The sequence below is a fragment of the Notolepis coatsorum genome (genome assembly GCF_963971535.1).
Source record: "Notolepis coatsorum genome assembly, chromosome: 1".
In the NCBI taxonomy this organism is placed as follows: Eukaryota; Metazoa; Chordata; class Actinopteri; order Aulopiformes; family Paralepididae; genus Notolepis; species Notolepis coatsorum.
In genome coordinates this window covers 46,878,699-46,950,787 of record NC_140165.1, presented here as the reverse complement: position 1 = coordinate 46,950,787, position 72,089 = coordinate 46,878,699, and positions in this window count along the sequence as shown.

Here is a 72,089-nt window from a genome sequence, read left to right as displayed (position 1 = left end):
GGACACAGAGACACCGGAACCCGCAAACAACACTCATCTACATGCTTAGTATTTCTTATCAGTACATAGCATATACATATATAAATATATATATTTTAGCTGAAAAGCATTAACCAGTCAATTGATTCAATCTGTATTTCAGGACATAGTCACCTCAGAGGAAATCAGGGCGCGGCTGGTATTTGCTGGCAGGGATCAGTCCAAGAACTCAATGGATTATAAAAAGTCATCTTTATTTCAATGAAGTTACAGAAAAAGACTAAATAAAAAATATCCATTACAGTTTAAAAGATTATATAAAAACAAAACATGTCATCTGCATCTTGTCTTCCAAGTCACACACTGGTAAAAACTTCAAAATCTCTCAAAGAAGTCTGTAGGCACCATTCTTCTTCTCTCTCCTTCTCCGTGTAAAAATCCCCCTGTGCTCTCGCCAGTTGGCCCTTTTTATAAGGTCCGTCACGTCACGCCATCATCAGTACATAGCTCCAATCACTGTACAGTACGTGTCATATCCCTCCTTCAGTTATTTGTTACTTTGCAGTTACATATCAAATCAAGTAATTCATAAGAATACAATGCCCCTCTGACTAGAGCTCCCTCTTCTTGGCCTTGCATTCCAGCCGGTCACTTCCCTACTGCATGGGGCCTCTTTCGTTCTGAGACGAGGACGAGGCAGACTGCCGTAATATATCTTACATAGCCCACCACATACATATACAGATATATACAGGTACAATAGGTTACAGGTACAATACAGTACTCGGTGTACTATATTACATTAGTTTACATTACATTATAGTCATTATAGTCTGCTCTCCTCTCCTTCCTCTTCTGATTCAAGACTTCAACCAGCAACCCTTCCCGTCTGAAAGGGTTAACATTACACAGCTCTTTCTCCTCTGTCTCTGTCTCTCTCCTCTCCAGAGGCCCACATTCCGCTGGTTCACTCCCTTTTCACAGCTTTTCACAGACATTTTCTATGGAGACATTTAAAGGCTCAGTTCCATTTTTTTATAAGTAGAGCCATCATAGAGCTGTCTTTCCAGAGTTCAGTTTAAAGATTTATAATGGTCATATAGGAACGACCCAGGATGTCATTGTCAAAAAGTGTCACTTGTTCTGTGGCACTTCTCACCCACTCTGTCATTCTGGGCGGTCATTGTCCATCATCAACTGAATAATGAAGCATATAATTACATGTGAAAAATAGGTATATACGGCTATATTGGAACGACTCAGGATGTCATTGTCAAAAAGTGTCACTTGTTCTGTGGCACTTCTCACCCACTCTGTCATTCTGGGCGGTCATTTTCCATTGTCTTAATAGCGTCTGTACTGGGGGACGAGATGGCGATTGTGGGGTCACGTGGCTGTGACTCTCCACACCCCCTCTGCCATCTCGGTACCTTGTTACCCTGGTAGCCGGCGGGAAGACTTGCATCTGTTGTTCCCTGGCTGGACGGCTCGACAGGATAGGGGTCACGTTGTTGCTTGGTATCCGGCGGGAAGACTTGCATCTGTTGTTCCCGGCCGATGCACCCAGGCTGTTGTCGTCTCGGTCATCTTGGTCATCTTGGTCATCTTGGTCATCTTGGTCATCTTGGTCATCTTGGTCGTCTTGGGGTCGCCCCCTCTGACCTCTTGGATCTCTCCCATAGTTTGAGGTAGGTTGATTTGTCACTTCTCGGGCGACCCCCACGGGTCCCCGAGAATTGTAGCAGCAGTCCTCTATTGAAGTGTGGTTGCCCTGGTCGTGTGACCCTGTCCGTAGGCCTCGCAGGACATCACAGATACAGTCCACAGAGGACTCATTCCTTTTCTCTCTTTCAGGTCCATTCAGGGCTCTCGTCGCCCTGTAACCTGGGTCCAGGCCGATGTCTCTCTGTCCGGTCTGGGAGGTCTAGGAGGTCTGGGAGGTCTGGGAGGTCTAGATGAGGACCTTGAGGATGCTCTGGAGCTTGACCTATCGTGTGACCCTGTCCGTAGGCCTCGCAGGACATCACAGATACAGTCCACAGAGGACTCATTTCTTTTCTCTCTTTCAGGTCCATTCAGGGCTCTCGTCGCCCTGTAACCTGGGTCCAGGCCGAGGTCTCTCTGTCCGGTCTGGGAGGTCTAGGAGGTCTGGGAGGTCTGGGAGGTCTAGGAGGTCTGGGAGGTCTGGGAGGTCTGGGAGGTCTAGATGAGGACCCTGAGGATGCTCTGGAGCTTGACCTATCCCGGTCTTCCTCCATTTCCGATTTCTGACCTGAGTCAGTATATTCCTTTTTGCCATTCGCTGCATCGTCCGCTGACTCCGGGGGACCCCCCCCCCCTGTCCAAGAATGCGGCACTGGTTCAGGTTTTGTCCCTTTACCAGCCACCTTTACCAGCGCACATTGTTCACAGGCCTTTCGGACTGTTATCGCTCTTTGTTTGGCTTTATGTATGAGAATGTTGTTAGTTCTCAGGTATACCAACATCCTCCTGCTTCCGGCATGTCCAAGGTTATCATATACCTGTCCGATCATGTGAGTAGCCTCGTCCTGTTAGCAATGGCTAGTTAGCCTGCTATTCGCTCCTATTCGCAATGGCTATTTCAGCCTGCTCGCAATGGCTATTTCAGCCTGCTATTCGCAATGGCTATTTCAGCCTGCTATTCGCAATGGCTATTTCAGCCTGCTATTCGCAATGGCTATTTCAGCCTGCTATTCGCAATGGCTATTTCAGCCTGCTATTCACAAAGTAGAGTTTTTTCTACTTAAGTTCTGACTTTAAGTAAGCATTTAGTTACTTCAAGTTCAAGTGACTTTAGGGCTCCCTAGCCCTATTAGTCGCGAGTAAACGCCACTTCAAGTGGTTTCTTATGAACCCTCTCTTGTTCCTGATAGATTTTTTACCTCTTAGGCTGTCTGCTGCGCTTTGCAGACCTCTACGTCACTCATTGTTCCAGATCTCGAGCACTTAGGAGGAGTCTTGGTTGGAGAGGATTGCTTGCTGATAAGATCACACTTGAGTAAGGTTTTAACTCAAATCTGTAATAAATTTTACTCCAGAGGCCCCTGACCGCAGTTATTTCAGTTCATATTCTTTCGGCTTTTGATACCTATTCAATTAGCATAAAGCCCAACTCACGAATGTTCTAAGCCCCAGAACCTCCAATCCGTTTTGACAGACCTATAAACCAGTGACTCGGCCGCCCAAGCATCACAGCGTCCTGTATGCTGAAGCTTCCGAGTCCCCACAAATCTGATAGGCCCGTCGGATATAGAGACCCTGATGCTCGCTCTGTCCCCCCGCGTCAAGGTGCTAAGCTTGATGAGAGTTTGCAGAGTCTCAATTTTTATCCATAGGCGCTGGTGAGTGTACATCTCACGCAGCTGATATGGTTGGTACAGGTGCTAACCTACCAGATGGTAGCTGTCAGGAAATCCCCTTTGCATGAAATAGATTACAAATTCTTTCGTCCTCTCTACTCTGGTTTAGAGAAAAGACGGACATCTTTACAGTATTTGTGTTGAGAAAGCATTTTGACTTGGTCATACAGCATGCATTCCGTCCGTAACTGGTCTCGGGACCATGCTGCGCATTTGGCTGCAAGACGGTGACCGGGCTAAGGCCTGAGCCGTTCCCCATCTCACGGGATATGCTGGCATAATATCCCCTGTTTTCTTTCCTTCCAAGTCTCCTTCACTCTCTTCGGAGACGTCCTCCAATCCTGAGCTCCAGGTCAAGCCCGAGGGTGACTGAAAGGTGGTGCCTTTCAGAGTAGGCCCCTTGCCTATAGGTCTCAGTTTGACCGGTTTCGCTCTCTTGTTTCGAGGTCTAGGAGGTTCGCCCCTCGGGTACCGAACTCTCTCCCTAGATCTTGATCGAGATGAAGACTTGGAGGATGCTCTGGAGCTTGACCTATCCCGGTCTCCCTCCATTCCTGAGTCCTGATTTAGGTCAGTATACTATACAGGTACAATACAGTACTCGGTGTACTATATTACATTAGTTTACATTACATTATAGTCATTATAGTCTGCTCTCCTCTCCTTCCTCTTCTGATTCAAGACTTCAACCAGCAACCCTTCCCGTCTGAAAGGGTTAACATTACACAGCTCTTTCTCCTCTGTCTCTGTCTCTCTCCTCTCCAGAGGCCCACATTCCGCTGGTTCACTCCCTTTTCACAGCTTTTCACAGACATTTTCTATGGAGACATTTAAAGGCTCAGTTCCATTTTTTTATAAGTAGAGCCATCATAGAGCTGTCTTTCCAGAGTTCAGTTTAAAGATTTATAATGGTCATATAGGAACGACCCAGGATGTCATTGTCAAAAAGTGTCACTTGTTCTGTGGCACTTCTCACCCACTCTGTCATTCTGGGCGGTCATTGTCCATCATCAACTGAATAATGAAGCATATAATTACATGTGAAAAATAGGTATATACGGCTATATTGGAACGACTCAGGATGTCATTGTCAAAAAGTGTCACTTGTTCTGTGGCACTTCTCACCCACTCTGTCATTCTGGGCGGTCATTTTCCATTGTCTTAATAGCGTCTGTACTGGGGGACGAGATGGCGATTGTGGGGTCACGTGGCTGTGACTCTCCACACCCCCTCTGCCATCTCGGTACCTTGTTACCCTGGTAGCCGGCGGGAAGACTTGCATCTGTTGTTCCCTGGCTGGACGGCTCGACAGGATAGGGGTCACGTTGTTGCTTGGTATCCGGCGGGAAGACTTGCATCTGTTGTTCCCGGCCGATGCACCCAGGCTGTTGTCGTCTCGGTCATCTTGGTCATCTTGGTCATCTTGGTCATCTTGGTCATCTTGGTCATCTTGGTCGTCTTGGGGTCGCCCCCTCTGACCTCTTGGATCTCTCCCATAGTTTGAGGTAGGTTGATTTGTCACTTCTCGGGCGACCCCCACGGGTCCCCGAGAATTGTAGCAGCAGTCCTCTATTGAAGTGTGGTTGCCCTGGTCGTGTGACCCTGTCCGTAGGCCTCGCAGGACATCACAGATACAGTCCACAGAGGACTCATTCCTTTTCTCTCTTTCAGGTCCATTCAGGGCTCTCGTCGCCCTGTAACCTGGGTCCAGGCCGATGTCTCTCTGTCCGGTCTGGGAGGTCTAGGAGGTCTGGGAGGTCTGGGAGGTCTAGATGAGGACCTTGAGGATGCTCTGGAGCTTGACCTATCGTGTGACCCTGTCCGTAGGCCTCGCAGGACATCACAGATACAGTCCACAGAGGACTCATTTCTTTTCTCTCTTTCAGGTCCATTCAGGGCTCTCGTCGCCCTGTAACCTGGGTCCAGGCCGAGGTCTCTCTGTCCGGTCTGGGAGGTCTAGGAGGTCTGGGAGGTCTGGGAGGTCTAGGAGGTCTGGGAGGTCTGGGAGGTCTGGGAGGTCTAGATGAGGACCCTGAGGATGCTCTGGAGCTTGACCTATCCCGGTCTTCCTCCATTTCCGATTTCTGACCTGAGTCAGTATATTCCTTTTTGCCATTCGCTGCATCGTCCGCTGACTCCGGGGGACCCCCCCCCCCTGTCCAAGAATGCGGCACTGGTTCAGGTTTTGTCCCTTTACCAGCCACCTTTACCAGCGCACATTGTTCACAGGCCTTTCGGACTGTTATCGCTCTTTGTTTGGCTTTATGTATGAGAATGTTGTTAGTTCTCAGGTATACCAACATCCTCCTGCTTCCGGCATGTCCAAGGTTATCATATACCTGTCCGATCATGTGAGTAGCCTCGTCCTGTTAGCAATGGCTAGTTAGCCTGCTATTCGCTCCTATTCGCAATGGCTATTTCAGCCTGCTCGCAATGGCTATTTCAGCCTGCTATTCGCAATGGCTATTTCAGCCTGCTATTCGCAATGGCTATTTCAGCCTGCTATTCGCAATGGCTATTTCAGCCTGCTATTCGCAATGGCTATTTCAGCCTGCTATTCACAAAGTAGAGTTTTTTCTACTTAAGTTCTGACTTTAAGTAAGCATTTAGTTACTTCAAGTTCAAGTGACTTTAGGGCTCCCTAGCCCTATTAGTCGCGAGTAAACGCCACTTCAAGTGGTTTCTTATGAACCCTCTCTTGTTCCTGATAGATTTTTTACCTCTTAGGCTGTCTGCTGCGCTTTGCAGACCTCTACGTCACTCATTGTTCCAGATCTCGAGCACTTAGGAGGAGTCTTGGTTGGAGAGGATTGCTTGCTGATAAGATCACACTTGAGTAAGGTTTTAACTCAAATCTGTAATAAATTTTACTCCAGAGGCCCCTGACCGCAGTTATTTCAGTTCATATTCTTTCGGCTTTTGATACCTATTCAATTAGCATAAAGCCCAACTCACGAATGTTCTAAGCCCCAGAACCTCCAATCCGTTTTGACAGACCTATAAACCAGTGACTCGGCCGCCCAAGCATCACAGCGTCCTGTATGCTGAAGCTTCCGAGTCCCCACAAATCTGATAGGCCCGTCGGATATAGAGACCCTGATGCTCGCTCTGTCCCCCCGCGTCAAGGTGCTAAGCTTGATGAGAGTTTGCAGAGTCTCAATTTTTATCCATAGGCGCTGGTGAGTGTACATCTCACGCAGCTGATATGGTTGGTACAGGTGCTAACCTACCAGATGGTAGCTGTCAGGAAATCCCCTTTGCATGAAATAGATTACAAATTCTTTCGTCCTCTCTACTCTGGTTTAGAGAAAAGACGGACATCTTTACAGTATTTGTGTTGAGAAAGCATTTTGACTTGGTCATACAGCATGCATTCCGTCCGTAACTGGTCTCGGGACCATGCTGCGCATTTGGCTGCAAGACGGTTACCACCTGGTACACCGATGAATAGCTTTTCAAGCAGTAAGCCTGATCTTTGCCTAGGCGTTCCACGTATGACTGATTCTGCTGCAACAGTGAGAGACAAGCTCCCGTCTCGCACCTGTGGGATTAGTTTCTCCACCATATTTTCCCCTGGATCTTGACCGGGGATTCTTACTTCCATTTCCATCATTTGGGCCATTGAAGCCCCTTCGGGGACCTCCAGTCCTTTGAGGTGTCTCAAAATGCGAGCGGCCTCCGGGTCATCATAGAGAGGTGACCCATGGAAAATCTGAGCACACTTATGGATATAAGCAGCCTGGGTCTCCCCTCGAAGCATTTCTGGGGCCAGTTTTTTGAGCACTTGGGTTTTGCTTAACAATTCTTGTGCTTTGTTGCTTTCTCCATATTGGGTGCTGTCACGCAGACTCCTGCCTGTATGTGAACTCTTTCCTCTCGGTCGGTAAATGTCTCCGGGAGATTGGGCTAGTATGGAGTGAGGGCTCACTTCCGGTCGGTGTTCCTCTGTGCTGTGTCTCAGGGCTCGGATTGGGCTTATGGACGGGGCCTCGTTCAACCAGTTTCTTTCTCTCTTGGCTATTTCAGCCATGGCCCTGTCTAGCTTGTACACCTGTTCACGTAGTATGTCATAGCCTGCATGTAAGTGTGCATGCTTGTATGGTTCTGTTACCCCAGGGTGAGACAACACTTTTTCTGCCACGGGTGACCGGGCTAAGGCCTGAGCCGTTCCCCATCTCACGGGATATGCTGGCATAATATCCCCTGTTTTCTTTCCTTCCAAGTCTCCTTCACTCTCTTCGGAGACGTCCTCCAATCCTGAGCTCCAGGTCAAGCCCGAGGGTGACTGAAAGGTGGTGCCTTTCAGAGTAGGCCCCTTGCCTATAGGTCTCAGTTTGACCGGTTTCGCTCTCTTGTTTCGAGGTCTAGGAGGTTCGCCCCTCGGGTACCGAACTCTCTCCCTAGATCTTGATCGAGATGAAGACTTGGAGGATGCTCTGGAGCTTGACCTATCCCGGTCTCCCTCCATTCCTGAGTCCTGATTTAGGTCAGTATACTCCTGTTCGCTACTTGCTGGGTCGTCCCCTGAGTCCGGGGGACGGCCTAGAAGTCTATGGATACTCCTGGCCTGAGATCGCGCAGGTTCCGCCTTTTCAGGTTCGAACGGTACTGTCGGTCTCCTGGGTGTGGATGATCTCCCTCTCTCCGCTGCTCGGGAGGAGTTCTGGGAGTTGGACCTTTCTTTCCTGGGTACGGGTCCCGATCCCTTAGGGTTCGGAGGGGGAGTGAGAGGTACCAATGCAGGCTCATCGTCCTCGTCTTCCTCACCCTCCCCGGCTCTATCCATGGCCAGGGTTATTGACTCATGGTCCCTAGGTTCCATCATGAGACGGATCTCCGTGTGCCCTGCACTCCTTAGGCTTGAGATCGCGCTGATTACAGCTTTCCCCAACCATATGCCTCTTTGGCCATATCCTCGAGACCTGCCCCACATCAGGTTTATGGCTAGTCGGTAGGGCATGTCCTTAGTACCGTGGCCAGCATAGATTTCCCTTTTCTGCAGTAGTTCCTTTATACGGGACACCAGTCTGTCCCAGTTTATGTGTGAGGACTCTATCTCCTTGTATTGGTCTTGACTTAGTGTCACATGGACAATTTTCTCCGCGTGAAACACCTCATAATCACACTCTGTGATTACTGCCTTGCCTGGTTTCAGGGGCTTTTTGGTCCTTTTTTCCATTACCTGTTTCCTCAGGTTTCGGTAGTAAGAGCCTCCTGCCGTTACCATGCTTGTTTCCCATCTACCATAGTTCGTCAATGACGGTCCAGTGAAGGTGAGGATTGACCATGGTGTATCAGAGTTATCGGTCCAGACTGGGTGGTTAGTGACTGTTATGTTTGGTGATTGTCTGTGAGACCTTGTAGATGTCACTCTCACCCCTGAGTGTTCACCACGGGGAGATATATAGGTTGCTCTCGCTTGCCTCACTTCCTCGTGACCACGTGGTCCTGGGCTTATGCACTGCAGGGAGTGATCTCGCTCCTGCAGCTCCTTCAGCTCCTCCTCAAACTCCTCCTTCTCCAGACGAGACTGCAGCAGCTCCTGTTTGGTGCTTCGCAGTTCGTCTCTGGTGGTGTGGAACTGCTCCATCCAGTGGGCACTCTCGTCCCTGCAGTCCTCTAGCTGCTGCTGCAGGGAGCGCACCGAGGTGTTCACACGCTGCCGCTCTGCCTCGATACCTGCCAGAGACTGGGACACCTGCTCCATGCTGCTCCTCAGCCTCTCCATGTCGGTGCTGTACTGCTCCCTGAGGGTCTCGGATCTCCCGGTCGTGCGTGGCCACCTCGTCCTTCAGCGCCCCCTTCAGGGCCGTGAGCTCCCGCTCCCGCTGCCTCAGCGTCTCCTGGAGCTGGAGGTTGTCATCCAGTTAGCATTCAGTTCACTCCTGGCTTGTTGGCGGATGGCGAGCTAGTTAGCTTCCGTCTGGCTAAAGCCAGCTCATGGGTGTTAGCACTGGCTTGTTAGCCGATGTAGTGCTAGTTAGCTTCCGTCTGGCTACGGCCAGCTCCTGGGTCTTCCGTCTAGCCAGCTCATGGGTCGCACCGTCTGGCTAGCTCATGGGTCTTCCGTCTGGCTAGAGCCAGCTCATGGGTGTTAGCACTGGCTTGTTAGCCGATGTAGTGCTAGTTAGCTTCCGTCTGGCTACGGCCAGCTCCTGGGTCTTCCTTCTGGCTAGAGCCAGCTCATGGGTGTTAGCACTGGCTTGTTAGCCGATGTAGTGCTAGTTAGCTTCCGTCTGGCTAGAGCCAGCTCATGGGTGTTAGCACTGGCTTGTTAGCCGATGGTGAGCTAGTTAGCTTCCGTCTGGCTTCGTGTCACGTAGCCTCGGGCTAGGTAGCCATCCAGTTAGCATTCAGTTCACTCCTGGCTTGTTGGCGGATGGCGAGCTAGTTAGCTTCCGTCTGGCTAAAGCCAGCTCATGGGTGTTAGCACTGGCTTGTTAGCCGATGTAGTGCTAGTTAGCTTCCGTCTGGCTACGGCCAGCTCCTGGGTCTTCCGTCTAGCCAGCTCATGGGTCGCACCGTCTGGCTAGCTCATGGGTCTTCCGTCTGGCTAAAGCCAGCTCATGGGTGTTAGCACTGGCTTGTTAGCCGATGTAGTGCTAGTTAGCTTGCAGTTCTGTGAATTCGTTTTGGCTCGCTTCACATCCACACTCCGCTCCTTACAGGGTGTCTCTGGGCTAGGGAGCCCTCGCCTTTCTGTGAACGGCCGCTTTGGCTCGCTTCACATCCACACTCCGCTCCTTACAGGGTGTCTCTGGGCTAGGGAGCCCTCGCCTTTCTGTGAACGGCCGTTTTGGCTCGCTTCACATCCACACTCCGCTCCTTACAGGGTGTCTCTGGGCTAGGGAGCCCTCGCCTTTCTGTGAACGGCCGTTTTGGCTCGCTTCACATCCACACTCCGCTCCTTACAGGGTGTCTCTGGGCTAGGGAGCCCTCGCCTTTCTGTGAACGGCCGTTTTGGCTCGCTTCACATCCACACTCCGCTCCTTACAGGGTGTCTCTGGGCTAGGGAGCCCTCGCCTTTCTGTGAACGGCCGTTTTGGCTCGCTTCACATCCACACTCCCCCCCTCTTTTTTTTTTTTTTTTTTAATCCAATTTTGCGGGCTCAACCGCTCCACCAGCAATGCCCCCACTATGCAGATGCCTTTAATTTGCCACTGCTCTCCATCGAGGGCCCTACAGATCAATATCCTTTGACTGGTGTATTCTAAAACTCGGTTCTCCGTTTTTTTTTTTTTTCAATATTTCTATTTTATTTTATTTTGGCTGTTATCTTACCGATCTCAGCCCTAACCAGGGACGCCATGTTGAAAGCTACAGGTCGCCTCTAGATATCTCAATCACCTACTCGAGATATAAACCTGCGGCCGCTCGATATCCCCCGGCGAGGTGCTAAACTCGCCAAGTTCTCGAGTCAATTTACTATTTCTGTCTAGATTACTTCAAGTCACTGGTCTTGTTATATCCAGTTGATATGAAATGTAATCATGAAGAGTTGTTAATCTCTTCTTGTTTGAAATAAACCGAATATTTTGTTTAGGAGAACTATTATATCATGTAATAAAAATAATATTATTATTATCATTATCATCATTATCATCATTTTACGAAAGGGCTTGTAATACTGCTCATTTGAAAGCTTGGTTGTATTACTACTTTTTTAATAAGTATTACCACTGTACTAACACGTAATCATTGTTTGCACTCCCTGGCCCCTCCTGTCCTCCTCCTCCTCCGTCAACGGAACCGACCGTCTTGAACCCTGCAGTGATTCAGACGGTCGAGGTCCCACATTCGACAGAGTCAGTCTGGACACAGAGACACCGGAACCCGCAAACAACACTCATCTACATGCTTAGTATTTCTTATCAGTACATAGCATATACATATATAAATATATATATTTTAGCTGAAAAGCATTAACCAGTCAATTGATTCAATCTGTATTTCAGGACATAGTCACCTCAGAGGAAATCAGGGCGCGGCTGGTATTTGCTGGCAGGGATCAGTCCAAGAACTCAATGGATTATAAAAAGTCATCTTTATTTCAATGAAGTTACAGAAAAAGACTAAATAAAAAATATCCATTACAGTTTAAAAGATTATATAAAAACAAAACATGTCATCTGCATCTTGTCTTCCAAGTCACACACTGGTAAAAACTTCAAAATCTCTCAAAGAAGTCTGTAGGCACCATTCTTCTTCTCTCTCCTTCTCCGTGTAAAAATCCCCCTGTGCTCTCGCCAGTTGGCCCTTTTTATAAGGTCCGTCACGTCACGCCATAAAATGGAATATTATTGTATGTATTTTTTTGTTTTTATACCACACATCCTGACATACAGACACTACAAACACCCACGTCCACACACCAGTACATAAATCCACTGACACCAATGATGAAGGACCACAATGGAAACAAGCCTATGGCTTTATTGTGTTTTTTATGAAATCCTATTGGTAAATGGAGAAAATGTATACCTGTTTTCATATTGTGATCCAATGTATATGTGTGATTTTTCCATTCTAAACCAATAAACTATTCAATTCAATCATCAGTACATAGCTCCAATCACTGTACAGTACGTGTCATATCCCTCCTTCAGTTATTTGTTACTTTGCAGTTACATATCAAATCAAGTAATTCATAAGAATACAATGCCCCTCTGACTAGAGCTCCCTCTTCTTGGCCTTGCATTCCAGCCGGTCACTTCCCTACTGCATGGGGCCTCTTTCGTTCTGAGACGAGGACGAGGCAGACTGCCGTAATATATCTTACATAGCCCACCACATACATATACAGATATATACAGGTACAATAGGTTACAGGTACAATACAGTACTCGGTGTACTATATTACATTAGTTTACATTACATTATAGTCATTATAGTCTGCTCTCCTCTCCTTCCTCTTCTGATTCAAGACTTCAACCAGCAACCCTTCCCGTCTGAAAGGGTTAACATTACACAGCTCTTTCTCCTCTGTCTCTGTCTCTCTCCTCTCCAGAGGCCCACATTCCGCTGGTTCACTCCCTTTTCACAGCTTTTCACAGACATTTTCTATGGAGACATTTAAAGGCTCAGTTCCATTTTTTTATAAGTAGAGCCATCATAGAGCTGTCTTTCCAGAGTTCAGTTTAAAGATTTATAATGGTCATATAGGAACGACCCAGGATGTCATTGTCAAAAAGTGTCACTTGTTCTGTGGCACTTCTCACATGCTCCATCTGTTTCAGTCCTGTTCATCAACAGGCCGCTTCTGTGTCTGTAGCTTTACAAACACAGAAACAGCGCGCCTGGCTGATTTGATTCAGATCAGAGTACATTTTTATTTTGAAAAGCGAGCAAACCCTAGACTCAGTCTGGAGGAGGGATATACCAGACTTGGAAATAGATTTTGATTGGCAAGAAGTCTGGGCAAACGTTCGAATTGCGTCACGCAACCCAGATCATCAACAAATTAATCTTAAAGGGGAACTATCTTATAAATGGCCTTTTTGAGTGTTTAGCATTGTTTCCTAGCTATGTGAACTTATATTAATATGATCTATGTCTCAAAATTCTCATATTGGCGCATTCTTCCAATTCTCCTCTCACAATATTCACCCTCACTGAACTGAGTCATTTGAAAATGTGCGCGATATGTGATGTCAGAGAGACACAGCTGCATGTTAATGTTCAGGCGACGACGACGCTGCGCAGTGGTTTAGGAGCCCAGGCTCAAAACGGCTTGAGATCTTGAGGTAGAAAAATGCTGTTTTTGAGGACTTGATTAGAAATACAAAACAATGAATAAAAAAAATATATATATTACAGAGGTGTTCCATAGACTCACAGGAATTGTGTAAATGTGCCCAAATAGTGAAAGAAATAGTAAAATAGTTCCCCTTTAATTATATTCATAGGACATACCTGACACCTATAAGATTGAACAGAATGGGACTTAGACAAGATTATCTATGTTCCTTATGTACAAATGGTGATGAGGGTACATTTATGCACATGTATTGGGATTGCCCACCGGTTAAGATATTCTGGGAAGAAGTGACCTTGCAATTATCAGAATTCTTATTTCTGAACATACCTGTACACCCCTCTGTATTGCTGTTGAATGATGTTTTTCAGTTTGCAGCCCCTATACAGCTAAAGAGACTAGTTTTATCCGGTCTCACAGCTGCTAAAAAGCTGATAGCATCACAATGGATTCAACCGGATAAAATGTGCCGGAAGGTATGGGTTCTTACCTATCTCGATGTGATTTATCTAGAGATATCTACAGCAAGAATTTTAGGTGTCAGTGAAACCAACATTCTGGTTAGAAGTGGTGGAGAGAATAAAGGCTAGCATATGAATTGTAGTGCCTGGTTAGAAACGAATGAAAATGGATGGATTATCCAAGTGGGGGTCCTGGGGGGGGGGGGGGGGGGGGGGGGGGGGGGCGAGCAAGAGCATATGTATGTATTGTATTAGATAGCAAGTATTAGGTATATATCTCGTAAACTACATTTATATTGATTCAAATGGAATGTATAGTCCTGTGATTTACTTTGGATGTTTACTGTTAATGCTTGTGTGTCTAATTTTATGTTATGTTTAAAAAAAGAATAAAAAAAGAAAATACAAAAAAAAAGAAAAGCGAGCAAACCATTTTGTACACACACACACACACATGTTTTTCACATGAGTCAAGGACCGCACGATCCCTGATTGATTTGATTTTGATTCGATATTTATTTATCTCGAACACAACAAACATACAAATCACAGTAAAGACAAAACGTAAACATAAACAAATTAGTCCATCTTCATCCATAGAAAAACAAACAAGGATGAGTTGGGGCAGAAGGAAGCAAACTGTATCTAGTCCTACCCTAACCTTGTTCTTACAATATCATAATATTTCAAATAAAACCCTGTCTACAGCCTAAAGGAGAGAAAATAATTATAATAAAACAACAACACAACCATTATTATATATTTCTTTAAGAAACCAAAACATCTATAGTTCCTCAGTTCTGTATTTGTCTATCAATGCTTTTTTGTATCTATTTTTGAACTGTGCAATGTTATTGCTCTGTTTTGTTTCCACCATTCCATAAAGCTACCCCACAAAGTTAAGTATCCTCCTCAAATCATAATTTCCCTCTCTGTCCATGAACATTTCTTGTAAATTATCTGGCAAATAATTGCTTCTGGCTTTAAACATGATTTGTACAAGTGATTAGTGATTAGTACACTCACAATACCCAACATGATTTATGATCCTTATTGCTCTGTTTTGCAATATGCATATATTTTGTATGGTGCTTTCATAGGTATTCCCCCAAAGCTCAACACAATAGGTTAGATAAAAATAGTAAAATAGTAAAATAAGTGCATAATAAAGTGTGTGCAATGATTTCTGATTATGGATGTGTCTAATTTTGCCCACTATGCCAATGCTTCTGGCAATCTTGGAGCACATGTTTTTTTATGTGAGGTTTCCAGCAGAGTTTATGGTATATTAATACACCCACGTATTGAAGTGTGACAGAGAGGCACATCTGAGTGGCTTGTTGATGCACATGTTTTCTGACCTAGGCAGCCCATAAAAATCTGACTGAAAAGCTTTTGAAAGCTTTTCCATGTGTGTAATTTAAAACCCTTTCACTACCACACTACAGGTTAACCTTTCACTACCATACTACAGATGGTGACCGTCTGTAGTGTGTTAGTGAAAGGGTTAACCTTCTGTAGTGTGCTTGTGAAAGGGGTAACCCTTTGTCGTGTGGCAGTGAAATGGTTAACCTTCTATATTGTTGCAGTGAAAAGGTTAATCCTTTGGTAGTGTGGTAGTGAAAGGGTTAAGACAAAAAGCGTACGATGACCACTGCGTCACCAGGTCAGCAGGTCTGGAGCTTCTTTATGCAGTGCCTAGAAGCTCTAATGGTGCTTTTAGTGCGGTGAACATGACTCTACATGACGTTTTAATGACAACTGCGTCTTTAACAGCTTTTTTCACGATACACACATCTCCAAGGACACCACAGTGTCATGGACGCGGAGCGTTCTCGCCTTAGATCGATCAGGTCTACTAGTGGCCAACCGTGAGTGAGTGAGAGAATGGGTTAGTGACATCATCATAGAAGTTCTTTACATTACATACAAAAACCTTTCAATGGTATTCTGGTGGAAAATAGCTGAAGCTAATAACTTACTCAGTCAAAAAGAGACCTGGTTAATACGATTTATTAACTCAATCAAAGTATCAATTCAAAGTAGTGTTTAGCTAGCACACCCGGAATGAGAGACCCCCCACCGGATCTTGGGACATCGTTATACAAAACTGGAAAGGGTGGGGGTCAAAGGAATGTGACATCTTTGGGGACATATGGGAATGTGAGAAAGGAAGGAATTGGGGTAGGGATGTGGATAGGAAGAAAAGATGAATATGATCAAAAAGAGAGGGGGAACGGGGTCTTATCTCTTTTTTCATAGATTGCGAGATATGACGCGTTATATGCATTATGCCCAAATCGTTCAGGTTGCTCGCCTGAAACCCCAAATACTTCCAAATCAAAGGTATATACCATACATGTGTCTTCACAAAATCATCAAGGGGGCGGGGGTCGTCTTACCCGGAAACTGCGATCGTTACCAAAAGCATGTTTTATGTCCGGTAAAATACAACACTGTGATTGGTACAAAATCATGTTTTAGGTTAAAAAAAAATACCAGCAGGTTACCTAAAATACAAAGGTCAAGTTTCCCAGAGGAGGTGACCTGGGTAGGCTGGCAGGTGGGCAGGTTAGGGTTATGGCTAGAGCACTCGATGTGTGGGCAATGAAGCACTGAAGCACGGGTAAATGGTGGGAGTAACTATGATGAATGTGTGTGTGGGGGGTGTGTGTGTGACGGTATTCCTCCATTAACACTAGCACAGCCGACAAGGGGTCAAATGACCCCTAGGCATTTTCAATAAATGTATCCTCGTCACTCCGTCGAGCTCCAGCTCTGTCACTCAATGACTTTTCCTAAAAGTACCCGTTTTATCTGGCACGGTTTGTGATTTTTTATTTTTTTTGCCTAATTCATATCTTCATGATGCTGGCCACCCTCTGGTACAATCGCCTACATCCTTAATTGAAAGGATCATGCTGTTTCTACCCTGGACGAATTTTGCCTATGTCAAGAGTGTGACTTAGGCAGTTTTATCTTTTGCCTAAGTCACAAGACATGCGACTTAGGCAATTTTACAACTTTTCAAGATGGCAGATGCTTCGAGAAGCAAGAAAAGCTACAGTCTGGATGAAGTAATTTCCATGATTCAGGGCTCGTCCCCTATTGGTAAGTGATAAGGTTTACTATAATATAGGCCAGGCTATACATGTGTAGTTATTTAGTCTTTTACTGTCACAAATTATAGTTTAATTAAACACAAAATAGTGAATGAATCCAAGCAGAAACGTCTCAAATGCCGTACAAGGGCAAAGGTGGCAACAAAATACCTGCGAAGGCTAAGTGTCCTCCCTGCAATTCAAAGTTGTCAACAAGTCAAGACTCGAGACTGCCAATCCATTACAGAAGAACAGAGGCAGTGGATATTTCAGAATTTTGGTCGATGAACACCTGGGAAGAACGTCGGTTATACATCAAAACTTTGGTCACAAAGGTCACCATAAAGCAAAGGAAAGTTGCTGAAGAATCCAGGCGCAATGTGTCATTGTCCTACCAACTTAAACTTCAGGATGGAACAAGTCATAAAGTGTGCCAGGCAATTTTTTCTTCTACACTTGGTCTCCATGAAAGAACCATTAGACACTGGCTGAATGAAGACACCATCGACCATGACAGACAAGCAGCAGCCCCGCCAACTAAATCTGGACCTAAGAGTGGCAAGCATGCAAAGCTGGAAACTGAAACTGACGTCACAGATTTCCTTAAGGACTGGTTGAAGGACCTGCCCACTGTTGATTCGCATTACTGCAGAAGCACAGCGACCTACAAAGACAAGAAGTTCCTTCACCCAGGCACAACCATCTCCCAACTACATCGGGAATATCAACAAGCAGCTGCAACTGCTGGAGTGAGGGCCGTTGGGATACAGCATTTTACAGATGTGTTCCATGAAGGAAAGTATTCCGTATTCATTCCTCGAAAAGATCAGTGTGATGTTTGTGTTTCATTCAAGCATGGTAATATCAGTAAGGCCAAATATGATGCACATGTGATGGCAAAAGATGAAGCAAGACAATAGAAATCACACGACAAGGATTCTGCAAACAATGAGAAGCCGTTTGGACAATGGACTTGCAACCGGGCTGCTGTGTCCAAAAACCCAATCCAGCTGCCTGTATTATAAAACAAAACTGCAGGTCCATAACTATGACTTGAAATCAAAGGAAGGGTACTGCTACATGTGGGACGAGACTCAGTAGCGAAGTATTTGCACACCTTCATTATCGCCATTTTGAAGGTTTGATCAAAGATCATCCAGAAATCAAGGAGATAGTAGTGTGGAGCGATGATTGTGGTTATCAGAACCGCAATGCAAATGTGGCGAATGCATTTTCTGAGCTTGCCAGGAAATATGGGGTACTAATAACACAGAAGTACCTTGTTGCTGGACACATACAAATGGAGTGTGACAGCATGCATAGTACCATTGAACGTAAAATTATTACGGATATCATCACGCCGAGAGACTACGTGATCATACGCCTGACTGCAAGGATCAGACCATCACCCTACCATGTGAAGGTGGTCAAGCATGATGAAATCCTGAAATTGAATGGCTCTTACATCCTCAGCATCAGACCAGGCAAAAAAGCTGGAGATCCGACTGTACATAATTTGCGGGCTCTTCAGTTTAGCAGTGATGGCAAGGTCCATTACAAGCTATCCTTCTCGGATAACTCATGGGAAGCACTGCCACAGAGGGTCCAGGTGCCAAACGAGCTGATGACATGGATTAGAATGTTTCCACATGCTCTGCCAATCACAGAGAGGAAGTTTCAGGACCTTCAGTCCATGAAACATGTCATGCCCACCGAGTGTCATCACTTCTTCGATAATTTGCTCAAGATCAAGTTTCAAGTTTCTTTAATAGTTGTCATACAGAAGTACAGAATACTTTTTTACAAAATGCTTCTTACTGTTACGCTCCAGAGACTGTGCAAGACAAGATAAGTATGAAATAAAATAACATAGTATAGCATGTAAATTAGAAGTAAACAAATTAGGTCACAGTGTTCAGTATAGACATATGTACAATGTTCGATGCAGAATAGACATAACTGAGTTACCATATAATATACAATACTATGCAGTGTACTAATATACAATACTATATAGTGCAAGGCAGAAATGGGATGAGGTGCAATTTAGGTACAATTTACAGTAGGTGTACGAGTTGTAGTGCAAATCCTTTATCAATAAATATAAAGTGTGTTTGTGTGATCTAAAGTGTGGAGAGTGGGTGCTGCAGTGTGTTGTTTGTTTAAGTGAGTGTGTGCGTGTGGGTGTGTGTGCTGTGTGCATTTGATGGTTGTTGCATAGTGTTTATTGTTCGTTTAGCAGCCTGATGGCCTGGGGATAGAAGCTTCTTCTGAGACTTTCTGTGCTCGCCTTAAGACTCCGGTATCGCTTGCCTGACCGCAGCAGTTCAAAGAGGCAGTTGTTCGGGTGGCTCGAGTCCTTAATAATTCTCTTAGCCTTCCCCCTGCACCGCTTGTTGTAAATGTTCTGGAGGGTGGGAAGCCCCCCTCCAATTGTGCGTTCGGCTGAACGTGTCACTCTTTGTAGTCTGCTACAGTCTTGTGCAGTGCTATTCCCAAACCAGGAGGTGATGTTGCCAGTCAGGATGCTCTCTATTGTACATGAGTAGAAGTTCCTAAGGATCTTCTGACTGACTTGGAACTTCCTTAGGCGCCTGAGGAAGTAGAGGCGTTGTCGTGCCTTCTTCACAACACTGTCAATGTGTGTGGTCCATGTCAAGTCCTCGGATATGTGGGCTCCGAGGTACTTGAAACTGTTCACTCTCTCAACCGGTGCCCCGTCGATGCTGAGGGGGCTGTAGTCCTTGACCCCCGACCTCCTGAAGTCCACAATCATCTCTTTTGTTTTGCTGACGTTCAGGGAGAGGCAGTTCTCCTGACACCACTGTGACAGATTCTCTACCTCTTCCAGGTAGGCCCTCTCGTCGTTGGCAGAGATCAGGCCCACCACTACTGTGTCATCAGCAAATTTGATGATTGTGTTGTTGTTCCGCTGTGCCACGCAGTCATGTGTGTACAGGGAGTAGAGGAGGGGGCTCAGAACACAGCCCTGGGGGGCCCCTATGTTGAGCGTGATGGATGAGGAGGTGCAGTTGCCTGCTCTTACCACCTGGGGTCTGCCCGTCAGGAAGTCCAAGACCCACTGGCAGAGGTCATAGTTCAAGCCCAGGTCCCTGAGCTTGGCTATGAGTTTGGAGGGGACTATGGTATTGAATGCTGAGCTGTAGTCGATGAACAGCATTCTCACATAGTTCCCCTGCCTCTTGTCCAGGTGTGATGCTGCTGTGTGCAGCACATGGGCTATGGCGTCCTCTGTGGACCTGTTGGGGCGATATGCAAATTGCAGGGGGTCCAGGTTGATGGGGAGGGAGGAACAGATGTAGCCCTTCACTAGCTTCTCAAAGCACTTCATGGCTATGGAGGTGAGGGCTACAGGGCGGTAGTCATTGAGGCAAGCGGGCGTAGATTTTTTGGGTACAGGGATGATGGTGGACTTCTTCAGACAGGTGGGGATGACAGCCTGTTCCAAGGACAGGTTGAAGATGTCAGTGAATACCGGGGCCAGTTGGTCGGCACAGATGCCGTCCGGTCCTGCTGCCTTCCTGATATTCACTTTTTTAAAGATCCGTCTCACCTCATGCTCTGTTACCCTGAACACTGAGTCTCCATCAGCAGACCCCCCCCCCCATTGCCGTGGTTTGTAGGCTGGTGTTGTTATTCACAGCCTCAAACCTTGCATAGAAGGAATTGAGATAATTTGCTAAGGAGGTGTCACTGTTCAGTTTGAGGGAGGTGCCTTTGTAATCTGTCATTGTTCTGAGGCCCTGCCACATGCCTCTAGAGTCAGCCTGTTCAAACTGAAGTTCAACTTTATCCCTGTAACGCCGTTTTGCCTCTATTACTGCTCTCCTGACGTTGTATCTTGCCGTCTTGTGTTCTTCCATGTTGCCTGTCACCAGCCCGGTGTTGTAGGCTGATGTGCGCACTTTCAGAGCCTCACGGACGGATTTATCTACCCAGGGCTTTTGATTTGGGTAGATTCTAATTGTGGTAGAGGGGATTGTTTCTTCTACCAGAGTACAGACAAAGTCAAGCACCCTTTCAGTGTATTCGTTAATATTGGCTGTGTTATCACGGAATACCCTCCAGTCTGTGCATTCAAGTGCAGCTTGGAGTGTCTCCTCTGACGTCACGGTCCAACGCTTAACCTCTCGCGAGACCACCGGCGTTCGCTTGAGACTTTGTTTATACTTTGGCAAAAGAAAAATGGCGGCGTGATCGGACTTACCGAATGGGCTAAGAGCCTGTGACTTGTACCCATTCTTAAATTGCGGGTATACATGGTCTAATATGTTCTCGCCTCTGGTGGGACAGGTCACATGCTGATAGAAATTCGGCAACACCTTTTTAAGACGCGGGCTGTTGAAATCGCCCAGAACCAAAATGGCAGCGTCAACGCTAGCTATCTGTTGTTTGTTTACCTCGTCGTGTAGTTTTGAAAGTGCGGCCCCAGTGTTCGCGTGTGGTGGGATGTACACTCCGATGATGATGATGGACGTCAACTCTCTCGGAAGAAAGAAGGGTCGACATTTGATCGTGATAAACTCCAGGTCTGGGGAGCAGTGGTTAGACAATTCCTTTGCGTTGCCTATATCGCACCACTCCTTGTTTATCATGAAGGCAATGCCGCCTCCTTTCGTCTTTAGTGACTCTGCCGTCCGGTCCTTGCGGAGGACAAAGAAGTGGTCTGCCAGTTCTATTGCGTGATTCGGGATATCTGGACTCAGCCAAGTTTCTGTGAAACAGAGGACATTACAGTCCCGAATGTCCTTCTGGAATTGGATCCGTGCTCTGATGTCGTCCAGTTTATTTCCTATCGATTGCACATTGGCCAACAATATGCTGGGCAATGTGGTTCTCTGTCGTTTGGACCTCAGTCTGTTCCGGACCCCGGCTCTCTTTCCACGTCTTCGCGGCTTCTCCTGGCCTTGGCCATGGCCACAACAAAGGATCTCGTCGGGCCACTGCTGCTGTTCAGCAATCCGATCCAGAGAGCAATCCAATCGGTAAGTTTTCCTTAATCCAATGTCAATGATTGACTGACGGTCATACACATATAATGCACCAACAGTTGGTGCAAATAAAACTCTTAATACTATAAAAATTAACAAAAGAAAGCACAGTCTCGACGGAGCGATCAGAAAGGCAGCCGTTCGGTGCAGCGCCATAAATAGGCATCAATCAATAGCTCTGCAAAGAAGAGCTGAAGGGAGAAGTGAGGAGAGGAACATGCCTCCCAGTGTTTGATTTTCCTGCCATTTATTTGATTTTGAGTGATTTAACTACAATAAAAACCCAGTAAAGAAGAGCTGGGGGGAGAGGGACATGCCTCCTCCTCAGTGTTTGATTCACCTGGCATGTTTGATTTAGCCAAGAGTGATGTAGGAGCCAAAGCTATATATTTAGGTTATTGTATTATATGAATGTTTGTTTTTATAACCTTACATTGAAACGGCATTAGGAATATTGATTGGATTTAGATAAAGTCATTGAACCGTCTTATTTGTCATAATAGAACATTCTAGAACATTTGTGATGTCACAGTATGATGTCATGACCGAACGTTCTAGAACATTTGTGATGTCACAGTATGATGTCATGATCGAACGTTCTGGAACATTGGTGATGTCACCGTATGATGTCATAACCGAACATTCTAGAACATTTGTGTCTCTATATATAGTCCACAATTCTGCGGAAATATTGGAGATGGAGGGTCCATCTCCAAGAGAGGAGATGATGTTTGTATTGTGATTGTATGACAAGAGGAGCAGAGAAGAAGGAGACAGAGACGATAGAAATGTGTTTTGAAGATGAGAAGAAGAAGAAGAGGAGTGTAAACGTTCTCAAGTGTGGGCGAAGCAAGAATTGTGGAGGGCAGTAATACGCCACGATGCGTCTACACTGCCGGAAATTCAAATAAGAAGAAGAAGAAGAAGAAGAATTGCTCTGAGAATCTGCTGTGGAGCTTTTAAGACCACCCCTGCTTCAGCACTATTGGTGGAAATGGGGGAGTTGCCCCTAAACCTGAGGAGAGTAAAGTTAGGGCTACAGTACTGGGCAAAATTGAGTGGGACAAGTATGTCCTTCCCAGCTAGGTGTTTACTTTCAGGAGATGGGGATAAGTATAAACCTTTTTTGGCCAGTATTGATCAGTGGGCCAGGAAGTTGAGATTGCATCAGGGGGGAGTGGCGGAGCACACTCGGTGGCTATCAGTGCCATTTTGGCTAGTGCCTGAGCGAGTCATTGAACTTAGGTTCTTGAAGGAGGAGGATAAGGGCGAGATTGTGGAGGAAATAGAGAGGTTCCTTCTGGAATCAGGGGCTCTGGAGGTGTACACTGATGGCTCTGTGGATCCTGAAAGTGGGAGGGCAGGATTTGGGTGGTGGGTGCCTCGGTTAGGGATCGGTAAGGGACAAAGAATATCCGATGGCAGCTCAGTATTTGTGACAGAGTTGCTTGCCATCCTCTGGGCATTGTGGTGGGTGGAGGGAGTGGGACCAAGCCAGGTGATTATATGCTCTGACTCGGCTGCTGCACTGATGGCTCTGAGTGCAGGTGGGTCTAAAGCTCGCCCTGATCTCATTCAGGAAATAATGTTGGTTTTATATAGGATTGCGAAGGCAGGCTGGTCAGTGGAGTTTTGTTGGGTCCCGGGGCACGCTGGTATTGCGGGGAATGAGATGGCTGACTCCCTTGCCAAACAGAGCCTGGGAAGGGAGGAAGAGATAGGCATTTCAATGGGAAGAGTAGAACTCAGAGATAAGATAAAGAAAGGAGTTGAGGCTGAGTGGCAGGATGAGTGGGAAAGGGGGACCAAGGGAAGGCACTATTTCTCTCTGCAGCCTCGGGTCAAGATCAAGGTGGAGGGATATGGGTCAAGGAGTGATAGGGTGAAGATGTGTAGACTGAGGCTGGGGCACTGTGGGTTGAACAGTAGCTTGTGCATTGTGGGCAAACATCCAGATGGGGTGTGTGAATGTGGAGAGACTGAAACTGTCGGGCATGTCTTCCTAAAATGTGAAAGGTATAGGAAAGAGAGGGAAATCTTTTATAAAAGTCTGGAAGAGCTGGGAGTCTCTTCCTTCTCTCTTAAATCATTCTTTGGCATGGATAATGAGAACCACCAGTTGATCACAGAGGCAGTGCTGACATTTCTGCATGCTTCAGAGTTGTACCAGAGGATATAGCGTTAGGGTATGTATTAGTATTGGACAGGCAAGAGGAGCAGAGAAGAAGGAGAAAGTGTAAGTTGAAGAGGCCTAAAGATGGAACACCACTAGTGTAGTATAAGAAATGAGGAGGGAAGAAATACGCCAAGAAAGAAGAAGAAGAAGAAGAAGAAGAAGAGATCATCAAAAGAAGTGTGGAGGGCAGTAATACGCCACGATGCGTCTACTCTGCCGGAAATTCAAAAGAAGAAGAAGAAGAAGAATTGCGTAGGGCAGTAATACGCCACGATGCGTCTACACTGCCGGAAATTCAAAAGAAGAAGAAGAACAGGCAGTGTGTAGCTTGAAACAGGACTGAACAGGACTCAACAGATAGACTAAACAACATAGACTGAAGCCTGCATTTCTCAACCAAGGTGCCAAGCCTACCGTTTTGCTGTGGAAAGAGCCAGCAAGTTGATTTACGGCTTTCCAGTGTGGAGGAATTTTCATGTGTCGAGTCGGCTGTGATTTTGGAGACTGTGAAAATACAGTTTTCTTACCTTGTAGTAGTAACGTGAATATTTATGAAAATAGCTTTAGGACCACTTCTGTAAAGAAAGACTTCGCTGTGGAAGAGAAATAAACCATTTGGATATCTTTGTTTTACACTGGAGTGGCTGTGGACAGTATTTTTCTTTATCAACGAACGTACTACTCACGAGTAAGCAACTTTAACCAGTAGAGTGGAACGTCGGCCCTCATAAGTGATTTGAGTTGTAACTGTTGAGTTTGCTTTATTGAATTTAAAGGGCCAACCACGGCCAAACTGCCCTCTGTCTCCTGAGTCTCTGTGTGCCCTGCTAGTGTGGCTTATCCTTCCCCATTGTCTGTCAAAGAAATGGGAATAAAAGAAGTGACACGTTTTGCCCAAGTCACTTACTCAAGAAGTAATTTGGCCTAAGTCAGGTTTAAAATGGCTCAAATCACAACGGCATGTTCGTAAATTTAAAGTCATTTATTCCTTTTATGTTACATAATTTATAGACATCGTTATTTTTATGTTAATTGTCTTCTATTGTCATAACATTTTTGTGTGAAATGATTAATAAATATAATATATTCTATATATGGTTCAGTTTATTATGTTTCCTGAAAAACGAGAAATTATGACTTAGGCCACTATTTTAAGAGGGCGACGATATGGGCCGTTGGAACAGACGAAAGTCATAGCACTTTGCGAGCATCTAGCGCAGGGGTGGCCAACCCGTGGCTCGCAAGCCGCATGTGGCTCGCAAGCCGCATGTGGCTCTTTGCCCGTCAATGTGTGGCTCTTCCATAAAAAATAAAAAATAAAAATTATAATATTTTTTTGTTAATTTTTTTTTTTTATATATATTTTTCTTTTGTCACTCAAACCTACATTTCATTGTGGTAAACCTCATATTTTTATATTCACAGGTAATTATATAGTTTACATTGTTTATTTTTCTCATATTTCTCATATAAGCTGTCGGGTCATCTGACCCGTTCCTGGCGGGAATCAGTGGCATTTTCTCCATGGCTGTGCTAGTGTTAAGGCCCACTCTTGGGGTCAAGGGTAAATCGATACGGTCATCATTTTGCATGTATTTCAGCACCATGGATAGAAAGTGGAGGTATAATTATCATCATTAGTCCTATTAGAAGAGTGTCCCGAAAGGAGGCCCTCTTCCTATATGGTGCGATTCGGGGGGCCATGGGGGTACAAAGGTCCAGTTTCCCTGAGGAGGTGACGTGGTTAGGCAGGCAGGTGGCAGGTTAGGGTTAGAGCACTTGAGGTGTGGGCAATGAAGCACGGGCCGTTACATCTCTAGGGACAATACAACTCTATTACTACCTTTGCCGTCCTGTCAAACCACTCACCTCTGCTACTCGTATAAACTGCCTCAACAAGGTGTGAGTGGAGTGTGTGAGGACTTTCCCTTTAGCTGTGACCTTGATGTGGTGGGAAAGCTTGTGTGCCCCAATGATCCTGAGTACTAAGCCAGCATGAGCAGATGCTCAAAGGTTCTACCTTGATGTACTAGTACCAGTTGAGAGGTCAGGCTAACAACAGCAACAAAACTATTTCATTACAAATATGTTTATGTGAATTTAGGGCATGGTGCCAAGTTCAGTAGCTATGCGATGACTGACGTCAACATCAAAACAAGTCTGCATATCCAACTGGTTTAGGTTAGGAGAATTTAAATCTCATATTTGGCTACATCCACACTGTATAAACGCTACTTGTGATAATGGCAAGTGTAATTGTGGTAATCCAATCATGATACAACTTGAATTGACTATGCAGCACTGATCAAGAATCAAGAATCAATAGGTTTATTTGTCACATACATACCAGGGCATACAGTGAAATGCGGGTGGTCATGCCTGCATCAATGGTGCAAAATACAATAATAAAAATAGGTATAGAAAAAAAAAGAAAATAGGTAAGACACAAGATGTGCATGATAACAAAAGACATGCTAAGTTCCTGAGAAACTGGTTCCTATGTACACTACTTAATATACAATGTACAATTTTAACTCCGCCATTTTTATACTTAGTGTATCTAAACTATACTATACAATACCTCCTTCCTTTAGACGAATCAGAGATCAGAGATGTTCTGCATTGCTTTTACATATCAACGATGATGTAAACATCTATGTTTGCCCCACCCCCTATGCTTAAGTCCTGCCCCCTTTTTGTGTCTTTTGAACCGTTTGTCATGCCTTTATGTTTTCCCAGATGAAATTACCTGTGTCCAACACCAGTCTTGATCTCAGAGGCCTTCTCCTGCAGAAGAAACAGCCCCCTGCGTCCCTCCCTCAACTGTCCAGCTGAAACAGAGGTCATCCAAATCTGCAGTTCCTCCCTCAATTCACAGCACTGTGAGTATTTACTGATTAGAGGGGGATGTTTTAAAAATATAATATTTGCTTCACCAAAAAATTTGGTCAGCAGTTGCCACTGTGGTGTAGAATCTTGAGAAGACACATACATTGACTCATGATTTGACATTGTAGATGAGTATTGTTTTCTAACTTAATATTAAAAGCATTTAAATCAACTAATAAAACTACTTTTTCATTTACATTACATTTACAATGGATTCAGAATCATGAAAAAACCCTAGTCTGACACCTCACAATGTACTTAAGGCAAAAATAAACATTTAACATTTTTCACAGATAAGGTTCCAGGTTTCTACTCTAACTTTCAGCAGCTGTCTGTGAGGGCTGGAGGAATTCTGCATGCTGCCCAACGAGGGGGCGTGCTGTTTTTTCTGCCTCACGCACCTGAGATTGATCCACAATCAGCTCGTCGGAGGATTCATATACGCTGACTCCCCTCCACTCCTTGTCGGGTGGTTCTTGTTACCACCATCTACTGCCGCATCTCCGGCGTGAGACGTCGTGCCACCCCTGATCATCACCACCTTCGCCGTTTCCTGGATTAGGATACCGTCTTCGCTCTCTATTACTCCACGGGATGATCCCAGTGTTCCCACTCCAGATGTCGTGCCGGCTACTTCCCTACTCCCTCTACATGGACTTTCGTTCCTGGGGTGAGGCTCGCCATCGCTCTCTATTACTCCACGGGAGGATGCCCGTGTTCTCACCCCACTCCCCTCGGACCCCCTGTTTGCTGGGTTGCCCGTCGGCAGCGTTCTGGTCGGGAGGAAGAAGATTCCTGTTTACTTTGCCCGTGAGGAAGAAGATTCCTGGGTACTGTTTGCCCGTGTTCCAGAGGATTCCTGTTACTTTTCTCCTGCCTGTTCGCCCGTTAAAGGCACAGTGCCGCCTTTTTTTGTGTTATTGGACTTTAGTGTTTTTCCCCCCTTAAAGGCTCAGTGCCACTTTTTCTGTAATAATAAATCATGCCCTTGTTTTGGCTAACTCTGATTATCTGTCTGTGTCGTGCAATTGGGGTCGCATTACAAACCCTAACACTGTCACCGGTTTTCCTAAGGGAGTTTAATTTAAATATGTTTACATGTGTTATTAGACACCTTTACAAGCACATTGGTGAAGACATCTATTGGTAAGGAATTTATTCCAAGATTTATTTTATATTTCCCTGACTCACAATACCGATTCTAAAACGATACCACGGCAAAAACCTAAAATATCAGGAAAAGTAATGGAATATATTATTAGATGACAGAACGTAGAAGATTCTTTATACAATTCAATACAAAAACAGAAGGGTTAATTAATTATAATTTAAATGTTGACGCTGTTCTGTGCAAGCGAGCGAGTGAGAGAGTGTGTGTGCACAAGCGTGAAAGAGAGAGAGTATTTGTGTGTGCGAGCATATTACAGATGGAGCCATTAGTGTTCCTAACCATTTTGCCGCGACAAGCGCACGGTGGTCTCACGTAATTGGAATTCATTATAGGAAACCAGGCTGCTGTTCTGTTTTATGCCGCCAGGAAATGCAAAGTCGACGGGCGGCTGTATGTTGACTTCCTCATCACTGTGCCTTTGTGTTGATAACTGTCAACGTTGGGACGGCGCGAGACTGAGAGAGACTTGTTATTGTGAATTGAAAATACGCCGGTAAAGTGGGGAGGGAGACTTGTTTATTTTTTACTTTGAAAAATTGTCACTTCCGCCTATGTAGGCCTACTCTGTATGAATCTCACTTTCAACTTTTGGTGATCAGTACTCAGCTATGAATGAAAATACGTTGCTAAGCTAGCGAACATATTTGCATTCCATATTCATTTCAGTAATGTTATGTTTTCAAAGAAGAGGAAAATGCACATTCAACACACAGAACAAAATGCGATGCCATCTTTGGACACAGGATATGTCAACAACAGGATGGATCTGGAATGCAACTATGTCTGGATTAATGCCTTGAAACTCGAAAGACAGTAAATAAAGTAACTAATAAAACATTCAAAACTATGTTCCAACTTGTGTATTGTTTTCATAAAAGTTTACTAAGATTGTACTCTTGTGTTTACTCATTATTGGCCGCCAATCGAATAACGCCAATAACGAGTTTACTCGTTTTTGGGATCGTTATATCGTTTATTCGCTATATCTATTCATAATTCATAGCTGCAGCCTCTGGTATAGTCTTCAAACCCTGTCTGAGCTGGCAGACGGTCAACACCGCCCTCTACTGCCAGGCGGAGCTATTGCATCTCATTGAAAATGGGCTTGTGTCTTTTAGGAGGCATTCTGAGCGGGGCGGGCGGGATTTAAATATTCAGGTGAGCCACTTATTTTTATTTTTTTTTGTATCTACTTTTTCTCCCCATTTTTAATATTTTTTTCTCCCATCCCAATTTCGTATTATCCAATTCTTCCCTCCCCTGTCTCGAACGTTGCTAGACCATGCCTCCCACTGGTTGGCTGCAATGTGGACGAAGCCTTGCATCACGTGTCCCCTCCGGTACACGAGGAGGCAGCCGTCGCATTTTTTCACCTGTACAGCGCAATCTCTCAGTGGCAAGGAGTAGCACGTGGGAGGCTCACACTGCCCCCGATACTTTCCTGATTCTGCTGTACAGGCGCACCAACCGATCTGTTGGAGTCGCTGTCCACAACGTCCGATCACCACCCACCGGCTTTCCCACCCCCTAATACTGCCAATTGTATTAGTATGAACGACCAACCAAGTCGGAAGCAACGTCGAGAGCTGGGCTCGAACCCAGCATCTCCTGCATTAGTGGCATGCGCCTTGCCCACTGTGCCACTTAGCCGCCCCAGGCGAGCCACTTCTATACAACGATGGCATCAGTAACTCCGCCTGCCCGCCCGTCATTGTGAAACGGTCGATAGTGTGGTGCGGACCTCCACAAGCATTATTTGGAATTGCGATAAGATATTTGGATTATCTCTTTTGCATTACATCAGATACAAGGTAAGAACATCATATATGAATTTGATCGTTGATCTGACATTTATTTCTACCCCGATCACAGCTATCTGTGTGTAAGTGTATGTGCTTATTACCGTTGACTGCGGTGGGGGTGGGGGGAGGAGCGCCCCGCTACGATGGTCATTTCATGTATGGACGAGGAGACATAATAGTGATAATCTAGCGTTGATTTCAGGATGATTAGATAATCAGCAGAAAAATTACAATGTGATGACTGGATTACAGTCAAATGCATTTTTCTCGCCTTTTCCTGGAATTACTGAAAAACACCCAAACCATACTCTATTCAAAACGGTATACAACGGAAATGTACCGATGAAAAAACAATCTGTCTCTGCAATGTTGACTAGAAGCAGCTCACTGAGGCCCGACAGCGTTATTAGACCCATAGATATAATATAAGATATATTTTAAGCACTCGCAAATGTCAGTCTAAAACTATATCCATTGAATAAAGACCTGGCAATGAATGGGGTATCAGCGCCCCCTGACATTAATGAGAGCTACTTTAGGATGTGAAACTGGGCTTGGTCGAGCTTTGATGGCTATGAAGTTACCCCGTCTTATAGTGCGATTTAAATGTATTTTTTTCAGCTGAGTTCAACACACTCTTGTCTCTGTTGTATAGGGCAGGTCCACAAGAATGTATTGCTTGATTGCAGTGGCGGCCGCCACTGGGGGGCGCTAGGGCGCCATCCTCCCTCAGGCCCTGCCCTGGTTATATGAGAGAATAACAAGAAAAATAATATTTTAGTTTTTTGTTTTATAGCCCTATAAATAATATAAACATGTTTAAAATGAATAATATTTACTCATTTTAAGTATGTTTGTGTTTCCAATGCACAATATAACGTTAATAAATAAAATAATAAATACTCGTTTTCTTGAACAGGAAGTGACTCACTTTTTTTTTTCTTTTTTATTTCTCGGCCCGGGCTAGACGCGATAGCGCTCTGAGTGCGCGTCACTGTGTGATCGCTGTATCCGTAGCAGCCAATCAGTGCGTAACGCGTTGTGCGTTGAAATATGACTATTATGTTGGAATCCGGGCGCGATTTGAAGCGGTCTAGGCAGCAGCTTCAAGAATTTCTGTAGCCGCATTTCGCGGAGACGCTCTCTGATTGGCCGACGCCAGTATTTTTTTCCGTAGCAGCATTTCGCGGAGACGATCTCTGATTGGCCGAATCCACTTTCTAATGTTCCAATTCTAGCTTATTCTAGCTTGGTAGAGATAGTTGTTGTTGTTGTGAGATGTAGCTGTTTGTCTTAGAGCGTGACTGCAAGTTCTTTAGACGGTTAAGCTTAGGCACTCTTTGAAAGTTGGTTAAGGTTAGAGTTTGTCTTAGAGCATGGCGATAGAACGCCAGGTAGTTTGCAGTCTGTTCGACGCGGAAATGGACAAAGAAATCAAACTACTTGTTGTGTGGTGCTAACTGCTAACAGCTGACAAGCTATATGGCAGTCTGGACAGTGGACTGGATACATCATCAACAGCGGATTATACACTTTATCAAGAACAGTCTGGGGAGTCGGGACAACAGTGAGTGGACCACGTAAACAGTGAGTTAATTCGGTCTCTCTCTCGCTCTCTCTCTCTCGCTCTCTCTCTCTCTCCCCGTCTCTCGCTCTCTCTCCCCGTCTCTCGCTCTCTCTCTCTCTCTCTCGCTCTCTCTCTCTCTCTCTCTCTCTCTCTCTCTCTCTCTCTCTCTCTCTCTCTAATTTCGCCGCGGGTAGAGCATAACCACTCAGACAATGAATGGTAACTTGTTTAAAATGACAATATATACAGATGTGTTTCTTATTGAATCGATCTGAGAGAGAGAGAGAGAGAGGGAGAGAGAGAGGGAGAGAGAGGGAGAGAGAGAGAGAGCGAGAGAGAGAGAGAGAGAGAGAGAGAGAGAGAGAGCTGTGCGTGTTTGTGTTGGGCTATTGGAAACGTGGTTGCATTTGACTGACTGTGATCATATATTGATCGATGGCAATGGTGATAATATTCGCCAATGCGTGCCTTGTACATGTTTGCAAAATGTTTGGTATAGCGCCCCTAGTGGCGAAGCATCCATGAGCCGCCACTGCTTGATTGATTGAAAACTTTAATAACAGATTGCAGAATGGGTACAATACAGTACAGCTCAATCCTCTTTTAATTCATCAAGAAATTACATTCCCTGCATGAACACACATCAGAATACATTGCCAACACAGTTGATTGTACACACTTTGTATACAGAAACAATTCCGTTGCTTTTGTTGATAATATTCATTCTCACACACATACACAACTGTCCAGCTCATTATAATGCGAGGGCCGTGTGCAAAATTGTATTAGATTCAAATGTATTGTCATCACACAGCACACAGTACTATATACCTATATAATAGTGGAATAGACTGTATTAATGTATGTAATGCGGAATTGCAGTGGTCGGTCAAGTTGAACACTTGAACAAGTGAAGCACAGAGGCGGAAGTGGCCACGAATTTCATAATAAAAGCGCTGTATTAAAAAAAATAAAACACGCCTGCGCCCAAATGACATTTTATAAAACGAGGCATACAATACTATACATACAATACAATACTATGTATTTTAGCCAAACACGTGGTCAGAACACAACATTGCAGTGCATTTTGTCCATTTGCTCTCTGCCTCTCTCTCCCTTTATCGAGCACGGAGCTTTTCCTGAGGTAGTGAGCTGAGTTGAAGACATTGGTGGAGGTGTTTCCTGTTTCATAATACAAATTTCATAATAAAAGCGGCCGCTTAAATTTTTTTATAAATGAGAGCTTGTGCCGTTTCAACGTTGACAGTTATCAATCGCTTGCGCCCAAAGGACATTTTATAAAACGAGGCATACAATACAATCAGGCATGCGTTCTTCATGGGACGGGGTTGCACTCCGTGCCAACACATGATAAGTACTCGCTATTTGCATATCAATAGCGCCGGTCGTCAGGTGTGTTAGATACGTTCTCAGATACATTCACACCTAACTTGTTGTGAAGACATGTGTTACATTCCATTCGTAGAGGCAATTAGGCACTGTCTTTAGTCTGTGCTCAAGTGAGGGGACATTAAATGCGCATTCGCGGGAGCGAGCGCACGCGCCGGGAGCGCGCGTGCACGTGGTGCGTGCAACCCCCGATGATTTCAATAATGCACCACTGAATACAATACTATGTATTTGAGCCAAAACATGTGTTCAGAACACAACATTGCAGTGCAATTTGTCCATTCTCTCTCATTCTCTCTCTGCCTCTCTCTCCCTTTGTCGAGCGCGGAGCTCCTCCTAATGAATGAACAGAGAGCAGGCGCGTCGGGCACGTTGTCACCAGCTGTATTCGAGCGCCCCTGCTGGTCATCGTTACCGTTACACAGTGCCCAAACGTTGGTCCAACGACAATTCAAGGCTGCATCTGTAAATGTATTAATTCAGTCTGAAAGAAAATCTGAACCTACACGACTGACAGCATTTCATAGCTAAATATGAGTTTTACATATTAGTTTTAGCCTGTACAAACATTTTTATAATAAAAAAAATACAATTTAGATGTATGATTAGCTAGGAAAACTAACATATATCCCCATTTTAGGTGTGGGTCCTAGGTATGCCTTTAACACTACTGGTATATTACAGTGCATTTTACCAGCGACAATTGACATAATTTTGGCAGTGTAGCTGTATTTTAAGTATTCCATGTGTGAACCATATGGCATATAGAGACTGTAAATAACGTAATGTGTTTTGAAATATAGCAATACCTTATATTGCTTAATATGAAGGTGACATTTGGGGCGGCTACGTGGCGTAGTGGGCAAGGCGCTCGCCACGAAATGCTGGAGACGCTGGGCTTGTCAGTTCGAGCCCAGCGCTCCACATTTGCTTTCAGTTTAGCTGGTAGTCCGTACTAATACACATTGGCCGTATTAGGGGGTGGGAAACTGATGGGTGGGGATCGGGCGTTGTGGACAGCGACTCCTACAGGTTGGTTGGTGCGCCTGCGCAGTAGAATCAGGAAGTGTCGGGGGCAGCGTGAGCCTCCCACGCATTACTCCTCGTCACTGAGAGATCGAGCTGCGCAGGTGAAAAGATGCGACTGCTGTTACCTCAAGTACCGGAGGGGACTTGTGCTATGTATGACTTAGTCCACATTGCAGCCGGCTTGTGGGAGGCAAGAAACAGCGTCCGTGACAGGGGAGGGTTGAATTGGATGATACGAAATTGGGATGGGAGAAAATATAGAAAATGGGAGAAAAAGTGGATCAAAGAAAAAATATGAAGGTGACATTTAATCTTTCCTTTTCTCTCACATTAGACTGGGTGTATTATCATGTGGCCATGCCCAGCCCCATCTCGCTTAAAATATGTAAATAAAGTACTAATTGACCACAAGAAAAAAGGGTACATATTGTATGGTATAGCCATAATACAAATAAGTACACATGGTCCTTGAGCAAGACACTTAACGTAAGGTTATGTATATAACCAAGTTCTATGAATACTGGTGGTGATGCTCAGCGTCATTCTGCACTAACCTCACTTCGTGCACAGCACTGAATAAAAACTCCACAATGTACCTTTACATACCGACATCCGTCTGGCCACACCCCTATCCGCTTACCTTCATAAGCAGGTGTGTGGTCACCTACTCGCCTCCTTCCCAAACTTTCACCATAAGGCGAGGTCAAGGGCCGCAGTGGCGTCCTGACGCTGAGCGTCACCAGTATTCATAGAACTTGGTTATATACATAACCGTACGTTCTATTCCATACTGGTTTCCGCTCAGCGTCATTCTGCACAACAGGAGCTGAGCGGAAGCCAGAAGCTCGACAAATGTACCCCGCTGAGGCCCCCCACAACCATCAGACCGGAGAGGACTGAGCCCCCCCGACCCTCCATAATGGATGGATACCCTCCCTATTGGAGGACGGGAGGGAGACGGATCCGACCGTGTGAAGAGGAACTCGAGCAACTCAACGCACAGAGTGAGCAGACCGTGGCTTGACCCCACGACTACGCACACGCACAACCCGCATGCCACCAGGGAACGAACGGAAGGAACAAACCTCGTTACTGCCCCCAAAATCACGGAGTCAAGAGCAAACTCAACCCTGTGGCAAGGCCGTAGCAACAGAGCGCGAAGGAAGACCCAGACCCACTGAAGGGACTGGATCCCCTGGAAAAATGGGGCCCGGAGAGGTCAATGACGCCAAGCATCAAGACTTCACCAGGCGGCCACTTAGTGACACCGCCCCCCACATCGCCAGCGTATTCGGACAGGGCCCCTCCAAGAGCGGGCCCTTCCCCCCACTAGTACGCCGCCTGGCACACAGACCCTGCAACACAGGCAGTAAGCATGGCCGTAACTTGAAGCACTCAAAAGGCTAACCATAACGGAAGCAGGCAGCGCACCGGGGAGACGACCCCAGAGGGGTCGATCCCTTAAACCAGGCAGCAGGCTTTAGACCCGAGCCTGGAGCACTGCGGACGAGACAGGCGCCAAAGGGGTCAACTGAAAACAGCACCCGGGCGGAAGGGGCGTATGCTGGCATTGTTGCGCACCATGACAAAGCTTCCACCAAAAACCCCCACCCAGAGCGGTCGAGGCAGAGAAGGCTGACACGATTGGTAGACGACATGAACGTGCAGGGGCACACTCAACCGGGTAACCCGAGAGTTGACTCTGCTCCAACACACCAGGGAATCAACTACCCTCTCGGTACAGACGGTGGTTGTTCCTATAACCCCTCAAGAAAAAACTCCAAAACACACCTGCGGGTATACACTGGCTATACCGCAGTACAAGTGTTTCAGTTTTCAAAAAGGGTTATTTCAGGCCTACGGGTCGACGAAACACAACTTCGGACCGGGCCCGGCGGCTCGGGAAGCACACAGGGCTACCAGAGGAGGTCCAGAAGACCACCCCAACAGCCCCCTCTTCGCCATGCGTGAGAGAGGAGCGAAAAGAAAGGAGAACCAGCCCCTTCATGATAGAGCCAGGTACAACGTGTACCCAACAAAGGGTCTCCATAACGCCCAACCCTGTGACACCCGGGCCGACCCGGCATTTTTCCCCCCGAAAAAAGCACAAGTCCCTCAGGGTACCAGAACAGCAGATCTGCGTCCCCGGCGGACAACGGGTTAACTGACCTGGACCAGCGTGACCAGACCAGTCCCGTGCCCTAATCACGCCGACATCCCCACTCCAAGAGAGGGGGTAGGTACACGTGTCGATCTAAAACATGAAAAGAGGGCGCCACCCAGACGGTCCCATTCATACCGCGCTCAGTGGCCCACCCCAAGGCCGTGAGACCGCTCTACCTATGTTTTGATCTATTCCGTTAACATCCCCCAGATATGAACGAGAATTCGTCGAGACCTAGTAACAGGCGCTCGGAAGAGAAAACCTCCATCCCAGTTGCCCTATAAAAACGCCGTTTTAATAATGAGCAACCAAGGCGTACCAGCCTCATGCGTGATTCTTATCAGAAACACCCCGAGCCAGCACTATGAATGCGTCGAAACCCAAACACATCAATGGATAGTCTAACAAGACACCAGACATTGTTCCTCCAAGTCGCCTGGGAGAACGACAAGGAGCCGTCGTGCTTCATGTTCTTTCCTCTTTTTATTTAAAAAAGAAAGAAACACAGACTGAAATGAATCCCACGTGACGCGGCCGAGGGTAAAAATTGTTTACATTCTTACATCCCGCCACCCTCACCACAGAGAGACGGGAATCCTCAGAGAGACTTCCCACGCAAGCCGTATAGATTGAAAAGAATATTGCAACGTTGAGCTATGTAACACTTGGGTTAGGGTTCTCCGAGGAGGAGGCACTGAACCAATACACACTCAATAATCGAATTGAATCGAATACACACACAATAGAGCAGAACTCCTTTTTGAAGTTCTACTCACCTTGACAATCTGAGGAGGAGGCTCTGAAACTCTGAGGAGGCTCCCTCACTGGGAAGGAGAGTCCGAACTCACCGAAGGCACTTCTCCCTGAGGAGGAGCTTCGTGAGGAGGAGCTCTGACAACTCCCTGAAACAGATCCATAACATGGACCTGAACAACTCACGGAAGTCTTACCAATAGAGACACGCTCAGTGACGTACTGTATGGCGGGGAAATTTCCACGGTGAACACGCCCAATTTCTCAGGGCGTGGGACCAGGAAACTCCCTCTGCGTTTCTCAAGCGGAAGCACAACCCCAGCAACTTAAGCTGAGGGTTACATCGTATCCCCACAAACACAGTGACACAATATATTGTAAACAAACATGTCTGAGAGGAGGGGGGGGGGAAGCCCCAGGGAACCGGGGGGTCACCCCTCCTATCTTACCCTTGATACGACCAAGGTGAACAGGCACCCCTGTTAATATGTGAACATGCTGTTCATTGTCATCACAGGCTGAGAAAAGATTCATTCCTCAATCACTTGTCACTAAACATAGCTTCACAGGTTTAACTAACCCTCTTAGTTGTGAGTTCACCCACGGTACAACGTTACATGAACACACATGTTCTCATCACAACCAAACCAGTTCATTTTTACGATTTACTACAGAGAGAGAAGCTATACCAGTGACAAGACAATTCACACACAACATGCGTTGTATCCTCAATGTATTGCAGCAACACATGTTTTGGAAACATCGTTATTACAAAACATTTAGAAGGGAAGAAAAGAAGAAGTGTTTAAAGTCCGGTCAGGACTCCTACTTTCACCCTGAGTGCAGGCCGAGATAACTGCAACACTGGTTAACGGGACACCGAGTCGAACCCAGTATATCCTGCGTTGGTGACAAGGGTATATCCGCTACGCCGCCCAGCCGCCGTTCTCCATGTTGACAAAGTCCTCGCTGGCACTGGCACCCGGGTGTTGGGTCGACTAACATCCTCTGTCAAAGATGACGTCGTAGTCAGAGTGTTTAAGGCATGTTATAGTCACAGTAACGTTTCAACAGTGTAGCATTAAGCTAACAGCCGTCCGACTGATAGCAACAAGCTAATGTTTACTAGCCTAGTAAACACAACGAGCTAGCGCCGCAGCTAACAACTGACTGGCTAACACAATAGGCCACAACTAGCACGCAAGCTAAGCAGCTATCACCTGAACTGTACACAACGACTTAACAAGCCACACTTCAGACAGGCCGCTGTCCAAGTCCCTCCCCATCCTAAGAGGGAAGAGAAAAAGAAATGTCAAACACAGTTTTCACCTGTGATTTACCAGACATACAGCGGAGCCGGCACAATTCCCATCCGGGCTGCAGCCGACTTAAGCATCGAACTCCCGATAATGAAGATCCATGCCCACATTTCCTCGTTAGGGTGTACTTCCACATTCATGAAAACAGCACCCGGGCGGAAGGGGCGTATGCTGGCATTGTTGCGCACCATGACAAAGCTTCCACCAAAAACCCCCACCCAGAGGGGTCGAGGCAGAGAAGGCTGACACGATTGGTAGACGACATGAACGTGCAGGGGCACACTCAACCGGGTAACCCGAGAGTTGACTCTGCTCCAACACACCAGGGAATCAACTACCCTCTCGGTACAGACGGTGGTTGTTCCTATAACCCCTCAAGAAAAAACTCCAAAACACACCTGCGGGTATACACTGGCTATACCGCAGTACAAGTGTTTCAGTTTTCAAAAAGGGTTATTTCAGGCCTACGGGTCGACGAAACACAACTTCGGACCGGGCCCGGCGGCTCGGGAAGCACACAGGGCTACCAGAGGAGGTCCAGAAGACCACCCCAACAGCCCCCTCTTCGCCATGCGTGAGAGAGGAGCGAAAAGAAAGGAGAACCAGCCCCTTCATGATAGAGCCAGGTACAACGTGTACCCAACAAAGGGTCTCCATAACGCCCAACCCTGTGACACCCGGGCCGACCCGGCATTTTTCCCCCCGAAAAAAGCACAAGTCCCTCAGGGTACCAGAACAGCAGATCTGCGTCCCCGGCGGACAACGGGTTAACTGACCTGGACCAGCGTGACCAGACCAGTCCCGTGCCCTAATCACGCCGACATCCCCACTCCAAGAGAGGGGGTAGGTACACGTGTCGATCTAAAACATGAAAAGAGGGCGCCACCCAGACGGTCCCATTCGTACCGCGCTCAGTGGCCCACCCCAAGGGCGTGAGACCGTTCTACCTATGTTTTGATCTATTCCGTTAACATCCCCCAGATATGAACGAGAATTCGTCGAGACCTAGTAACAGGCGCTCGGAAGAGAAAACCTCCATCCCAGTTGCCCTATAAAAACGCCGTTTTAATAATGAGCAACCAAGGCGTACCAGCCTCATGCGTGATTCTTATCAGAAACACCCCGAGCCAGCACTATGAACGCGTCGAAACCCAAACACATCAATGGATAGTCTAACAAGACACCAGACATTGTTCCTCCAAGTCGCCTGGGAGAACGACAAGGAGCCATCGTGCTTCATGTTCTTTCCTCTTTTTATTTAAAAAAGAAAGAAACACAGACTGAAATTAATCCCACGTGACGCGGCCGAGGGTAAATTTTTTTTACATTCTTACATCCCGCCACCCTCACCACAGAGAGGAGACGGGAATCCTCAGAGAGACTTCCCACGCAAGCCGTATAGATTGAAAAGAATATTGCAACGTTGAGCTATGTAACACTTGGGTTAGGGTTCTCCGAGGAGGAGGCACTGAACCAATACACACTCAATAACCGAATTGAATCGAATACACACACAATAGAGCAGAACTCCTTTTTGAAGTTCTACTCACCTTGACAATCTGAGGAGGAGGCTCTGAAACTCTGAGGAGGCTCCCTCACTGGGAAGGAGAGTCCGAACTCACCGAAGGCACTTCTCCCTGAGGAGGAGCTTCGTGAGGAGGAGCTCTGACAACTCCCTGAAACAGATCCATAACATGGACCTGAACAACTCACGATCTTACCAATAGAGACACGCTCAGTGACGTACTGTATGGCGGGGAAATTTCCACGGTGAACACGCCCAATTTCTCAGGGCGTGGGACCAGGAAACTCCCTCTGCGTTTCTCAAGCGGAAGCACAACCCCAGCAACTTAAGCTGAGGGTTACATCGTATCCCCACAAACACAGTGACACAATATATTGTAAACAAACATGTCTGAGAGGAGGGGGGGGAAGCCCCAGGGAACCGGGGGGTCACCCCTCCTATCTTACCCTTGATACGACCAAGGTGAACAGGCACCCCTGTTAATATGTGAACATGCTGTTCATTGTCATCACAGGCTGAGAAAAGATTCATTCCTCAATCACTTGTCACTAAACATAGCTTCACAGGTTTAACTAACCCTCTTAGTTGTGAGTTCACCCACGGTACAACGTTACATGAACACACATGTTCTCATCACAACCAAACCAGTTCATTTTTACGATTTACTACAGAGAGAGAAGCTATACCAGTGACAAGACAATTCACACACAACATGCGTCGTATCCTCAATGTATTGCAGCAACACATGTTTTGGAAACATCGTTATTACAAAACATTTAGAAGGGAAGAAAAGAAGAAGTGTTTAAAGTCCGGTCAGGACTCCTACCTTCACCCTGAGCGCAGGCCGAGATAACTGCAACACTGGTTAACGGGACACCGAGTCGAACCCAGCATATCCTGCGTTGGTGACGAGGGTATATCCGCTACGCCGCCCAGCCGCCGTTCTCCATGTTGACAAAGTCCTCGCTGGCACTGGCACCCGGGTGTTGGGTCGACTAACATCCTCTGTCAAAGATGACGTCGTAGTCAGAGTGTTTAAGGCATGTTATAGTCACAGTAACGTTTCAACAGTGTAGCATTAAGCTAACAGCCGTCCGACTGATAGCAACAAGCTAATGTTTACTAGCCTAGTAAACACAACGAGCTAGCGCCGCAGCTAACAACTGACTGGCTAACACAATAGGCCACAACTAGCACGCAAGCTAAGCAGCTATCACCTGAACTGTACACAACGACTTAACAAGCCACACTTCAGACAGGCCGCTGTCCAAGTCCCTCCCCATCCTAAGAGGGAAGAGAAAAAGAAATGTCAAACACAGTTTTCACCTGTGATTTACCAGACATACAGCGGAGCCGGCACAATTCCCATCCGGGCTGCAGCCGACTTGAGCATGGAACTCCCGATAATGAAGATCCATGCCCACATTTCCTCGTTAGGGTGTACTTCCACATTCATGTGAAAGATGGGGCCTGCACGGGACAGAGAAGCATCCGCTCGTCCAGAGAATCCCGGGTTTTAACCAGGTCTCGGTCGCGGCCCACTAGGTTGACCATCATGGGCGTCAGACCAAGATCCTCCGTCCACCGCTTAAGAAGCCGAGCAGAAGACCCCAGTCCGGGGTCGGCTTTCGTAAAATTGTCAGCTAACCCCCATAGCGTAAACAGACAACTAGCGCTCGCTAGCAAAACAGTACTCACCCAACGCGGAAGCAACCGATTTCTCACAACAGCCGGTGCCTCCCACAGTCCAGCTGTATGACCGGAGGGTCAATACCCACCCAGCCGCAGCAAGGAGGACTGCAGTTGGGGAGTATATCAGCGGCGCGAGCCCCTAATACGAAAAAGCCGGTGGAGGTCAGAATGATCATCATCTTCCAGACACTCCAGTGACGAAGACAATATCGCCGTATTTTCTCGAAAATAGTGAGAGAGAAAATAAAGATATAATGTCAACGTATCTTCACGTTCTTCTGTTTTCCTCTCAACTTTCTTCAACTAAACAACCTCGTCAAGTGGGGTATATACCAAGGCACTTCATTGTGGTGAAAGTGAAGAAGGAGGCGAGTAGGTGACCACACACCTGCTTATGAAGGTAAGCGGATAGGGGTGTGGCCAGATGGATGTCGGTATGTAAAGGTACATTGTGGAGTTTTTATTCAGTGCTGTGCACAAAGTGAGGTTAGTGCAGAATGACGCTGAGCGGAAACCAGTATGAAATAGAACCCCTAATTGCTTCTGATGAGCAGGTTGGCACTGTGCATGGTTGCCTCCGCCGGCGGTGTGTGAATGTGTGAGTGAATAGGTCAAATGTGAGGAACTAATTGTAAAGCGCTTTGGATAAAAGCTGGCTATATAAATGCAGCCATTTACCATTTAACCCTAACTTTATATCATAACCATAACCATTGAACATTTAAAAATAACCATAATCATATAGTAATGCTGTGTTTGTATCTTTAGTCTAGTGGTGAGAGCACTCGCCCATGACCACAATCCGTGTTGGTTCCTCTCCCAGTCGCTGTGTTTCTTTTGGACTTCTGCCGATGCAAAACGTAAATATATGACTTATACTAAATGTAAATATATGACTTATACAACACGTAAATATATTACTCATGGCTATAACGTACACTATGAAGCTTTTTTCCTGTGCTCAATTAGTACTTTATTTACGTTTTCTGATGAGACCTTGTTGCTATGGTATGTGCAAGAGTACTTTAATTGTCGTAATAGTTACCATGACCACTCTCACTCTCTCCATCTCTCTCTCTCTCTCTCTCTCTCTCTCTTTCTCTCATCAGAGACAGAGTGAGTCATGGGTTCAGTTCGGGAGAATCGGTGTCCTTCAAAACCTCTCTCGCTGAGTTATAATGGCTTTAATTGTTGTTCAATTGCAATTGACAGCTGTCATTTCACGTGCAATTCTACAGTACAGGGCCACAGAGCCTGAGAGCTGTCGACAATGTGCCAAAATCACACCAACATCAACGTGAATAAAAATCCTCATTTCCCATCTTTATGGACACATGAGACCATAGGCATAGGGGGACAGATGTCAGGTCTGTGACACCGTAGAGGCTATCGGGATCTTTATTTTACGTTCTACTGTAAAATAAATAGGCATTTTAGAGATACAATGTCAAAGACAATATAACCACAGGTGTTTATTGTGCGCTCTCCTGTCCCTCGTGGCTTGAGGCAAAGTATTGTGTCAGTGCAAAAGATCGGTGAACAGATGAGGAGGATGTAGTGTATGGCAGGGTACGAAACAGTAGCATAAAAAAATACAATTACGTATAAAATTGACAGTTAAATTGTGACAAGTTTTATTGTCTCGCATTCTACTCTCCGCTCACCTCTTGTGGTGAGAGACTGAGCCATGGGGATGCTTTTGTGGTTTTAACTGTTAACTGCTAAGAGTTACATTAGTATTTCCCTATTCCCTATTATTATATATATGTATTATTTAGATGTTTTGTGGCATCTTCTTCCTTTGGTGTATTCTGTTTTAAAGCCCCAATTATGTTGTTTGGATCACAGTGTGTGATGTGTTCTTAAACATGTGGATGGAAAATACCTTCTTGTTGGGATCACAGTGTGTGATGTGTTCACAAACATGTGGATGGAAAATACCTTCTCGTTGGGATCACAGTGTGTGATGTGTTCACAAACATGTGGATGGAAAATACCTTCTCGTTGGGATCACAGTGTGTGATGTGATGTGTTTTTTCCAGTATTTACAACCATCACCAAACAAAGCTTTTACAGCCATGAGACACATTGTGGGGACACATTCCTGGGCTGCACCAGATGTCCCAGGTTTCTTCTCCTACACTGTTTGATATTATACAGAATATATACAGTATATATATATATATTGTGGCAGATATCATCCCCATCCCATGGCTACGTGGAGGAAGGGAGATACTACTGCCACGGGCAGAGGAGAGTTAATTAGGGAGCTGATTAGGACTGATAGACCACACCTGTGCACAACGTGATCACCCACATCCCACACACACACCAGACAGACATAACGTAAGGTTATGTATATAACCAAGTTCTGTGAATTATGGCAACGCTCAGCATCATCTGCACTGTACTTCACTTCGTGCACGTGCACTGAATAAAAAATTCCACCATATACCTTTACATCCCAACATTCGTCTGGCCACACCCCCATCCGCTTACCTTCATAAGCAGGTGTGTGGTCACCTACTCGCCTCCTTCCCAAACTTTCACCACAAGGCGAGATCAAGGGCCGCAGCGGCGTCTGATGCTGAGCGTCGCCATAATTCACAGAACTTGATTATATACATAACCTTATGTTCTGTTTCATTATGGCTTTCGCTCAGCATCATCTGCACAAGAGGAGCTGAGCGACAAATGTACCCCGCTGAGGCCCCCCACAACAATCAGACCGGGGAGGACCGAGCCTTCCGACCCTCCCTAATGGAGGATACGCCCCCTATTGGAGGCTTACGGGAGGGAGACGGATCCGACCGTGCGAAGAGGAACTCAAGCAACTCAACGCACAGGGTGAGCAGACCGTGGCTTGACCCCACGACTACGCACACGCACAACCCGCATGCCACCAGGGAACGAACGGAAGGAACAAACCTCGTTACTGCCCCCAAAATCACGGGGTCAAGAGCAAATCCAACCCTGTGGCAAGGCTGTAGCAGCGGAGCGCGAAGGGGGCCCGGAGAGGTCAATGACGCCAGGCATCAAGACCCCACCAGGCGGTCACTTAGTGACACCGCCCCCCACATCGCCAGCGTATTCGGATAAGGCCCCTCCAAGAGCGGGCCCTTTCCCCCCAATAGCACACCGCCTGGCACACTGACCCTGCAGAACAGCATGGCCGGTCAGCATGGCCGTAAGCACTCAAAAAGTTCAACCAACGGAAGCAGGCAGCGCACCGGGGAAACCAGGCAGCAGGCTGTAACCTGAGCCTGGAGCACTGCGGACGAGACAGGCGCCGAATGAGTCAACTGAAAACAGCCCCCCCGGCGGAAGGGGTGTATGCTGGCATTGTTGATCACCATGACAAAGCCTCCATTAAAAAAAACCCACCCAGAGGGGTCGAGGCATAGAAGGCTGACATGATTGGCAGACGTCATGAACGTGCAGGGGCACACTCAACCGGGTAACCCGGGAGTTGACTCTGCTCCAACATACCAGGGAATCAACTACCCTCTCGGTACAGACGGTGGTTGTTCCTATAACCCCTCAAGAAAAAACTCCAAAACACACCTGCGGGTATACACCAGCTATACCGCAGTACAAGTGTTTCAGTTTCCAAAAAAGGGTTATCCCAGGCCTACGGTATCAACAAAACTTTACTTCGGACCGGGCCGGGCGGCCCGGGAAGCACACAGGATTACCAGAGGGGGTCCAGAAGACCACCCCAACAGCCCCCTCTTCGCCATGCGTGAGAGAGGAGCGAAAGAAGGAGAACCAGCCCCTTACAATAGTGCCAGGTACAAAAGAGTACCCAACAAAGGGTATCCATAACGCCTAACCCTGTGACGCCCGGGCCGACCCGGCATTTTTTCCCCCTGAAAAAAGCCCACGTCCCTCAGGGTACCAGAACAGCAGATCTGCATCCCCGGCGGACAACGGGTTAACTGACCTGGACCAGCGTGACCAGAACCAGTCCCGTGCCCTAACCACGCCGACATGCCTACTCCAGGAGAAGGGGCAGATATGCGTGTTGATCTAAAACATGAAAAGAGGGCGCCACCCAGACGGGCCGGTTTGAACCGTGCTCGGTGGCCCACCCCAAGGGAGTGAGACCCCTCTACCTATGTTCTGATCTATTCCGTTAACATCCCCCAGATATCCGTCGAGACCGAGTAACAGGCTCTCGGAAGAGGAAAAAAAACCCATCCCAGTTGCTTTATAAAAACGCAGTTTTTTGCAAAAAAAGATATAACCCTCCCAGAACAGATACCTATGGTAAAACACTTTAGATGTTTGGGAGTGGAAATATTCCCCACCATAAGACAAACGGTGAAGCACAATTACACAAAAATCCAAAACAAAATCAAAGACGACCTTGATAGGTGGGCAAAACTTAAAAACTCAGTACAGGCACGGATATCAATAGTTAAGATGGACGTACTACCTAGAATCAACTTCTTCAGCTCAATGCTACCGTTACCCCCTCCAGAGGGTTACTGGAAAAAATTACACTCCTCCACATACAAATTTATTTGGAATAACAAACCACCGCGTATAAAAAGATCCACCGCACAGAGAAATAAAGCAGACGGTGGTATGGCATTTCCAGATTTTTTCCACTATTTTAAGGCGTACACTTTAAGACCATTGACAACATGGTTTGATCCCCAAGCATTAGTATCATGGAGAAAATTAGAAGAAAATATAGTAGCCCCACATAGACTGAAGGACATAGCATACACTAAACTATCAATTAAGCATTGCGGACGGAAATATGGCCCCATAATTACTCATGCGATCAGGATATGGCGTGAAACACAAAAAAAATATCCTAACCCACATAAATGGCATAATCATACTCCCTTATTCAATAACAATGCACTCTTGATTGGAAAACGACCTATAAGATTCCCTATATGGGAAAAGCAAGGCATACACTCATTAGGGGATGTTTTTAACAAACAGGGTTTTTGTAGTTAAGAAGAAATACGCAAAAGATGTAATCTTACCAAGTCCACACATCTTTTTTACATACAGTTATTGTTATGTTTGAAGTCTCAAGGTGTTCCATTAAAGATACCAATTGAACACCACAGATACCACAAATTCGTCTATGAAAGAGAGACATCGAGAGGTTTTGTTTCAGATTTTTATCATCAATTACTAACGTCCTCGTATGAAACCCTCCACCTAGACTCCGTCTGGAGTAGGGATATACCAGACCTGGAAAGTGATTTTGATTGGCAAGAAGCCTGGGCAAATGTTCGACTCACATCAAGGAACCCGGACCATCAACAAATCAATCTTAACTATATTCACAGGACATACTTGACTCCTATAAGACTGAAAAAAATGGGTCTTATACAAGACTCCAAATGCTCCTTATGTACAAATGGGGACAAGGGGACATTTATGCACATGTACTGGGACTGCCCACCAGTTAAGATATTCTGGAAAGAGGTGACCCAGCAATTATCAAATCTCTTAACTTGGAATATACCTGTACACCCCTCTGTATTACTGCTGAATGATGTTTTTGAGTGTGCAGTACATCCACAGCTAAAGAGATTGGTTTTATCGGGTATCACAGTGGCTAAAAATCTGATAGCATCACGATGGTTCCAACCGGAAAAAAATTGCCGAAAGGTCTGGATTATTACATATCTCGATGTGATCTATCAAGAAATATCTACAGCAAGAATTTTGGGTCTCAATGAATCCAAAATGACATTGTGGTTAGAAGTGGTGGAGAAAATAAAAGCTAGCATATAATGGTAGTGTCTGGTTAGGAGCGAGGGATAATGGATGGATTATCCAATGGGGGGGTACGAGCTAAAGCATATGTGTGTAGGTTTTTAGATAACAGGTATTAAGGGTATATCCTGTATAAGACAATTAACTAAATGGTGATTTCATTGGATGTGCACTGTCAACTAATGCTTGTATATCTTATCATGTGTTGTCATGTTTGTTTATGTGTTTGTTTAAAAAATTATATATAAAAAAAAAAAAACGCTGTTTTAATAACAAGCAACCAAGGCATACTAGCCACCCGCATGATTCTTATCAGAAACACCCCGAGCCAGCACAATGTATGCGTCGGGACAAGAACACATCAATGGACAGTCTAACCAGACCCCACATTGATCCCTCAAGGCACCGGGGAGAACGACAAGAAGGGTGTGGTGCTTCATATACTCCACACTCTTTTATTAAAAAAGAAAGAAACACCGACTGACATGAATCCCACTTGACGCAGCCGAGGATAAAAACTGTTTACATTTTTATATCCTGTCATCCCTACCACAGAGGATAGACGGAACTCCCCAGAGAGACTTCCCACGTGAGCCATAGATTGAAAAGCCACGGTAACATTGAGTCATGTGACCAACCGATTCAAGTTACGTGTATATCGAGCGTAGTGGAACCTTAATTCCTACGCTCTATCCCGACACTTGACAATAACAGACCTTACATACGGGTCTAACTCACGGAAGACATCGTCCAATAGCAACGTGCGTAGTGACGTGTGCTACGACGGGGGGAAACCCAAGACTCAACGCCTGTGATAGGTGCAGAGTCTTTGAAACCCTCCCCCCCCCCCCCCTCCCTGCCAAGCCGCCTAACAGCTTGGCCCTGACTGAACTAATAAGAGAGGAATAAACCCCCTGACCAATCAGAAGAGGGAAGGAGGGGTTTATCCGGTACCCCCTCACAAGCCCAACCCTTGCATACAACAACAACAACTAGCCATATGATACCTTTAGTAGCAATGCTAATGAATAGTGCAAGCTAATACAATGCACGCTAACCACAGCCAATCTGTGAACAGGGTTTATAACAAGACCAAGTCGCGTGTGTGTGTGAATCCTACACCCGCATCCATGTTGTAACACAGAAAACATTGATAGAGAGAGAGAGAACGGCTGAGCCGCGGTACGTTTTCATACGAGCATTACTGCAAACCCAACACAATAGTGTTGTAGCTCAATATCACTGTGTAAGCAACAGAGCACACAACTAGCCTCTACCTTTATGTGGAGATTCAGGTCGAGCAGAAAAAACCCTTTTTCAACCGAGTGTAGGCTGCAGGCCTTGCTTAAGCTCTAACATGAATGTAACTGAGGGGTACAATTCCCTGACTGTATTGAATAAGTATGGTATCATTAAACCACTACTGAGTTATGTACATTACTACTGGCCATACAGTACACATGTATATGAGATGAACACCCACACAATAACACGGCTTAACAAGGAAAGTACTGTTTGTAATATTTATTAGAAGAGCACCAAGATTATCTTACATTTATTAAGAATTAGAGTTGCGCTTGTAAGGCGAAGAATGTGCATGAATAGGTCAAGAGCGTAAGTCCATGAGCATATTACGAAGGGGATAATTAATACCACCTGTAGCATAAGAATTATATAAGGTACACTCGTAGGTCAGCTGGAGATACTAGGGGGGTTCCCTCCGGTTGTAAGCCAGCAGGGGGGAGGATTTGTCGGTAGCAAAAGTCTGGATCAACGAGGAATAAGGAGACTCCAGGTACAGGAGACGGTGCAATAATCCCTTGATCCGTAGACAAAGCAACAGCTATTCTCCGGTATGCACTGCCGCATGGATGAAAGCTAGCCAGCCTCAGAGTCCTAGAGGCGGGCTCGACGGTGCTCCTCACAGGGTAAATCCCACACGGTAGTGGGGGTAGACGATTCTCTGCTCCAGCAGCCACAGGACCAAAGCAATATAATCCAGCCGAAAAGGGCTCTGTAGTCGTCGGTGTAGGTTATCCAGTGTACATATCCACACGGTTCTCGTCTAGGGCTCCTCGGATGGCGGCACAAGGTTAGGCCGCCCAGCCTGGATAAGCACACTAGTTCGGTACGATGAAACGTTGGTAATGCTGGTCACTGTAGAACGGTAGCCGCACGATACACTATACATAATAGACTATTACTTAATAATAGAATAGGTCGAACTCGACGATACAGCGTTAAACTCTGACACTTCAGCTATCAATTCGCACGCGGTCTCAAGACTCTATTTCGGGGCAAAACGGGCCCACTTCACAGCACGTTGTATCGTGGTGAAGGCTTCAACTTATTGGGTAACTAACTGCTGTATCCACCTGCAACGTATTTATATGTAAGGTGAATAATCTAGTACCAGCCTTATTTCTGTCTCGTATTACTGCGCAAATCTGGGCATGTTGAGACATGTCTTAGCGGTGACTTTGAACTAGACATTGGGGGTATCGCCGTGGCGCCTAGGGGGTCGCTGTCCAATAGGAGAACGAATATTATGGTCTGGCCTGTACTAGGTAAAGGGATATTCCGTGTATATGTACAAAGAATATACAAGGGATATCAGACGATATACAAATACTATACAATATATCTCAAGTAATAAATATATATATTCGGTTTAATCTGACCCTTTGTAACAGCCGCCTCCTAATTAGTCCGCACCTAATTAGATAAGCAGAGACAGATTAACCGCCTTGTCCACTACTCAATGTCCGTTGTGAGGAGTAGGGCAATTGACAAAGTCAGGGGGTCATGGTCGTCATTAAGAGAGTCGGGGAGCCTTGGCAATTCTATCAGCCTCGCCACGGGTCGGGTGTATGTCCGCCCCTGGACGAGCACTTCTGCCGCTCTGACCTTTCCGTCGGCACCAGTGATCACTTTGCTTACGCGGCCGGCCGGCCACATAGCTCGGGGTAGTGACTGGTCGATAATCATGACGACTGTGCCCTCCGTCAAATTGTCTCTTTCTTTCACCCATTTCTGGCGGGTCTGTAGAGACGGTAGATAGTGGAGGAGGAAACTGTTCCAAAACTTGTCAGCCAATACTTGACTGTACCTCCACATTCTTCGGCCGTTCGCTTCTTCAGGTCTGTACACTGTCTGTGGGAGCGCGGGGTCCAGCCGCGCCATCAAGAGAGTGTTGGGGGTGACTGGATCGACATCTGCTACATCACTTGAGACGTAACCGAGGGGCTTTGAGTTCAATACTCCCTCGATCTCGTCGTGAGGACTTCTTCCGCCACGGTCTGGGCCCCAAGCACGGCGTACAGGGCTGTCTTTATTGAACGTACTTCTCGTTCCCAAGTTCCCCCGAAGTGAGGTGCATTCGGGGGGTTAAACTGGAAATCAATCTGAGAGGGAGCGAGGTGGGTCTTAAGTTCTGGGCCCATAGCTTGGAAGCTCTCTCTCAGCTCTCTTTCTCCGCCTTTGAAGTTTGTCCCGTGATCAGACAATAATATAGACGGTTTTCCTTTCCGCGCTGTGAATCTCCGGAAGGCCATAAGGAATGAGTCCGTACTCATGGTTGGAAGGAGTTCTATGTGTATCGCTCGGGTGGTCATGCATTTGAATACAATACCCCACCGCTTCTCCGTCCCTCTTCCTTTCTTCACATACAGCGGGCCGAAACAGTCCATACCGGTGGAGTGAAAGGGCTTGTCGCCGAGTCGGAGGCGACAAGGGGTAGGTCAGCCATCCGGGGTATACTGGGCTGTGCTCGCCACTTGCGACAGTCTAGACAGGTCCGCTGGAAGCGTCGTACTGCTTCTCTTCCTTGCAGTATCCAATAGCGACGTCTGATCTCAGCGAAGACTCTCTCTGCCCCGGCATGGTGCACGTCCTCGTCGTATTTCTTTATGATGAGCTCTGTGACCTTGTGTCGGCTGTTTAAGACTATCGGGAACTTGACGTCATCCGTTAAGTCTGGGGCCCTCCTCAGACGACCACCCACTCTGATGAGATTATGGGCGTCGCTCTCAGGGGCCAAGTGGAGCAGTCTGCTGTCTGACGGGACTGGCTTTGATCCCTGCAGACAGTCTAGCTCGTCGGGGAACGAGTCTCTTTGGGCTCGCTGTAGCAGAAGGAGTTCTGCTTCTTCGTAGTTAGCTGCATTAATGTCAGTAGTGGAGGGAACCTCAGGGTGGTGCCACAGGAATGTCTTTAACTGCACACTCTCAAGGGTGGGGCAGTCGTCTATGTTGGGATCTGTGGGGACTGGTGTGTGTGTCAACCCACAGAACATAGATTTCTTCATCTCTGCCTCCTCTTTACTAGCCTCCCGTGGGGTGGGTGTAGGCCACTCTTCTTCCGGGAGCTTGAGGAACTCGGGACCGTCACTATAGAGATTGTGACGTGTGAGGTCATCCAGGGACATTCCCCGTGTGATGACGTCTGCTGGGTTCTGTTTTGTGTCCACATACCTCCAGCATGCTGCTTCTGTTAAATCTTGGATCTCTGTGATTCTGACTCCCACGAAGACCTTGTATCTACACGAATCGGACTGGATCCATGTGAGTACGGTCATGTAGTCTGACCACAGGATTGTTCTTTTCACCGGGATGGTGAGTTCACGTTGGATTAACGTGGCGAGTTGCGCTCCTACTAGGGCTGCGCAGAGCTCTAGACGCGGGATCGATTGTTGCTTGCGGGGGGCTATTCTTGAACGAGCCAGGATGAAGGCAGTATGTATTTCTCCTCCCTCCTCTCGGGCCCGCAAGTAGGCCACCGAACCGTAGGCTACTTCGGAGGCGTCGCTGAAGACGTGCAGGTCCATCTGACACGTCTCCAGCCGCACTGTGGGTGGGAAGTAGCTGCGGCGTATGTTGACACCTGGGAGCGAGCTGAGTTCTGTCTCCCACTCTCTCCATGTGGAGGCAAGGTGGTCGGGTATGGGGTCGTCCCAGCCCTGGTCCTTGTCCCATAGCGCTCGTACAATCATCTTTGCCCTGGTGGTGTAAGGTAGAATACATCCCAACGGGTCATATTGTCTGGCGAGTGTTCTGTATACACTCCGTCTTGTGGTCGGTAGTGAAATCGACCTTCCCTGCTCCTTGGTCAGGGGTGTGTGTCTATAATGGAGCGAGTCTGTTTTGAAGCGCCAGACCAGTCCCAATGTCATTTCTTGGGCTTCACCTGGGATGGTCGCCATCCAGGTCTCGCTGCTTGCTGCCTTGTCCTCTGGGGAGAGGCTGCGCAATACTTGAGGGTCGCTGCTGGCCCACTGCCGGAGATCAAAGCCGCCTTTGATCAGGGAGGCGCGGAGCTTGAGTAGGAGGGCCTCGGCCTCTTCTGGCGTCGAGACGCTTTGCAGACAGTTGTCCACGTAGAAACTCTTTTCTACACTTTGTCGGACCTCCTCATCAGCTGCTGGGTCCTCTGCGACGTGTTTTTGCAGTGCGAACGTAGCACAGCATGGGCTGCATGTGGTTCCGAAAGGGAGGACTTCCCATTGGTAGATGGATGGTTGCTCATCCCCGATCCTCTCTCTCCATAAGAACCGCAGCAGGGGCTTGTCCTCTTCCACTAGTCACACCTGCAGGAACATCCCTTTGATGTCGCCGCTGATGGCCACCTTGTTCTGGCGGAAACGTAGCAACACGCCTAGTAGAGAGGGGCCGAGTGTTGGGCCGGGCAAGGGCTCTTTATTCAGATTTTGTGATCCGATCTGGTAGCTGCAGTTAAACACAATACGATCCTTGCCGTTGTGGTGGACCTTGTGGTGGGGCACGTACCATGATTCGGTCGTCTGATCGGCCTCTTTAATGTCAATTCTCTTTATGTGTCCCGCTGTGATTAGCTTGTCAATCTCAGCGCGGTACACAGTAGCTTGAGCGGGGTCTCTGGCTAGGCGCCGCTCTGTGTTCAGTAGATACCGCTCCGTCGCTTCTTTTGGGGCGTGGAAGGTAGGCATACCCTCTCGCCTCAGGAGTGGAGTTGCGTATCTCATCACTCCGTTGACTTTGACTCTCTTTGTCCCCTGCTCGAGGAGGGCTATGGCGTAAATGTCTTCCTTGGAACGAATGTGTTTCTTTTCGTTCTTAAAGGGCATTGTCTCTAGTGTCCATAGCCTCTCGACGTGCTGTAAGAGGGCGGTGTCTTCTTCTGTCACTCTGGAGTGGAGGCAGCGATTGGCTGCTGTTCGGTTGGGAGACCTGGAGAGGGGGCCTTGTAGTGTCCATCCTAGGCGGGTCTCGACTGCTGCTGGACAGCCTCTGGGCCCAGTGTGGACCCGGTCCATCGGGACGATGAGGTGTGCGTGGTCGGATCCTATGAGCAGGGTCGGGGTGGCGCCGTCTATGAGCGGTATAGGTAGTTGACGCAGGTGCACGTATTTGTCCATCAGCTTGGCGATGGGGTAGGTGTACCGCGACAGGCCTATGTCTTGGCTGGTGAAAGCGTTAGTGATCCTATACCGTCTCTCTGGCTGCCCGCTTGCTGCGATAGTGAAGGAGACGTTCTCACCCTTGATCGTCTTCAGGTCTCTTCTTATAGTCCGAATCGTCATCGTTTCTTCGCTCCCCCGCAGCCCTAGCTGGGCCGCAGCGGATGCGAGGAGGAGGGTCTTTTCTGACCCGTCGTCAAGGACGGCGTAGGTGTCCATGACCTTGTCCTCGTAGCTCAATGTTACGCGGACCACCTTCAAGAGCACCCGGGCGCCCCCGCTGCTGGCGGGGTCAATGTACATAACGCTTGCTTTGGTGCTGCTTGAGGGTGCGGGTTTTCTTCTGTTACTGTCATGTAAAACGTCCAAGTGGGCTCCATCACACCGACTACACCTCTTCTTTAAGCGGCACTCGGCTGCCATGTGACTGCGCGCACAGCGGTAACAGCGGCGGTTGGACTTTATCCATTGACTCACCTCGTCGGCGGTCATCTTCTTGAACGTGTCACAGTGTGACAGCCAGTGTTCTTTCTCGCAGTACTGGCATACAATCTTCCACTTCTCTTTCGTCGAGGGGGTGCTGTGGTTCTTGTTACGCGGTACTGATTCGGCTTGGTGCATGACGGTCACCAGCCTGCGGTTATCGTTTGATCTCCTAGGTCCCTCTCTGGAGCTTGGTACACTCCGCACGAACGTATCCAGTCGCAGGCTGCTGACTTCTCTCGCCAGGAAGTCGGCCAGGTCTAGGAGGGATGGCTCGGTGGGATCACGGTGGTCTCTTTGCCGCCTGAAGCGCTCTTGTCGGGCGGGCGGAAGCTTCTCTAATATTCTTTCAACATTAGAGTTTGCGTACAGTTCGTGTCTACCCTTTTCCTTTTGTGCCCCCAGCATCCCTACCAGGGATTGTACCTTGATAGAGAGGTCATCCAATGAGCGATTGTCTGTGGCTGGGGGTAGACGGTCAATATTCCTTATCTCTTGTATTACGTAGTCCCATATGCGTCCATAACGTTGGTCAAGGGCTACTAGAGCCGCGGTGTATGGGGTACTTGAGTTGGAATATGCCAGCGCTATATTATGCGCTCTGGGCACCTTCAGGTGCTTGAGTAGGATAGCATACTTGTACGTTTCATCGGGGACATCGGACATCATTGTCTCTAAGCACATTCGTAGCTCTGTGTACTGTGCTCTGTCCTCGTGTGTGAAATCCGGGAACGTCGGTGTGCCAAGGTACGATGCCATGGATGGCTGGCACATCGGTGAGCGTCGGGGGAGAGGCCTCCTAGGCGAGTCTCCCCTTCCGTGTCGTTGTGGGCTGGTACCTGGTGGGTACCAAGGCCCGGGTACCCAGGTGCTGTTCCTCGGGGCTGGTCGTGCGTCAAACTCACCCTTGAGTTGAGTCGGGGGTCTGTAACGCAGGGCCTCGGGGGTAAAGTCTGGGCTGTACTGGACCTCCTGGTCCTGTGAAGTACGATGCTGCTGGTGGGCTTGACCTTCCTCCTCTTCCTCTTCTTCTTCCTCTGCTAGGTCTTCTAGAGCCTGTAATCGTCTATTTAGTCTCTCGGCCGCGTAGGCCGGTTCTTCCCTGTTGCTAGGTCTCGCATGGACCGGTCGGGGAGGGGGTTCGGAGACGTGTATAGGCTCTTTCTGTTGGCCGGGCTCTGGGTCGCTTGATCGGGTAGGGGAGGGTGCCCTAGACCCTTGTCTTGACGAGGCCCTGGAGCTCCGTGCCCTGGCAATCAGTTGCTCGATTATCTGCTCTTGTAATCGGTCGCGCTCGGCTTCGCGCTTGATGTGATTGAGGTCGCGCTCTGCTTCGCGCTGGGCTTGGGCTGCGTCGCGCTGTGCATTGGCGGCTTCGCGCTGTGCATCGGCGGCGGCGCGCTGGGCTTCGGCGCGGTCTCTTTCAATATTCTCTTCCGTCTGGAGGCGTCTGGTCTCCAGGCGTATGCGGTCGTCTTCACTCCTTTGCTGCGCCTGGAAGCGCGCTCGGTCGCAGAGTGTTCGCGTTCACTAAGGGCTTGCGCTTGGAGCTGCGCGTGGAAGCGTTCTCTTTGGTCTGCAGATTGTTCGCGCTCACTCAGTTGTTGAGCCTGCAGGCGGTCTCTTTCCATGGTAGATTGTTCGCGCTCACTTTGGTGTTGCGCTCGGTGGCGCTCTTGTTCCATGGAAGAATGTTCGCGCTCGCTAAGCGTCTGTGCTTGGAGTCGATCGCGTTCAGTGGAGGCTGCCAGGGTGGCGATAAATGCCTGCGCCAGCATCTTGTCCGCCTCGCTGGGGGAAGACACCGATGGAGGTGATCGGCTTCTGGCAGTGCTCGTTGGAGATCCGCTCTCCTGTCGCGCTCCGAGGAGGTCCATCTCCTGGGTGCGCGTCTCTTCTGGTAGTGGGTCGGGTTCCGTCCCTGGAGCGCTTTCTTTATCCTGGAGCTCTCCGGGGACTATCCCGTTGACGTTGTCGGGGGGTAAAGTCATGTCATGTCCCTTCTGGTCCCCCCCGTGAGCTTGGTCAGTTACGTTAGAACCCACTAGGGTCTCTACTGGCAGGGTCGCCTGGTCGGTAGGGTTTGACATACTTTTACTATCCGCTTTTTCCACGTTTAACGTCTGTATAAAGCTAGGTAGTAGACTGGCAGCGTAGTCCTCTAGGTAAGGAGGTGGCTGCCGTCTGCGCTGCGGGCGATCTAGCTTAGGAGAACCGTTTGTGGAGTGTTCATCGCTGGCCATGTCAATATTAATATTATATTAATATTACGCTAATTACCATCCGGCTCGAAGGACCAATTGTAACTGAGGGGTACAATTCCCTGACTGTATTGAATAAGTATGGTATCATTAAACCACTACTGAGTTATGTACATTACTACTGGCCATACAGTACACATGTATATGAGATGAACACCCACACAATAACACGGCTTAACAAGGAAAGTACTGTTTGTAATATTTATTAGAAGAGCACCAAGATTATCTTACATTTATTAAGAATTAGAGTTGCGCTTGTAAGGCGAAGAATGTGCATGAATAGGTCAAGAGCGTAAGTCCATGAGCATATTACGAAGGGGATAATTAATACCACCTGTAGCATAAGAATTATATAAGGTACACTCGTAGGTCAGCTGGAGATACTAGGGGGGTTCCCTCCGGTTGTAAGCCAGCAGGGGGGAGGATTTGTCGGTAGCAAAAGTCTGGATCAACGAGGAATAAGGAGACTCCAGGTACAGGAGACGGTGCAATAATCCCTTGATCCGTAGACAAAGCAACAGCTATTCTCCGGTATGCACTGCCGCATGGATGAAAGCTAGCCAGCCTCAGAGTCCTAGAGGCGGGCTCGACGGTGCTCCTCACAGGGTAAATCCCACACGGTAGTGGGGGTAGACGATTCTCTGCTCCAGCAGCCACAGGACCAAAGCAATATAATCCAGCCGAAAAGGGCTCTGTAGTCGTCGGTGTAGGTTATCCAGTGTACATATCCACACGGTTCTCGTCTAGGGCTCCTCGGATGGCGGCACAAGGTTAGGCCGCCCAGCCTGGATAAGCACACTAGTTCGGTACGATGAAACGTTGGTAATGCTGGTCACTGTAGAACGGTAGCCGCACGATACACTATACATAATAGACTATTACTTAATAATAGAATAGGTCGAACTCGACGATACAGCGTTAAACTCTGACACTTCAGCTATCAATTCGCACGCGGTCTCAAGACTCTATTTCGGGGCAAAACGGGCCCACTTCACAGCACGTTGTATCGTGGTGAAGGCTTCAACTTATTGGGGTAACTAACTGCTGTATCCACCTGCAACGTATTTATACGTAAGGTGAATAATCTAGTACCAGCCTTATTTCTGTCTCGTATTACTGCGCAAATCTGGGTATGTTGAGACATGTCTTAGCGGTGACTTTGAACTAGACATTGGGGGTATGGCCGTGGCGCCTAGGGGGTCGCTGTCCAATAGGAGAACGAATATTATGGTCTGGCCTGTACTAGGTAAAGGGATATTCCGTGTATATGTACAAAGAATATACAAGGGATATCAGACGATATACAAATACTATACAATATATCTCAAGTAATAAATATATATATTCGGTTTAATCTGACCCTTTGTAACAATGAATGTAACCCTCCTATCAACCCATACTAGCGAAGATTCACACGTTGCAACCCCATCATATGTTTGGTGAATAAACACACAGTTTGTTAACAAAAAATACAGTCCCCCTTTAGAGGGGACTCTTTATTTTTGAAAAAAATCATAGCGGGGCCGGGAAGGGAAACAGGGGGGGGGGGACCACAGGGGGAAAAAGTCACTGGGTCCTAGCGACGCCTGCCACGAGCCGCTCGGGATTTGCCACCTCGTGGAGCCCCGGAGGGATGGTAAACGATCGGCGGCTGGTCTCGACGATCCCTACCATCGCCTCCGGGCGTAGATGGGCCGGCTGTCGTAGCGGAGGCGCCCTCTCTCCTCCTGGCCTTCTTCACCGAAGGTCCAACAGTGGCGGTGGTGGCAGCGGCGGCCACGGTGGAGGATCCTCGACGACGTGGCAGCCGTCTGACTCCACCGGCGACATCGGGAGGGGGGAAATGAGGCTGGAGCACGGAGCGCTCCTCCTGCATCTCTCTGCAAGTCAAGGTCATCAATTGCAGGGCCGTCCCGAATAGTCCAGCATCGGAGAGGGGTGCCGTCAGAAGTGGAACTCTCTTCTTCTCCGGCACACGAGCCTGCTCCAGCCAAAGGTGGCGCTAGATCAGAGTTGCCAGGGCGTGCACTTTCCCAGCGGCTATAGCCTGCGGCTGAGTCAGATGCAGGATGGCTCCTGCCGACTGGGCGAGCTGGTCATGTTGTACATCAGTCAGCTCCGTGCCGCCCGTCAATATCCCGGACATGAATCTCGCCAGCTGCGCGATGTTAGACGTGGCAGCTAGAGATTGTGTTCCGGTGATAAATGACTGGTCGCTCCAATATGCCAACCGCCTCGCCGATTTCCCTTGGGGAACCGGCTTCCGTAACGGCTCCCACACCACCTCCGGACAAAGGAGCGCCGCCATCGGCCTATCAAGCCGTGGCACGCCCTCCTTCATACCGTCGACCAAACCCGCCACCCGCGTGACTTGCACGTAGGCAGGAGTAAGGCCTATGATGTGGGAGACCACCTGGCCCTGACGGACATAGGCCGCCATTGAGGGGAAAAATGGGTAGACAACGTCCACACCTCTCACCGGGCGACGTTGCCATAGATGACCTATGAGATCGACAGGAACAGGCAGTGGCTGCGGCAGCGGCACGCCGTTTGCGACTGCCGCCGCCGCCATGAGCTCGGGAAACAAAGCATGCAGTTCCCCCTCCAGACTTTCCTCCTCCGAGCCCGCATCCCTCACATACAGCAGGCTACTGGTCAAGGAGCCACATTCCGATGTGGCTGATAGCAGGGCATCCCGCCGACGAGTCAGAGGTTCTACCCCAACATCTTCGAACGATGTTGTTTTTGTACGAGAGCCTGATACGTGTTTTGACCCTGGACTGTTATCCGACTACTCTAATTGATAATATTTCAAATTGCATTGGTCCGGATGGGGGAATTCAGTACTGTATCTACATAACCTTCTGTTTAATCTTCTTCCCTTTATTAATTTCCTTAGATATTTTTGTACACATGATCTCAAGAAGGTACTGAATGAGATTGGTGGCAGTTTTTAATGTTTTGTCATTATTAGCATGGTGTTATTCACTGTCAAAGATGCAAAAAAAAATCATAATTCATATTCGCCTTTGTTTCATCACAATTTAAGCAAGCCTAGTAATAGACACAATATTTCTGACACTGTGAATACATTCCCTGAGGTCCGTAGATGTCCCTAGATACCAAGAATCTGCAAATGGAACTTGTAGAAGTGGAGCAATATTCCATTTACCTAGGTATATATTTTAGGCGGATTTTCAGAAAATAGGCTCCGGGTGGAAGAGGTTAACCTCCTTTTTTAATAGGGACGTTGAAATCCAAGAGTGCTACGAGGAGGTGGTGAGACCGTCCTGTTAAAACATGACATTTGGCTGTTCGGTGTCTGTCTTCTCTGTTTTCTCTGTCGTAGTCTGTGTTATGTGTTATCCACGGTGCTCTCACGGTAATCAGCCCGCCTTGGAGTTCTGATCTCAATTGTATGTCCATTAGGGTTCCCTGCAGTGTTCGTAAACACAGCCCCGGCTGACTTGACTGAAAGCACGGACTGGACCGACTTAGACTCAGGTTACATTCAGGTAACTCTGTGAGTAATACATATTTTGGTTCCACTTTTATTTATTCTTTTTGAACTGAATGTGGAACATTAAAGTTAATGTTATTTTGTTGTTCTGGTACCATTATGTGGATGTGGAAAACAAGGACTGGATTTGAGGGGTTTCTGGGAGGAACTGTGTTTTGTGCCTTTGCCTGCACTTAACTGTGAATACACATAATTTACTGGAGATCTGTTGTTGGTGTTTTATTGCTTGTTGGTCTATACTACATGTTTTGCTTTTTGTTATGTGTTCTTGAGGGTTGAAGATATGACTGCTGTGTTTATGATACTGCTCTATGCTTGAGTCCTGGTTGACTAATTAAATGGTGCATTTATATTTTTTATCCAAAGCGCTTTACAATTTGTTCCTCACACTTTACCTGTTCACTCACACATTCACACACAGATGCAGAGGAAACCATGCAAAGTGCCAACCTGCTGATCGGGAGCAATTAGGGGTTAAGTGTCTTGCTCAAGGACATCGCTGCCCGGGAGGAGCACTCTACCTCCTGAGCCACTGTCACCCCAATTAATACAAAATATTGACTCACAAACCTGATGGAAATATTGTTAGTTAGGCCCTGACCTAACTGATACCCCAAGCAACAGGTCATACCATTACACGTGGAGCATGTATTACACTCCCACACGCTAGACATAATAAGCAAGCAAAGCAAAAAGCTATCCAAGATCATAAACACTTATTATACATGTTAGTGACCCCATGACTTTTCCTCTAGCGCCACCATCAGGCCAATCAGTCAATACTCAAATTAGTGTATCTCCTGATCCGATTTCCACCAAACCTCACAATTATTTGCCTTAACCATAGCAAGCAGGCCTGTCAAGTTCTGACTCGTCGGGCCTCCTGGTGGCGCTATTCTCATAAAAATAATAACATACTAATAACTATTCCTCAATGGCTCGAATTAGCGGGATTGAGAATGTGGGGATATACCGGCTGTTGGCCACAGACAGCACATGTCTAGTTTATTCAGGAGGCCTAATTAATTCATGTTTCTCATGGCTAGCCGCTCTGTCCCCTAGTGGCAGCCACAGGCATTAGCTTGACGTCATAACAACAACAACAACGTGTACAGCACTTGGTAGATAGCTAGCCAACAGGGCGCCCAGAGCTAAGCATCTAAACATCAAGGTATGGAAGCAAAACAAATTAAAAAGTGTAATGTATTTACTATTAGCTACTGATTAATTTGTTAGGTGAGCTAGTGATTCATATGTTAGGTGAGCTAGTGATTCATAGGTTAGGTGAGCTTATGATTCATAGGTTAGGTGAGCTTATGATTCATAGATTAGGTGAGCTAGTGATTCATATGTTAGGTGAGCTTATGATTCATAGGTTAGGTGAGCTAGTGATTCATTATGTTAGGTGAGCTTATGATTCATACAGTATGTTATGTGAGCTTATGATAGGTTAGGTGAGCTAGTGATTCATAGGTTAGATGAGCTAATGATGCATATGTTTGGTGAACTAGTGATTCATAGGTTAGGTGAGCTTATGATTCATACAGTATGTTAGGTGAGCTTATGATTCATAGATTAGGTGAGCTAGTGATTCATATGTTAGGTGAGCTTATGATTCATACAGTATGGTATGTGAGCTTATGATTCATAGGTTATGCCTCTGCTTAGTCGGCCGGTTTCATCCGACACTGTTCCCCAGCCTCATATTTTTACCCCCAGGCAGTCAGTAGCATTTCAATTAATGTAGAAGCTGTGGATGATTTATTTATTGATGCTCGTATTGTATGTTGCTATTGTTTTTATTTATTATACGCTGCTATTGTTTTATTCTCAGGTTAGCTTGCATCTATTTGTTGTACTATTCATATGTTTTAAGGGCTGAGAAAGAGATAGGGTAAAATGCATTTCATTGCATTGCACAGACCTCCAACACCATCACCCTGAGCATCGGGTCCCCCCAGGGCTGTGTTCTAAGCCCCCTGCTGTACTCACTCTACACACACGATTGTGTGGCCAAGTTCAGCTCCAACTCCATAGTGAAGTTCGCAGGCGACACGGTGGTGGTGGGGCTGATCTCGGACAACGACGAGAAGGCCTACCGGGAGGAGGTTGAGGTACTGGAACGCTGGTGCCAGGACAACAGCCTGCTCCTGAACATTGGTAAAACCAAGGAGCTGATCGTGGATTATAGGAGAGGACAGCAGGAGACACACACACCACTGATGATTAACGGGGCTACCGTGGACAGGGTGAGCAGCTTTAAGTACCTGGGGGTCCACATCTCAGAGGATCTGACATGGTCAACACACATAGACACAGTAGTAAAGAAAGCGAAGCAGCGCCTCTACCACCTGAGACAGTTAAGGAAGTTCAGAGTATCGGGGAAGATACTCCAGTCCTTCTACTCAGGAGCTGTAGAGAGCATCTTGACCGGAAACATCACTGCCTGGTATGGAAACAGCACGGCACAGGACAAGAAGGCCCTACAGAGAGTGGTGCGCTCAGCCGAGCGTACCACGGGTATTGCGCTACCTCCCCTGCAGGTTCTATACAACAAGAGGTGCAAATCCAGAGCCTGCAGAATAATGAAAGACCCCCACCACCCCAATAACAGCCTGTTCCAGCTGCTGAGGTCAGGCAGACGCCTGCGAACCCCAGCTACTAGGACAGAGAGGCTTAGGCTCAGCTTTTTCCCCCAGGCCATCAGAGCCTTGAACAATGAACATTGAGTGCCACAGAACACTGAACTATCCACACACAAGCACACACGAGCACACACACGACATGCACGCTGTGCACGCTCACACACTAGCAGCCACTTTAACACGAGCGGGCACACACTCACGCCGCACACACGCACACTTATGGCCAAGAGGAAAGGCCACTTTATATTAGTATATTAGTATATTAGTATAACAACAGGAACAGTGTATTGCACTACTAAAGCTACCTAGCATGTCCTATATGCTCTGTAAATACTATGTACAGATACCGAGATGTCACACCATGTTACCTGTTACCTGTTTATTGCACAATGTTGTTTTTTTATTGGATTCTATTATATGTTGTACCACTGTTTTTTTATTGGATTCTATTATGTTGTACCACTGTATTGCACATCGTCGCGGGCAAGACCACCCGCATTTCATTGTATACTTGTATGCCGTGACAATTAAAAACTCTTGACTCTTGACTACTTTTGTATATGACAAATATAGGTTTGCAGCTGTCCATGTTAATTTCTGATGGTGGGACTACCATTTTACCCACAAAATCATATGGCCTCTATTCTTCTCCCTGTCCTTTATTGTTATAATTATTATTAATTTTGCATATGTCCTATAATTATTTTTTGCTGTTTTGTAAAGCGTCCTTGGTTTTCTTGAAAGGTGCTAAATAAAACCAAGCTATTAATATTATTATTATTCCTTTACTTTTGGATTGCAGACAGGGCCTTCATATATTTATTAAGGCTGTAAATCTATTAAAATATTTAATCTGATTAATCAAGTTTCAAGTTTCTTTAATAGTTGTCATACAGAAGTACTGAATACTTTTATACAAAATGCTTCTTACTGTTACGCTCCAGAGACTGTGCTAGACAAGATAAGTACGAAATAACATAGTATAGCATGTAAATTAGAAGTAAAAAAAAAGGTCACAGTGTTCAGTATAGACATATGTACAATGTTCGATGCAGAATAGACGTAACTGAGTTACCATATAATATACAATATACTATGCAGTGTACTAATGTACAATACTATATAGTGCAAAGCAGAAATGGGATGAGGCACAATTTAGGTACAATTTACAGTAAGGTGTACGAGTTGTAGTGCAAATCCTTTATCAATAAATATAAAGTGTGTTTAGGACGGTGAACTAAAGTGTGGAGAGTGGGTGCTGCAGTGTGTTGTTTGTTTAAAGTGAGTGTGTGCGTGTGGATGTGTGTGCTGTGTGCATTTGATGGTTGTTGTATAGTGTTTATTGTTCGTTTAGCAGCCTGATGGCCTGGGGATAGAAGTTTCTTCTGAGTCTTTCTGTGCTCGCCTTGGGACTCCGGTATGGCTTGCCTGACCGCAGCAGTTCAAAGAGGCAGTTGTTCGGGTGGCTGGTGTCCTTGATGATTCTCTTAGCCTTACCCCTGCACCCAGGCCCGGACTGGCCATCGGGAGCACCGGGAGTTTTCCCGGTGGCCTAGCCTGCACAGATAAAAAAAAAATTATATAAAGAAAAATAAATAAAATTATATTTTTTTATTATAATCATTTTTATTTATGTTTTGCCAGGCCATTGTTTCTAGTTGTGGCGGCGGCGCGATAGTTAGATAACCTTAGTGGGTGGGGAACAACCAGGATTTCACTGTCTGCGACTGCGACAGAGTTGGAGAACTATCTGACTCTCTCTCCCTCACGTGGATCTCACACACACACAATGGAGCCGTGCTGCCGCTTTTGATTGGTGGAGGCGGGACCAGGCGATACAACTGATTGACAGCGGAGGCGGCGAATGGAATGGCTCAGATGCAGAATTACAGCCAGGTAGTGAGGGACTCAGGAGAGATGCAGTAGAGCGAAAGTCAATTAACGTTGATGTCAAGATGGACAGTGGAAGAAAGATAAAGGGTGGAGGAGAGAGGGAAAAAACAAAGAAAAAGAAAGGAGATGCTGCTAAATCCGGCAACATTTATCAAATGTTTTCTTGCACCAAGGTCAAGGAACCAGCAGGTTAGTCAGTGATAAAAATAAACATGTGGACCCAAAGGTGGGCCGCGAGCAGCCACGGGAGGGCCGCGAGATGGTTTAAAAAAAAACAAAAAAAAAAAAAAATGTCATGCCACTGAACTTAGAAGCAGGCCAGGACAGTGTTTCTAGTTGTATTCTAAAATTCTATTCTATTGTATTCTAAAATGTGACTATATTGTTTTATATTAACTTAATAAATAAACAAAAACGCTGAAAACAACCGAAGCAACAATAGTATTTTAATGAGGCTATTATTATTATCATTATTATTTTGCAACAAGTTAGCCCTCTCATAAATAGCACATATTAATGAATAACTCACTTGAACTAACTTAATAGGATTGAAGTGATATTTGGCAAAAAAAATCGGTCACCCGGCAAAAAAATTAAAATAAAAATAAAACCTGACGATGTGCATTGGGCCGTGGCTCTCTGACGCCTTATTTTCTGGGTCCCGGCCTGAAAAGTTTGGGAACCCCTGAGCTAGCTAACATTACCATGCAATGCATCATCTCCCCTGTCAAAAGCCCAATGTTAAATCTGCCAAGAAACAAATAATAATTTAACCCTTGTATCTGAAAACTAAAGTGTTATACTCTTACCATATTAGGGGACTAAATTGAAAAACGCCATAAAAAGATTATATGTTGAAATAATTCACACTTTCTTTTCCATAAATATTTTATTCAACTTCAGATTAAAAATGAAATACTCCCACTTTTCTGAAATGAGTTGTTAAATCTGACATTACAAAAAACGTGTGATTACAGTAATGCCCCCAACTAAAATATGTACATATCGTTTAGGATGTTGTGCATCCCTGGGGACAATCACTTTGGATCTTAAATAAACTGTTTCAGAAATATAGGTTTAGAAAAAAAAGTGGTTTTGTGGCACAACTTGCCCCCGGTGCGGGGTAAGTTGTGACATTAGAGAGAATACACTGGGGCAAATTGTGCCATTGATAATTTTACGTAAAACAGATCATTTTAATTTCAAAAGCGGTAAAAGCATCCTGCAGATCTTCATCTCCTTTCCAACCTGACGTATAGTCTTCCCCTGTTGCACCTCTTTCACTGCTCTTTCCAACTTCTCAAGAGGAGTTGAAACCCTGTCTGTCTTCCGTTTGTATATCTGCGTGGCATGATGGATTTTGGTCTACAATTAAGAATATCACATAGTTCTGTATCGTTAGTGGCTTAGCTTGGCATCGCTACTGCACTATCTCGCGTACGTGCACGCGTACTGAATAAACCACAAATGTACCTCTAATACCAGTATTAGTCTGACCACACCCCTCATCAGCTTACCTTCATAAGCAGGTGTGTGGTCACCTGCTCTCCTCCTTCTCGCTTTCACCACAAGGAAGAGGTGCCTCGGTAGATCCCCACACTTGACACCATGATGGAAGAAATTGGATTAGGAACAGCTTGGGAAACAAGGATACGTTGACATCATATCTTTATTTTCTCTCTCACTTTTTTCGAGAAAATACGGCGATATTGTCTTCGTACTGGAGTGTCTAGAAGATGATGATCATTCTAAAAACCCTCCACCGGTTTTCGTATTGGGAGCACGCCGCTGCATGCTTCTCAACTGCAGTTCCTTGCTGTGTTTGTTGGGGTGAAACCTGTCAGGCCACAGCTGAACTGTCGGACATGCCGCTGTTGTGAGGAGCGGTGCGTTCCAGGTTGGGTGAGTAGTGTTTGCTGGCGGGCTCCACTTGTCTGTTAGTGCTATGGGGGCTACTTGACAAAGTTTATGGAAACCGGCCCCAGGCTAGGGTCCTTTGTTTAGCCGCCTAGGCGACAGAAGGCCTTGGTCTGGCGACCATTATAGTTTTAACTAGTGGGCCGCGACCATTGACACTGGTGATCCCTGTGTGTTCTGGACGAGTGGATTCTCTCTGTCACCGTGTTAAGACCCCATCTTTCATATCCAAATGAGAGTATTCCTTCACGAGGGGATATGTGCATGTAATGTGCGATAGCGGCAGATTCATGTTCAAAGTCAGCTATACAGGCCAGTTGGTACTGTGCTGATTCCGCCGGACGTGGTAATGTCACCGTTGTGAAGCGGTGTTGACGTCTTGTTTTCTCTTTTCTCTTAAAAAGTGAGGAGGGGTTCAGAACGGCGGCCTGTCTGGGTGAGTGTTATGTCATTGTTTACATGTTCATAGCTTACGGTTAGCCGATCAGTGGCCTGGCGCGGGGTAGCTTAGCTTCTCGCGCGCCGCCGGGAGCTCGCTTCTGATCGCGTGCGTCGTTAGATCGGCGTCTCGCGAGCGGAAGCAATAGCACCCGAACGGTTGGAGCAGCCGTTAGCTTGATGCTATTCTGTTGAACGTGCTTTGATTTTAACATGTTTTACACTCTTGACCACGACGTCATCCTTGACAGGGGATGTTCGTCGACCCTGCCTGAGCCTAGACGGGGATTGCGTCAACAAAGAGGACTGTAGCGACTGGTGGAGCGGCGACGCTGCCCGGATCGAACAACACAGGACGGCTGTGTTCTACGGTGTCTTGTGACTGCGCTTCGCTGATCTGCGTTCCGGGTAGGTACGGGGTTGGCCAGACCTCATAACACGTCTTCTGGTTTTACTTTGCTAAATGTATTGTGAATAACGGTGTTTTTTCCCAAAACGTGTGTTGTTGCAATGCATTTGGGATACGTTGCGGGTTGTGTGTGAGCTGTTTTTGTCACTGGCAGTTAGCTTCTCCGTGCAGATCGTGATGTATTGATCTGGTTGTTGTGTGAGAAACATCATGGTGTTTATGTGTACCGTGTACTCACTACTAAGGCAACTAACCTATGAAGCTATGCTTGGTGACAAGTGAGTAAAAGAATGTTCTTTCTCAGACTGTAATGACAATGAACAGTGAGTTCACACATTAACAGGTTTTCCTGTTTTAACTGGCCGTATTGAGGGTAAAATAGGAGGATTGTGTTTTTCCCCCCCGGTTCCCTGGGGACTTTATCACCTCCTATCAGACATGTTGTGCATTAATTGTGTCTTTTGTGTGGTAGGGATACGATGTAACTCTTAGCTTGATTGCTGAGGTTGTGCTAAATCTGCTGGAGAAACTTATTTCCTAAAGGGAAATTGGTTTGGTTGCTGTCATGTGTGCTTAGCAAGGCCTGTGGTCGATACTAATCAAGAATGATGTATTCTCTCATTGTGAAAAAAACGGCGTTCCTCTGTTGAGTGTTTTTGCCATTTTTTGTAGGTGATGATGGGTTGTGTGTGTCATGTGACCTACAACTGGGTTGTACTGGCCACAGAAGCACATGTGTATGTTGGACCGGGGTTCTTAGAGCCTTCTCTATTCTGTGTTTTTCCTTAGTAAAAATCAGATAGCAGGTTAGCTCATGCGCTGTGTGGAGCTGTGAAACGCTTCATAGAGCTGACTATGACTGTGTCATATTCTCTTTTTGTCGTTACGTCGTATCATGGGTGTGGGGTCGTAAAGGGGTGAACTGGTAACCTTTCCTCTCCCCATTGTTCTGTCGGTCAGGGGTACACCCCCTGTCCTTCAAGGTTCCCATCACGTGGCGGTTCGGCACGTTACGGGGGGGGGGGGGGGGGGGGGGAGGGAGTTCCTGGTCCCACGGCCTGGTATATTGGGCGTGTGCACCGCAGGAATTCCCCCGCCATAGAGTACGTCACCGTGCGCGTCTCTGTTGGTAGGACTTCCGTGTGCTGTTCAGGTCCATGTGATGGATCTGTTTTCAGGGGGGGTGGTCAGGGCTCCTCCTCACCAAGCGCCTATTCAGGCCTTCTGTGAGTTCGGACTCCTTCTTCCATGTGAGGAAGCCTCCATCAGAGTACAGAGCCTTCCTCCTCAGATTGTCAAAGTGAGTGGACCCTCTAGAAGGGTCCTTTTCTATTGTATGTATATTCGATTCAATTCGTTTATTGAGTGTGTATGGGTTCAGTGCCTCTTCCCCGGAGGCCCTAAAACCAGTTTTTTACATGGCTCGAGGTGCAATATATTCTTTTCAATCTGTACAGCTCGCGTGGGAAGTCTCTCTGGGGATCCCCGTCTCTTTCCTATGGGAGGGTGGTGGGATGTAAAAATGTGAACATTTTTTACCCCGGCTGTGTAGACTGGGATACATACTGTTGATGCTTCCTTCTTTCTATTCCAGAAGTGTTGGAGTTAGGGAGTGTCACACCCCTCTTGTCGTTCCCCTGGGCGCCTTGGGGATTCAATGACAGGTCTAAATAGCCTGTTCATTGATGGGGGTGTGTCCCGACGCACGTATAGTGCTAGCTCGCTGTAAACAGGCGATTGACTGGCACGCCTTGGTTGCTTGTGGTTGAAACAGCGTTTTTATAAAGCAACTGAGATGGGGGTTTTTCCTCTTCCGGCGACCACATCCCATGACCTGGGTGGGTTGTCGACGGATTCTCGTTCATGTCTGGGGGATGATGACGGGATGGATCTGAACATATGTAGTGGGGTCTCACGCCCTTGGGGTGGGCCACCAGGCGCGGTTCGTCCGAACGTCTGGGTGGCGCCTTCTTTTCATGTTAAGATCAACACGCATATCTGCCCTTCTCCTGGAGTAGGCATGTCGGCGTGGTTAGGGCACGGGACTGGTTCTGGTCACGCTGGTCCAGATCGGTTGAACCCGTTGTCCGCCGGGGATGCAGATCTGCTGTTCTGGTACCCTGAGGGACTTGGGCTTTTTTCAGGGGGAAAAATGCCAGGTCGGTCTGGGTGTCACAGGGTTAAGCGCTATGGAGACCCTGGTTGGGTATGTTTTTACTCAGCACTGTCGTCATGGCTTACAGCCATGCCATTCTGTACGCTCTCGATCTCGTCGGATCTCGGCCGCTACACAGGTTGGTCCTGGTTAGTACTTGGTTGGGAGACCGCCGGGGAATACCAGGTACGGTGTGCTTAGGGGCTGGTTCTCCATTATTTTTCGCTCCTCTCTCACGCATGGCGAAGAGGGGCCTGTGGGGGTGGTTTTTTGACCTCCTCTGGTGACCCTGTGCTTCCCGTACCGCCAGGCCCGGTCCGAAGTGATGTTTGCGACCCGTAGGCCTGGGTTAACCCTTTTTGGAAACTGAAACACTTGTACTGCGGTATAGCCGGTGTATACCCGCAGGTGTGTTTTGGAGTTTTTTCTTGAGGGGTTATAGGAACAACCACCGCATTGGGTAACACCGAGGTGGTTGATTCCCTGGTGTGTTGGAGCAGTGTCAACTCCCGGGTTCACCGTTTGAGGGTGCCCCTGCACGTTCATGACGTCTGCCAATCGTGTCAGCCTTCTCTGCCTCGACCCCTCTGGGTGGGGGTTGTTAAATGGAGGCTTGGTCATGCAACACCGCCAGCTTACGCTCCTTCCGCCGGGGCGGCTGTGTTCAGCTGTCCCCTCTGGCGCCTGTCTCGTCCGCAGTCTCCAGGCTAGGGTTAACAGCCTGTTGCCTGGTTTTTCCCCGGTGCGCTGCCTGCTTCCGTTGGTTAACCTTTTTTGTGTGCTTACGGCCATGCTGACTGCCTATTCTGCAGGGTCAGTGTGCCAGGCGGTGTACTATTGGGGGGACGGGGCCCGCTCGGCTTACGGCCATACCGACCTGAACACGCCCGATCTCGTCCGATCTCGGAAGCTGGGCAGGTTCTGGCCTGGTTGGTTCCGCCTGGGAATACCAGGTGCAGTAACTGAGGGGCCTTTGTCCGAATACGCTGGCGATGTGGGGGGCGGGGCACTACGTGCCCACCTGGTGGGGTCTTGATGCTGGCATCATGGACTTCTCCGGGCCCCCATTCTAGGGAGTCCAGTCCTTTTGGTGGGTCTGGGTCTTCCTTCGTGCTCCGCTGCTACGGCCTTGCCACGGGGTTGGGTTTGCCCTTGACCCCGTGATTCTGGGGGCAGTAACGAGGTTGTTCCTCCGTTCGTTCCCGGGTGGCATGCGGGTTGTGCGTGTGTGTAGTCGTGGGGTCAAGCCACGGTCTGCTCACCCTGTGCGTTGAGTTGCTTGAGTGCCTCTTCGCACGGTCGGGTCCGTCGTCCTCCCGTGACGTCCCTAATAGGGGGGCTACCCTCCATTAGGGGGGGTCGGGGGGGCTCGGCCCTCCCTGTTCTGATGGTTTTGGGGGGCTGTCAGCGGGGTGTATTTGTCAGCCAAGTGGCTCCGCTTGGCCTCCCTTGTGCAGTAGCGATGCCAAGCTAAGCCACTAACGATACAGAACGTTAGGTTATGACTATAACCAAGTTCTGTTAGTTAGGGGCGATGCTTGGCATCGGACGGCCGCTGCAGCCCTTGTCCTCACCTTGTGGTGAAAGCTTGGGAAGGAGGAGAGCAGGTGACCACACACCTGCTTATGAAGGTAAGCTGATGAGGGGTGTGGTCAGACTAATACTGGTATTAGAGGTACATTTGTGGTTTATTCAGTACGCGTGCACGTACGCGAGATAGTGCAGTAGCGATGCCAAGCATCGCCCCTAACTAACAGAACTTGGTTATAGTCATAACCTAACGTTTTAGTGATCAAATGCAAGAATGCAATGTACAATAACAATATAATACAATAAAGTAATATAGTTAATAAAATAAGTTGGGGCAACTTAACAAAGAGAATATCTGGCACAACTTAACCCAGGCCCTTTGGCACAAATCACCCCAAGCCTACCATTTTGAAAAAAATGCATCCCCCAGCTGTTTTGAGCTAGCATCATGCTAACTGTATAGACTCATGGTGTAGCTTACTAAAGCACTAAAACATGTGTGAACTGTTTTCAAAGTTGTCTATAATTGTTCAAACACAGCAATAAAAAAAACCTTGATCATACAAATTTTACTTTGGAGGGCAAAAAACTGTTTTTTAACTTAAATGTGCTTACCTCTCAAGCCAGGTGTCTCCCTTCTCTGCAGGTTGAGTGAAATGGATGCCTCTTCAAAAATATGTTGTCACATGACCAACTTCTTCTATGGTTTTCTAGATAACAGGGGTGGAACTACATGCCCCTTGGCACTCTTACCCCACTCTCCCCTAAATGCGCCATGCTTTACAATATAGGCATTTTCACTGTGCGTCACTGTGTTTGCAGGGCTATATCTATATTCTATAATAGCTATGGAGACAATACTATGGCTCATTTGACAGTAACTATCCCTCGTCCAACATGTATAAAATAATAAATGTTTTCATGTATACGTTCGCGTGTTATCCCGTGGTGAATATTGTATAGTTTTAGAGTGATCCTGGCTAATTCCTGGAAACGGTGTTATGGAGCGATATGTGAATTTTGCTAAATGCGTTTGCGTTGCTCACCTGGACACGCTACTGTTTCCAAATCAAAGGTATATAATAGGTATTATGTTTCATCATGAATGCATCAAAGGGGGGGGGGGGGGGGTAGTTTTTTGACGCTCTGATCGCCATCAACAGCATTCTTTTTTAATACTACATACGTTGATTGGCTGGATCGATATGAAATCATTGTAGGATCAAGGTGGAATTGATGTCAGATAGTCCTTACATTTGATTGGGGTTATTCCAAAAACAATATTCCAATTGTCTGATCGCGATTTCCAGTATTGATGTCCATCGGGTCCCTGACATAATCTGGCACAACACATGCATCGAGTGTTCTGAAAAGCGTTTCAAAGTGCTGGGGTGAAGCGATTCACTTGGCTTGGTCTAAATTCTCCACCCGGACCATATACGATGTAACACACAGTGTGAAATAAGGTT